This window comes from Corylus avellana, chromosome 2 (assembly GCF_965113065.1).
Source record: "Corylus avellana chromosome 2, dhCorAvel1.hap1.2, whole genome shotgun sequence".
In the NCBI taxonomy this organism is placed as follows: domain Eukaryota; kingdom Viridiplantae; phylum Streptophyta; class Magnoliopsida; order Fagales; family Betulaceae; genus Corylus; species Corylus avellana.
The window spans coordinates 45,997,391-46,068,015 of record NC_142491.1 but is presented as its reverse complement, the minus strand read 5'-3'; the positions used below and the strand labels follow the sequence as shown (position 1 = coordinate 46,068,015).

At 35.2% G+C, this 70,625-nt stretch overlaps 5 protein-coding genes across 7 annotated transcripts in view; 2 read left to right on the top strand and 3 right to left on the bottom strand.

Annotated features, from left to right (window-relative positions):
- The window catches only part of GLT1 (NADH-dependent glutamate synthase 1), a 13,877-nt gene extending 1,022 nt beyond the window's left edge, over positions 1-12,855 (bottom strand). Inside the window, exons 1-21 of one of the 2 annotated variants that reach the window (XM_059572522.2) lie at positions 12,236-12,855; positions 11,725-11,844; positions 11,057-11,170; positions 10,226-10,378; positions 9,777-9,877; positions 9,574-9,670; positions 8,994-9,103; positions 8,087-8,190; positions 7,729-7,908; positions 7,294-7,637; positions 7,142-7,212; positions 6,581-7,050; positions 5,534-6,403; positions 4,633-4,787; positions 4,228-4,389; positions 2,496-4,088; positions 1,770-1,988; positions 1,385-1,653; positions 902-1,207; positions 501-768; positions 1-224 (exon numbers count right to left, since the gene is read on the bottom strand). The exon at positions 1-224 is cut by the window's left edge and continues 34 nt beyond it. In XM_059572522.2, coding sequence (XP_059428505.2) covers positions 1-224; positions 501-768; positions 902-1,207; positions 1,385-1,653; positions 1,770-1,988; positions 2,496-4,088; positions 4,228-4,389; positions 4,633-4,787; positions 5,534-6,403; positions 6,581-7,050; positions 7,142-7,212; positions 7,294-7,637; positions 7,729-7,908; positions 8,087-8,190; positions 8,994-9,103; positions 9,574-9,670; positions 9,777-9,877; positions 10,226-10,378; positions 11,057-11,170; positions 11,725-11,844; positions 12,236-12,634 — 6,329 coding nt within the window. In that variant the 5' untranslated portion in view covers positions 12,635-12,855. Of the gene's footprint in view, positions 225-500; positions 769-901; positions 1,208-1,384; positions 1,654-1,769; positions 1,989-2,495; positions 4,089-4,227; positions 4,390-4,632; positions 4,788-5,533; positions 6,404-6,580; positions 7,051-7,141; positions 7,213-7,293; positions 7,638-7,728; positions 7,909-8,086; positions 8,191-8,993; positions 9,104-9,451; positions 9,514-9,573; positions 9,671-9,776; positions 9,878-10,225; positions 10,379-11,056; positions 11,171-11,724; positions 11,845-12,235 lie in introns of those variants that run through there. The other variant, XM_059572526.2, reaches the window with a different exon arrangement.
- A 21,687-nt stretch (positions 12,856-34,542) lies between these two features.
- LOC132163743 (Got1/Sft2-like vescicle transport protein family) lies at positions 34,543-38,287 on the bottom strand. Of its 2 annotated transcripts, none has more exons than XM_059574123.2 (6): positions 38,074-38,287; positions 37,919-37,972; positions 36,033-36,106; positions 35,680-35,797; positions 35,097-35,155; positions 34,543-34,850 (listed from the first exon to the last, which is right to left on the bottom strand). In XM_059574123.2, the coding sequence occupies exons 1-6, from the start codon at positions 38,176-38,178 to the stop codon at positions 34,790-34,792; spliced, it is 471 nt and encodes a 156-aa protein (XP_059430106.1). In that variant the 5' UTR covers positions 38,179-38,287; the 3' UTR covers positions 34,543-34,789. The 2 variants fall into 2 exon arrangements, with proteins under 2 accessions (XP_059430106.1, XP_059430100.1); XM_059574117.2 differs by having other exon boundaries at positions 34,543-34,834.
- Positions 38,288-40,350: 2,063 nt separating this feature from the next.
- Positions 40,351-47,712, top strand: ATO (splicing factor-like protein). Its single transcript, XM_059591730.2, has 12 exons — positions 40,351-40,621; positions 40,710-40,823; positions 41,184-41,288; positions 41,974-42,119; positions 43,060-43,156; positions 43,774-43,938; positions 44,232-44,303; positions 44,957-45,115; positions 45,277-45,354; positions 45,828-45,956; positions 46,481-46,627; positions 47,241-47,712. Exons 1-12 carry the CDS (start codon positions 40,448-40,450, stop codon positions 47,385-47,387), a joined length of 1,533 nt encoding a protein of 510 aa, XP_059447713.1. The 5' UTR covers positions 40,351-40,447; the 3' UTR covers positions 47,388-47,712.
- Positions 47,582-54,811, bottom strand: ORG1 (OBP3-responsive protein 1). Its single transcript, XM_059591718.2, has 14 exons — positions 54,595-54,811; positions 53,396-53,721; positions 53,220-53,263; positions 53,064-53,142; positions 52,861-52,977; positions 52,303-52,485; positions 52,125-52,211; positions 51,329-51,435; positions 51,146-51,233; positions 50,660-50,740; positions 50,491-50,567; positions 49,694-49,829; positions 48,613-48,675; positions 47,582-48,444 (listed from the first exon to the last, which is right to left on the bottom strand). The coding sequence occupies exons 2-14, from the start codon at positions 53,708-53,710 to the stop codon at positions 47,794-47,796; spliced, it is 2,028 nt and encodes a 675-aa protein (XP_059447701.2). The 5' UTR covers positions 53,711-53,721; positions 54,595-54,811; the 3' UTR covers positions 47,582-47,793.
- A 4,323-nt stretch (positions 54,812-59,134) lies between these two features.
- Positions 59,135-70,150, top strand: LOC132177594 (LOW protein: zinc finger CCCH domain protein). The gene is made up of 5 exons (XM_059589980.2): positions 59,135-60,200; positions 64,711-65,713; positions 66,597-67,965; positions 68,056-68,139; positions 69,415-70,150. Exons 1-5 carry the CDS (start codon positions 59,630-59,632, stop codon positions 70,087-70,089), a joined length of 3,702 nt encoding a protein of 1,233 aa, XP_059445963.2. The 5' UTR covers positions 59,135-59,629; the 3' UTR covers positions 70,090-70,150.
- Positions 70,151-70,625: the final 475 nt, after the last annotated feature.

Sequence of the window (70,625 nt, the reverse complement as noted above, 5' to 3'; positions counted from 1 at the left end):
ACAAGGTCAGCCTCAATGATCTCCTCAGAGCCCTCAACTTCCTCATACTGAAACTTTCCACTAGCATCCTTCTCCCAGCGGACACGTATAACTTCCAGTCCTTTCAATGCTCCATTCTCATCTCCCACAAACCGCTTAGTCAATACCTCATAAGATCTTGGGTCTTTTCCAAACTTGGAAGAAGCTTCCTGATGCCCGTAGTCTACACGGAATACACGAGGCCACTGCAATCCCAAAATAAAAGGAACTAATTACATAAGCATCTACAAGTACAACTGACAAATCTCTTGCAAATTTTGTTTACTGCACATAAAAGAGATGGTTGAGCAAATATTGCATGGAAAAAGGAAAATCAAACAAATTTGACGACTCAAGGCAAACCAAGAAACAAGCAGTTCTCAATTAATGGTTGTAATACAGGACAATTGGAAACTAGAGGAATAATGTTCAACATTAACGTGAATCACAAAGGAGACATTGGGAAGAAAGAAAGTCAAAACCTGTGGCCAGGGGTTGCCTGGTGCCCTAGTTTGCGGTGGTTGGGGGAGAAGCTCCAAATTTACGACACTACTACAGCCATGCCGAATAGATGTCCCTATGCAGTCAGTGCCAGTGTCACCTCCACCAATGACCACAACTTTCTTTCCCTTGGCAGAAATGTAGTTACCATCCTGGAGATTGCTATCAAGCAAGCTTTTAGTGTTTGCATGAAGAAACTCCATAGCAAAATGGACTCCTGATAGCTCCCGTCCAGGTACAGGAAGGTCCCTGCACCAAAAAAAATACTAGCAACTTTAAACATGCTCTACAACAAGTTGTATAGCAAAACAAATTTCTGGTGGATACACAAGATCAGAAGACAAATCAATAATCTCTATCTTTCCACCTGGCTATGAATTACCTTGGTTTTGTGGCTCCTACAGCCAAAACAACAGCATCATTCTCTTCTCGGAGCCGATCAAGAGAGTATAAGGGATCAGTTCCAACACTAGCATTAACCACAAAATTGACACCTTCTTGGGCCATAAGGTTCACCCTCCGTAGAACTACATCCACTTTGTCAGTCTTCATGTTTGGAACACCATACATCATAAGCCCTCCAATTCTGTCAGCACGCTCATACACGGTCACCATGTGACCTATTCTGTTTAGCTGATCAGCAGCAGCCAATCCAGCTGGTCCACTTCCAACAATCGCTACTCTTTTCCTGCAACCATAAACATTATATTATATTCATGTTATGGAAGTAAGGCACTTCTCCCTATAAAATCTCGCTTCAAAAAGTAGGATTATTTTGACTGGGTAGTACAACAGAAAGTAATTGTCTCAGCCAACAATTTAACAAAGGAAAACCATATCAAACAGAGCACCAGTCAAGACATACCCTGTTCTCTTGAGGGGAGGTCGTGGTACCATCCATCCCTCCTCAAACGCCTTGTCTATAATGGCACACTCAATGCTCTTGATAGATACAGGATTCTCAATAATGCCCAGAACACAAGAACCTTCACAAGGTGCAGGACACACTCTGCCAGTGAACTCCGGGAAGTTATTTGTCTCGAGGAGCCGGTCTAATGCCTCACGCCACCTATTTTGGTACACTAACTCATTAAATTCAGGTATTTTGTTTCCAAGAGGACATCCAGAATTCTCCTGCAAATGTAAAAACGGAGATTTAAATGAGAAAATTATAGTGAACGTTCAAGTTTAGAAAAAAAATATAGCTACAAATGGTTTTTAAAAAGGTGAAATCAAAGACCAACTCTTACCTGATGGCAGAAAGGAGTACCACAGTCCATGCATCGTGCGGACTGAGTCTTTAAAAGTGGGCCAGGTTTTGATTCCTCCATAACTTCCTCCCAGTCATTCATCCGAACACTAGGATCCCTGTATTGAACACCTTCACGCTCATAAGAAACGAAACCTCGATGTTTAACAGCATCAGTAACCTGAGTAGGCCTCTTCAATGATTTAGCCTCTTCTACCTTCTGCAAATATCAAAAACCCACATCAGTCACAATTTATACGACTATCCGAATCACCAGTTACCAGCATGCTGGTATTGCCACCCCGAATCTCCTCACCACCCCCACCAAATGAAAGTAGGGCAAATAAAAGTGGAAATGAGACTCTAAAGATTAATGAAAAGCCAAGAAATTGTAGCAGTGCATTCAACAAATAATGAATTTCGAAAGGTGAACTAGAAAACTAAACCTACCTGAAAAATAAAGTGGTTGAAAACTAAAGTAGAGAAGAAAACTCAATGTAAGGTGACTTTGAAGTCGAACTCTATGGCCAAGAAATCAATATGGAGAGCTAAGGACTCAACTTCTAAACTACAAGCCTCACCCTTCCACAATTTTTGTACCACAATATTATACCATTAATACTACATGAGAATTAATAAGTAGGAGAGAGAATGAGGGGGGAGGCAGGGAGGCTGCGATATTCCCAGGTAAAAAAACTAATGCTGATTACAATCAAAATGGAATTACCTGATTGGATTTCTCATTCAAAGATGCAGCTGCTAACTTCTTAAGCTGTTCAAAAGCATCTTTTTCCATTAGTTCTGCCTCATCTTGTTCCTTAGCAGCATGTTCCACAGCCTCCTTGGAGGCTCCCTCTACTTTCAAGCTTGCAAGAACCCGTTTATACTCCCTGGGTATAACTTTAATGAATTTAGGCAGAAGATTCTCAAAGTTAGCAAGAACTTCTTTGGCTAGCTGGCTGTTTGTGTGACGCTGATGTTGCTGAACCATGATTCTAAGAGTCATCACGTCCTCTTCTTCTTCAACTTTATCAAGATCTACGAGCTCAGGATTGCACCGAGATTGGAATTTTCCTTCCACATCAAGAACATAAGCAATACCACCACTCATACCTGCAGCAAAATTCCTGCCAGTTTTTCCAAGCACAACAACAGTCCCACCAGTCATGTACTCGCATCCATGATCACCAACACCTTCCACAACTGCCTTAGCTCCTGAATTCCGTACGCAGAATCTTTCTGCTGCCATCCCATTGAAGTATGCCTCCCCACTCGTTGCCCCATAGAGAGCCACGTTACCTATTACAATGTTTTCTTTCGGATCAAATTTGCTTTCCTTTGGAGGATAAACTACAATCTTGCCACCCGATAACCCTTTACCAACATAGTCGTTGCTGTCACCTTCAAGCTCAAGCGTGATTCCGGGGCAGAGGAACGCTCCGAGGCTCTGACCTGCACTTCCACTGAATTTGATATGGATGCTGTCCGAAGGAAGCCCTGCCATTTGATAGTGCTTAGTCACTTCATGGCTAAGCATAGTTCCAACAGCACGGTTCTCATTGCAGATTGGCATTTCAATGTATACGGGAAGACCCTTTTCTAATGCAGCTTTGGAAAGTGGAATAAGTTTTTGGTCCAATGCAATGTCCAAGCCATGATCCTGTTTCTGGACACAGTACTGTGCAGCTTCAGGCCGAAGTTCCGCAGCAGGTCTAAGTAATAGGGAGAGATCAATATTCTCCAGCTTCTCGTTGTTTCTAGTCACTTCTTTATCCACTTCAAGCATATCAGAACGGCCAACCATCTCATTTACAGTTCGAAATCCAAGCTGTGACATAATTTCCCTCATTTCTTCTGCTACCATGAAGAAAAAGTTTATAACATGTTCTGGTTCCCCAGCAAACTTCTCTCGAAGTACTGGATCTTGAGTAGCAATGCCAACAGGACAGGTATTTTTGTGGCACTTCCGCATCATGATGCAACCAAGAGTTATGAGAGGTGCTGTGCTGAAGCCAAACTCTTCCGCACCAAGAAGGGCTGCTATGGCCACATCTCTTCCAGTTTTCAGTTGACCATCTGTCTGGAGAACCGTTCGGCCACGAAGGTCATTAGCAACCAATGTCTGGTGAGTCTCTGCTAAACCGAGTTCCCATGGTAGCCCAGCATTCTTAATTCCAGTCCATCTAGAGGCCCCTGTACCTCCATCATGACCAGAGATCAAGACATGGTCAGCATGCCCCTTGACTACTCCACTAGCAACTACTCCCACACCAGCTTCAGATACCAACTTCACACTAATTCGAGCAGCAGGGTTCGAGTTCTATAAATAAATAAATAAGGTATCACATGGTCTACAACTCAATTTGTGACTTACGATTAATCAAATTGCAATTCCCATTTGCCCCATACAAAGCATAGTCAAACATCACTCACAAAAAAAAAATGAGACGCATACATACCTTAAGATCATGAATTAACTGGGCAAGGTCTTCGATTGAATATATATCATGATGGGGTGGTGGACTAATAAGTCCCACCCCTGCAGTAGAATTCCTGGTGACCGCAATTTCTCCTACAACTTTGTGGCCAGGAAGTTCACCTCCTTCACCAGGCTTGGCCCCCTGAGCAATGATGAATACCAGAGTTAAAACAAAATCAGTTACAGATTTAACCTCACCAAATGTCAAAGGTAGGTATCAATTAAAGATGCAAAGGCACCTGAAGGTGCTTTGCAGACACAGCATCATCTACCATGAAACAAGAGGAACCTCTGTTCCAATAGGAAGATAGGGCCAAATAGTAACATATGAAAATGAAAAGATGTAATCAAAGGAAGTCCAAATGTAAAATATCCAAAAAGATACCTGAGCCATTTTTATCTGTAATTCATCGGCATTGGTAAGGTAATAACTTGAAACTCCGAACCTCCCACTTGCAACCTGCTTAATTGCGCTTCTTTTTGGGTTCTTTGAACCATCTGGAAGAGGCTCCATACGAGATGGTTGCTCACCTCCCTCACCTTCAACAGAAATCAAAATAAGAATCAATGATTTGAAAATATTGTTATGATAATCAACAGTTAACCTTTCATGTGTAGTAACTGAACCGAGGGAGAAAAGAAATCCTTCAAAGCTGTAGAAATAAACTAAACAATATACTAAAAAACTGACTAAAAAGTTGTTTAGAAGATATATAAAAGATAACAGCAAAGGATGACAAAAAAGGAACAATTCCTTAAGTTAGCTTTAATTTTAAAAAGTAAATCCCCATCATAAGTTTGGTATTAACTTTTCTTTTTTAGAACAGAAATTTCCACAAACTGGGTTGTAGGAGTTCCTACAATCCAACCTCTAAATAGTGAGATCGATCCTTTGCCATGTGAGGAGGACATACTTCTTATTAATGCTATTAAAAAGGCATGATTAATGCTTAACAATGCTTCTCACATGCTTTAATAGCTTTAATAACATGTGCTTCTCACATGCTAAGGGACACATGTCATTTTTTCAAAGGCTAAATTGAAAGATCTCCTACAACCTAGTTTGTAGGTTGTAGGAAATTTCTGTCATTCTTAAAATAAGAAAATTCATGTGCAAGAAATTCTTACATTTAACTAAAGAAAATGCCTAGAAAGATTCTCAATAAGTAAGCCGTGCAAAAGTAATCAAAATCCTAATTCAAATACATTTACCTAACGGCTGTATAAGTTGCATGGTACTAGACAAATAAAACCAAGATGAAGTCTCTAAAGGGAGACAAGCAAACCTGTATTTGATTTTCCTCCAATTTTATTCATAGCAATAGCCAATGTTGTGTGGGCCTCCAACGATATCGATCCATAACTCATGGCCCCAGTACAGAACCGTTTGACAATCTCACTGGCAGGTTCCACTTCATCCAAAGGAACTTTCGCCTCTGCCTCTTTAAATTTCAATAGGCCCCGTAAATTGCAGGCTTTATTCAATTGATGAATAAGCTTGGAGTATTCTTTGTAGGCAGCAACACTGTTGGTTCGGGCAGCCTCCTGCAACTTGGATATAGCAAGGGGATCATTCAGGTGAATCTCACCACCTTTCCTCCAATGATAATCACCTGGGTTTGGCAGTGCTACAGCTTCTGCACTTTTGGGAGGAAAAGCCCGAGAGGGAAACGCCAACTCATGCAGATGAAATGCATCACGAGCAAGCATCTCAAATGTTGCACCCTCAACTCTACTTGGAGTTCCAGCAAAGCACCTCTCAATCACCTCTGAAGAAAGACCCAGAGCTTCAAAAATCTGAGCACCCTTGTAAGAGGCCAAAGTTGATATCCCCATCTTGGCAAGAACCTTCATCATTCCATAGCTGGTTGCTTTGAAGTACGTTTTGACCAGCTCTTCCTTTGAGTGGAACTCACCACTTGATTTTGGTGGGATCTTTCCATCAACTTGCAGTCTCCAAATGGCTTCTATAGCCAAGTATGGGCATATAGCATCTGCACCAAACCCAACAAGCGTACAGAAATGGTGCACTTCACGTGGTTCAGCAGTTTCAACTATCAACCCAACTTGGGTGCGCTCAAGCTTTTTAACGAGATATTGATGAACCGCACCAACAGCCAAGAGGGAGCTTACCGCAACACGCTTAGGCGAGAAAGCTACACATCCAAAGAATGAAAAATAAATCAGTCAATAACTCAACAGAACATTATATTAGATGGTTTTCCATTCCAGTAAAAAGCTACAGATCCAAAGAATGAAAAATAAATCAGTCAATAACTCAACAAAACATTATATTAGATGGTTTTCCATTCCATTTACTGCAATTACGATACCTCTATCAGAAAGCACAAGTAACGTACAACCCTCCTTAATTGCATCATGTGCTTCAGCACAAAGCCTATCCAAGGTCTCCTCCAATCCCTTGCTACCTCTGTCTTTAGAATAAGTTATGTCTAGAACTTTGCTTCGCCAACCTCTATAATTCATCTTTTTTATTGCTTCTGTTTCTTTGATGGATAAAAGAGGACCTTTCAGTGAAAGACGATGACATTGTTCTTCAGTGGTTTCTGTCAGGTCACCCTCCGGACCAATCATACATTCCATGGAGGTGACTATCTTCTCCCGAATAGGATCAATTGGAGGGTTTGTTACTTGGGCAAACATTTGCTTGAAGTACTCAAAAGTGAGCTTTTCTCTGTTAGACATTACAGCCAACGGAGTGTCGTTTCCCATAGAACCAAGAGCCTCCACACCATCTTTTGCCATAGGAAGCAACAACATTTCCAAGGCTTCAACAGTGTAACTGCATAGGGAAGCCAGACATTGAAAATGATTCCCTGTAAAATGCAAAAATCAAGAAAGCAATAGCAAATGCAGTACAGAGAAATACATACCCAAAAGCTTTCAATGGAGCCAATAAACCATGAATGCCCACGTTTTCCATGTTGTCATCATCACTAGATGCCTAAAAGTTGCAAAATAAATTTAACCAAAATGAGAATTCCCCACCAAGGAAAGTCAAAGACAACAGTGACCTCATACTTACTGGAATCACTCCCGCAAGGGGAGGAGGGACCCTTTCCGATTCACGAACAGAGTCAACTATGTCCTTGAGTTCAATTTTTTGCCTTTTAAGCCACTCGCCATAAGGCCTCGCCAGTGAGTATTGCTGCTTCAGGGCTTCATCATCGACCACAATATGATTTTCAAAATCAACCAAAAGCATCATGCCAGGGTTTAGTCTTCCTTTCCTATACACATCTTCAGGTGGAATGTCTACTACGCCAACTTCACTGGCCATTATAACTCGTCCACTGTGGGTGATGTAGAAACGACCGGGCCGCAACCCATTGCGATCCAAAGTTGCTCCCAGATAGCGGCCATCAGTAACTACAAATGATTTTACACAAATACAAAGCTAAAAGATTAGATGACGTATAAATCAAGCCATTGGAGTCAGTAAAAAATTTAAAATTATTACATGATATAAGAGCTGGCCCATCCCATGGCTCCATTAGAGCAGAGAAGTATTCATATAGCGCCTTTCGATTAGGATCCATATTCTTGTCATTTTGCCATGCTTCAGGAATCATCATCATCATAGCTTCAGGGAGGCTTCTACCAGCTCGAACAAGAAGCTCAAGGACACCATCGAAAGCTCCTGTAGAGGAAAAAATCACATAAAGACGAGTCAGAATATAATAAGATCATGTGCAGAACTTTGTAATGCATCTCACATTAAACCTTCACAACTTCACTGGTTAAAGAAAGTAGATTTTATTTCATGCAAGAATTTCTGTATACCTACAGATATATGCAAGATCTAAGTTAAAAGTGACCTGAATCAGATGAACTGCCATCCACAAATGGTAGAAGCTTCTTCAACTCATTCTCTGAGAGGCCAAGCTCGTTACACTTTAATAGACCCTCCCGTGCCTTCATCCTGAGTAAAATGAAAAATGTGTCAGCCTATACGTTCTCATCATTCTGATAGCAAGCTTTGATAAGACTCTGTCCCAACATTTTAATGCCATTTTTCACTTCCCTACATTTTAATAAATTTGTGAATTGATAAAATGCACAAGCAGGTGTTTGGCAAGTAAGGTTGTAGAGACATCTAGACCAAGGTTGTGGTGTCATAAACAAACTCAATCTCTTTAGCAAGTGGATTCTCAAAGATTCTTTATTTATTCCTTGTCACCAACAGTGAGTTGCAGATGCTGTCGTCCTTACATGAAACAGTATAAACTGACCTTAACAACGACAAATCAATATAAATAACTTTAAAGACTGGAAGTCTGGCCTATGTTCCAGATGTCATTTGTCCTGTTCAAGAAATCACTAACTGAGCAGCGTGAACAGAGAATATATCTTATTAACTGTCATTTATCATAGCAATTCTTGACAAGCAAGCACGTTGGGATAAAAAAGTGGCCTTTACCAAAATGACACACATTCCATGACATTACCAACCTTCACAATGTTACCTAGTGCCAAGCATGGAAAACATCAGTTGCTGTGAGATGATATCACCCTTATTAACTTGAGCCATAAACAATCATTATTGAGAGGAAATCAAGAAATAGTTTAAGTCAAAGGTACGAAGGTAATATATCAATCACATTAACTTATTGAACAAGGTGTGTCCTGTTTTTATGTAAGGACCAATATCAGTTACAGGCTAAAAAATGCAATCCCACTATTTACTTAAGAATACAAAACAACTCTTTTTACTCAATTACATACCAGTTTATGTTGCCTTTAAGTGTGTTGATTTCTCCATTGTGGCCCAAGATACGCATAGGTTGAGCACGATCCCAGCTGGGAAATGTATTCGTTGAGAATCTCGAGTGTATCTGCATCAAAAATCAAAGGAACCGAGCCTGTCATTGGCAATCCCATCTACCATATTCAAGTATAAGAAATTGATGTGGAAACATGTGAAGTTTTGTTTGGGCACTTATATGGCAGCGATACTAAATCTTGGAAACCCTAAGCTAGTTTAACCAATGCAATTTCCTTCCCACCACTCAACTGAAAATTTTCATCCCCAACAACTGATCACAGAGAGCCGCACCAAGTTTCTGCAAACATGATTATCTTGATAATGAAGCTTTCTTACCAACTCACCCAATGCATCTAATCCAGCATCCAAATTCAAACAGTAATCAAGGGAGTGGAAGAACTTAAGAGATCATTCAAACCTCAAATGCCTCAGAAGTCATTCCTCAACCTTGCATCTCTTCAGTTACCGGTTGTTCCCATGCTGTTTGTTGGAGTATAGAGTTAGTGGAGAGAGAAGAAAGGTAATGGATAATATATTTACCAGGGCCATGTAGCTCGTAAACCTTTCATTGCCAATATCTGCATAATAATAATCCTTCAACTGATTTGGCTTTAACTGACCCTTGTAAACAACAGTCCTGCATAAATCAGGTAAAGGAATGACAAATTGCAAAAGGGCAAAGAACCTAGATTATATACTACCTAGCATCTGGAACAGATAATGTGACTTTCAGAACAGCTCACCTTGAGGAAAGAGAACAGATATAGAAGTCCTTAGCACCACCATATTCAAGGTTTAATGCAGCTCTAATGGCAATCATTGAAACCCTCCTCAGTATGTACATCTGCACAAAAAGCAATAGGATAAGGCTATCAAAATGTTCCAACATTAACTACCACAATAAACTAAACCACAAATGATCAAATCCGTTGTTACCTCTGTGTCAAAAAAAAAAAAATTATTTGTTTTGACAGTTAGGATCACGAATCATGCTAATAGTTTTTTAACCTATTAATTTCTCAAAATTAGTTCCTGGTTGAACACTTGCTTTGTTCAAAAAATTAATAGTTAGAAAAACAGCACTATCAATGTGATTAAGTAAACCTTATCCTAACAGCATTGCAAAAGAATCATGCCTTCCCACTTTGAACCTCTATAACCGACTTGTAGAATATCAGAAATTGAATCCTACCTGCCGCTCCAAATCAACTTGTGACTGAGGAGTAGGTGTAAGGAAAACTTGCTCAACCACAGGTTCTGTCTGCAAGGCAGACATGCCCAATCCTGTGTTATCTGTAGGCACAGGTCGCCACCCAAGAACAGTATGCCCAAGAGACTCTGCAACCTTCAAACACAAGCAAACATTTTCTCATCAATGATAGGATAAAAACATGGAAGAATCAAATGAGAAGCCGAGAAAGCAAATAGACCAAATTGATACGCGGGAAAGTATGCAGCAGAAATCACTTCCATTTAAGAAATAAGGGAATCGATCAACAAGTAGGAAGTGAAGAAGCATATTTATATAGGAATAAGGTCCAAATCCTAATATACACTGTAAGCGATACACACAGCAATGAAATCATATATGGATTTATGAATTTCAAGTAACACCAGAAAACAACTGGGATAAAATTTCCAACCAAATATGTTGTAGCCTGGCGTCGCCAGGCACCTAAGAAGTGTTACAGGTGCTACTTCACTAGTAGAAAGTGCAGTAAGCTTCAAGTTGAAGCACTAAATTGTAAGTGTAAGGATCAAACAAATGTAGTTTGAGACTCCAACAGAGTAAATGATTGCATAAGGGTGCGTTTAAAATTGCCTTTGAGCTTTTAAAATAAGTCGTTTTGAAAAAAGTATCAACTTGCCTGCAATTTGAAAATGCATATTTTTCTACTCCACAATTTTTTTAAAATGTACTCCTAAACGTAGAAATGTATAAAATCGCACTCTTAGCAACCCTTGGGCAATCACGAACCACAAACAAATGCAAACAGAGCAAAACTTTCGTTCTCAAAATTACCTTTGTGAACACATTTTTGCTTTCTTCCCTTCTACTCTCCGATTTGGGCAAAAAGAACATGCCAACAGCATATTCCCCTGCTGGTGGAAGCTCAAACCCAAGATCCTTAACAACCTGAGAAATGGCATACCAAAAACAATGAATACAAAGTTTTATACTGCAAATAAAAATGGAAGTAGAAGTAAAAGTTAAAAAATAAATAAAAGGAAAACCAACTAATGCAGAACAGTTACTCCAAATGTTAAATCTTAAAAATTAAAGGTTCTTCAATTTGATTGTTCACAACCATAAGATATTCCTCAGGAATAATTTCAACCTCGAGCTCCGTCTGAGGGATTATTTTCCCTCAAAGAAATAGAAAATGTAAGAAAAAATATTTTTGCACTTTCAGCAAGATAAGAAATATTTCTGGAATTTCCAAAAAAAAAAAAAAACAAAAAAAAAATTCAAAGTGGAAAATGGTTGTGCATCCTCCAGGATGCATAAAAAAACACAACGGGTAAAACCGAGGACGAAAAGGAAATTTCACGTTTATTTTCACAAAGATCTGTCAAAACAAACAGAAACCAACAAAGGTAGAAAAAAAAAATTCCCTGAAAGGAAACTGTTTCTCATTTATATAAAAATTAGAACGACAAAATACAATTAAAAAAAAAAAAAAAACAAACCTCCTCATAGAATTCGTGAGGAAGAGCAACAAGAATTCCGGCTCCATCACCAGTGTTGGCTTCACACCCACAGGCACCTCTGTGTGACATCCGTACCAGCATCTCCAAAGCATCCGAAACCTACCAAAAAAAAAAAAAACCGTAAACAATAACGCTCGCCTCAGAACACTCACAAACACGCACCCTCAAATCCAAATACCCAATAAACACACCAACATCAAATTAAAAAACACATACGTCATACGTGCACATAAAAAAATACGGCAAAGACTTCCAGAAAATCAAAGTTCAAAAAACCCAAACACACAACCCACATGCATAAGATCAAAGTACACAGAGCAAATATACATACGGACGTACATAGATACATGTAAGTATACATATTGCGCACAAATAACACACATAAAATTGATTGCTAAAAGCACAATACACCCATAGATTCAAAGATTTTAAAGAAAATAGATACACATACACATGTACATCCTTGTGTCAAAAAAACTGATAATCTTACCGTTTTACGGCTACTTTCGCCGGATAGCTCTGCAACGAATCCGACCCCACACGAGTCCTTATCAAACGACGGGTCGTAGAGCCCGAGAGGCTTGTCCGGCACCGCGGAGAACGACGAGCGGACCGCGACCCTGAGCTTAGGCGCCCTCCCAGGCCCGTCCGACCTCCAGAACTGGAATCTCTCCGACCCGGAAGCCCGCAATCGGGTCCCCAAAAACCTCTTCTCTATTACATTCACCGACTTCTTCGCCCCCGCCGAGCATCGCGCATTAAACCGGGTTGTCGGAGCTCTCGGAGCCGCATTGAGTTTCGACTGCTGGTTCGAGGACTTGTCCAGCGAAGGCAGAGCGCCGGACGCACCGGTTCGGAGCTGGAGAATCGAACTCGAACTCGCTAACATCTTTGAGAATTCACCGAAAATTCAACAATAGCTAGGTTTCCAAGAATACAGCACACAGAGGACAAATTTTGAACCTACTTATTTTAAGGATATTTGAGCTCCTTTATGTCTCTGACTCGGATCTAGTATTTGACTCCAAATAAGAAACCAAATCTCAAATTACAAACACACTGAGAATGATCCAGAAAAACACAAATCTGAGAAGATTTGTGTTTTCACCAATTTTTACGTGATAGTTTACAGATCTAAACCGTCCGTCTTCTTCAGCTCAGAGTGATTTTCTGGTTCAGAGAATGAAATGAAAATCTGATTGATTTAGGGGAAACACAACACTTGTTGTTTAGGCAGGGAAAAAAAAAAGGAAAAAAATAATAATTACAACAATTTTCTTATATGAATTAACCAACGAGAATCTGATCGTCACGTGCCACAAATCTTGAGGCCAGAGAAAGAGCACAGCATAACCAAGCCAACCAACCACCGGCTTTCCCGGAAAATAACCAAGAAAGCACAAGAAAAGAGAGGAAAAAAAAAACAGAGAGAGAGAGAGAGAGAGAGAGCTATTTTGGGTTCTCTTTGAACAGACACAGAGGTGGTTTTATAGAGGAAAAAGAACCAGGAAAAGGCTTTAGAGAGATTCAGAGGGGGTGGGACCACGAGTGGGCTATACGACCTACAATTACAGTTTTACCCACAGCCCGCCCTCGAGGAGTATAATTTTGGTGACGTGACAGATCGGGATCTGCGTGAATGCCACGTGTGAGTTCACCTATGCGGCACGCGACAGCCGCTCATGGCGGGTCCCGCTTCTGGGGCTTCGGAGATGGAGTAGATTTATTTTTTTTTTTAGATAAAAGAGTCCTAAACAGTAAACACTGCCTCCCCCTGCTTCTCTTTTTTTTCTTTTTTTTCTTTTTTTCCTAGACAGCCCATGTATTTTGTTCGTAGTGTTAGCCTTAGGTGTAGTTTCCAAACCGGGCAGGCTCGGCCCCAAGCCTCCGCAAATAACCGACAGTAAACGTTGAAATTATCGAATCTTGTTAATCTAATCCGATTCCCAAAATCTTTTTAAAAAATTTTGCAATACAGAGTATTTATTGCAAATCTCATCATCCCCAAGATCAATTATGCAAAATTTATCCCTTTGAAACTCTTAAATTCAAAGTCTAGTTATCATGAAATTTTTTTCAAAAAAATTTAAAGTACAAATCAATTAGGAAAAATCATACTTAGCCCTTAAATTTTTATCCAAATTGAATTTAGTCCTTGATTTTCTAATTTCAAGAATATGCTCCTCAAGTTTTGTCCAAATTTTAAACAAGTCTCTCTATCATTTCTCGGACAGCATTCATATCAGCATCTAATAATATTAAAGTCATGTCATTAAGCGTTAAGTCATCAAATATATATATATATATAAAAAAAAAATCAAAATCAAAAAAACAAAAGACTAAATTCCATAAATAACAATCGTATTCTTGGTCATTCCAATTTTTTAGAGTTGTAGTGTTAGAGGAAAAACGGTTGTTGAAGAACCAATTTAAAATTTGGGCAAAACCCAATGATTTTATTCTTAAAATTGAAAATTCAAAAACTAAATTCAAATTAAATAAAAAATTTAGATTTCAGTTATAAGTAATATATAATAGGGTAATTCACTTAATCCCCTTAAACTACCACCCAATGAAAATTTACCCTTCAAACTATCAAAATAATGATAATGTACTCCAAATTTTAACAAAATAATAAAATTACCCCTACTAAAATAAAAACAAAAATACTACAATTTTTTTTTTTCAAATTTTTAAAGGTATTTTTGTCTTATTGAAAATTTTATAAGGGTCATTTCGTTATTTTGCTGGCATTGTGGAATACATTGTCACTGTTTTGATAGTTTTGTGAGTAAATTGTCGTAATTGATAGTTTGATGGGTAAATTGTCAATAATGTGATAATTTAAGGAGATTAAGTGAATTTTACCCTATATAATAATAGTCCCTCAAGATTTGGATAGGTTAGTTAGGATAATATCTTTCAGTTGGAGAAATATAGTTTGATCCCATAATAATATTATGCCGCACATAATTATCCACAAACTCTTATAATTTATTGACGCACGTTAATATGGGATTCAAAGATGTTAAAATTTATTTTTAATAATTAATTTACCTTTAATCGACACTATTAAGGAGTTGTGAATTCATCCTTATCAAAATTTGCAATAGTTTTTCTTTTTACTTTTTATTATTATTATAAATGAGATTTTTATGAGACATAACATATTATATTATAAGAGCAAGGTATATATTAATGCATATTCTTCATACACTATCACAAAATTATTGTGTTTATATTAATTTTATTGAAACAATACGTTTTGAGGAATTAATTAAAAAATATATATTCAATAAACGTAAATCTTTAATTATTATTTTTTTCTTTTAAAATTAATGTCAATCAGTTTCAAGTTAAAATGCTGAAACTGAACGGAGACTTTAGAAATAAATTAACGTTGGACGTGAGGCACCTGAAAATGCCATTTGTTGTATGACAACCGTCTTTTGAAACGAGGGTATTTAGGTAAAACAAAGCGGCAGGTTGGATAGGGATGTTGACCACGTGGCGTGACGTTACGGATGACGAAAATTGTGTTTCGGCTGAAATATGGTATATTAATTAATTACGGGATACGCGGCCAACAGTGAAAGTAATTAGGCTGCCCGCTGATTTATGCGGCCAGCGGATAGTGAATTGTGAATATTTTTAATAATTTTACCAAATAAGCTCCAATTAAATTGCCAACATGAGGCTATTAATTAGTATATGATAATGCCTGATTTGTTTTACCAATTATAAGCAAAAACTGAATACTGCCAGCACATTTTATGTGGCAAACAGTAAACTTACTAAATAAAATTGGATATAATAGTTTGTATTTTTTTTTAAAAAAAATATATCTTTAGTTTTTTTAATTTTTTTTATTATTATTTTTAAATAAATTATTCAGAATTGCTCATATACTTATATTAGGAAAATCAAACAATTATAATCCATCCTCTTAACATTGAACATTGCGTAATTAGCGGCTACATTGAAAATTAGCTTGGGCATCTTCTATGTAAAAAATAATAATAAATAAAGTAAAAAAAAAAAAAAAACAAATTACTGAAGAAACAAAAGGTTTAAAACTTTGTTAGAGAAAATTGAGAAGAAGATAACTGGTAGTGTATCTTAAGCTACTCATAGAACAAATTGAAGAAGCATCACAAGATGAGGAGGATAGGAAAAAATAAGAAATTAGAGACTATTTAAAAATTAAAGAATGCTGTCTTAATTTTGTTGGAAGAAAATGAAATATTCCCAAACTATAATTGTGATATCACATCAAGGAAACAACAACGTTAGGTACATTGTTAATTTGGTGAAAATTAAACCACCGAACATTGGAATAGATATTATAGAAACTAATTATATGATCCCTACCTCTACACACTGAAGCCTTATAAGCTATATCTTTCGACTTTCATATGATTTGAGTACACAATTATATTTATAGAAGTTTACATGTGATTTAAAATATCTTAAATACAAACATATCCATTGAATTAGAATTAACAAATCTTATCTAAATCTCTGAAATATAAATCAACATTTATAGCAAGGATTTATATCCTTAACTGGTATTAATTCCATTTACTTCAAAAAGAATGCTCATGATTTCAATTGATTAGATCAAATAACCTTTAAAAAAAATTCATTCGTTTCCTTTTCCTTTTCTTTTTTTTTTTTTTTTAAATAATTGTAGTATAAATATTATTATATTAATATCTAAAATGATTGCTTTTGATAAAATGAGATTTTATCATATAAATAAGATGCAAAAATGACATTTAGGAAGAGATGAAATTACATTTGCTAGCTAAAATTCTTACCTACTCCAATGTCCCGATCGGCCACCTACCCCTATCAAACCTACTTCATGGACAATCAAAGAAGAGTTGAGGGAGGGCACTTTTTGTAAACAAATTTTATAAGGACTCCTTATTATCAAATATGTCGAGAAGTACGGAGGCTCACTTTCCTCGTTAAGTTTTCGGAGATCGGGGTTGATATCGAATTTACGCAAAACCAAGTTCAGCTTTCATTTCGGAGCCCCCACAAACCTACGCTAAAACTACATGGTATCTCTTCACTCGAAATAGTTGTTGGGTGTTTTTTGTGTTTTTTTTGCAAGTGTTTTGAAAGCAATATAAGGTTGAAATTTTTTTTTGTGTATTTAAGAATCTGTTTAGGATTGTGTTTGAGAAATAAAGCTTTTAAGTCAAAAATAGTTTTTGGGTAAAAGCTTTATTTTTAAGCTTTTGTCAAAAGTGCGTTTTGACAATTTTTAAGCTTTTTGGACCCTTAAAAGCGCTTTTAATTTTTTTATCAAACGAATACTTTTCTCTTCAAATGAAATTTTTGAGTTTTAAAAGCACTTTTAGGCCCTTCAAACGTAATCTCAAACAGGCCATAAGAGTGTTTTATGTTTTAAATTATTTGTTAATTTTTTTGTTTTAATAAAAGAAAAACAAAATTTCTCAAACATTAGAAACTCAGTTGTATAGAAACTCATAATAATTTTAAAAAATAAATGAAAGACATAAAGATTAAAGTGGTTCGGCCTATAATTTATCTCCCCACATTAAAATTTTATAGAGTACATTTTTTCTTCCACATTTAATTTGAGTATAAGACTCTATTTATAGAGCTTTAGACTTAAATAATTTCAAATATAAACATATCTCTTAAATTAAAATTAATAAATATTATCTAAATTCATTAATTTAAGTAATATAAATTACATTTATCACAAGGATTTATTTGCTTTGACAAGTTGAAGGTGCTCTCACCAACTTCAATTGTGTTGTTAGTTGGGAAAAAAATTATAAAAAAAAATGTAAGGTGTTAGGTAAAGAAATTAAGAAACGGGGAAAACTGAAAAGTCAAGGTGGAAAGTAGAATTTCATGTCCCTACGTTCTGTCAGAGGCATTGAAAAATAATTAATAAGGGTGTGTTTTATTGAGAAAAATAGCGACAAGTTGTGTTTTTCTTTGTACGTAGTTGTCCCTACCCACAGTCAATGGCCTTACAATGATGCTGAAGGTATACTTTCTTTCAAGGCAGCTTAATTAGAACAAAATTCAATAATTATTTTAGGACCTCAAGACCCATGACCACCTTTAATAATTTACTCACGTTGACAAGCCATTGCAAATCGTGTCAAATTTGTGTGGTTGAAAGATGTTCTCAAGTCAAGCGTATCCTCGTCCAAAAATCAATCAAAATTGAGCTACTTATTTTGTAGTAAGGACATTTTTGGTAGGTCGGATTCAAAATGAGAAGCTTTTGAAATTATTGTCATACTGCTAGCCAATTTATTTATTAGTATTTTTATGAGGTTAGATCAGATTATGATTCAACTAAGTTGAGAGAGAGCCTATGAACTATTTATTATGCAAACTCGTCTATGCCCTTCTTCTTATCGATTTCCAGCATGTAAATAGCTAAGTGCTATATTTATCACGCCCATATAGGAAAGCGTCCTCCGACACCTCCTCCTACCCTTTTTATCCAAGAAAAAAAAAAAAAAATCGGTTGCAACAACCCTAGCTTATGATCTAATTTTTTTATTTTTCTAAAAAAAAAAAATGATAGAAGATAAATTTGACTACTAAGTTATTTGGATTTTTATTTTTTTTGGGTAACATATTAGCCTACCATAACAGGCATAATTTTTTAAGGTGTTAATCTCCCTAACAGTACTATATTTTAAAGTAAGTTTGATGTGGATAGGATTAGTCATGTCTTGTTGTATGGATTGACTTTTTGCTGCATAATCCCAATAATTGAAGTTGATCAATCAAGGCTAAGATAATGACTTTGATGTTTGGCCATTGCCCCCCCCTTTCAAGTCTAGTAATGACATGTAGGCATGGTGCATTTGATTGGTGCATTGCTAACTACTATTTTCATGGTTAATAAGTTAAAAATTATAGTGGAATTGAAGATACATTTAACTAATAATATCCAAGTTTTTGTTAAAGATTAGTATATTTTTTTCCCAAGTCAGAATAACTAACATCAGCATGGACAAAACTTGGAAAACATTGATGATAAAATGGCTTCCCAAGAGCTAAAGAGCCAAAGATAAAATGGCTTCTTCTTTTGGTTTTTTTCCCCATTGCTAGATCAGATATGGATAAGGATTAAAACGTCTCATATATCTAATAGATGAAGACATAAAGCAAATTGAGAGAGGGACAAATCTCATCTAAAGAATTATCCACACAATTTGAAAATAGAGCCAAACAATCTCTTGTTGGTATATATGAATGCCAAAAAGATCATCTATCCATCGATATGGATTTTGTATTTGTATATCCATAGCCCACGAAATAAATAAAATAATTTATTTTTAAAAAAATCACTGCCTCCAATAAAAAAAAAAAAACTGCAAGTTATTATTAAAAATAGGAGTTCATAATTTTTGACATTATTTAAAAATTCAACAAAATTAAATTTTACAGTATAAGTTAAATATTTTGCCTACGTAGAGATTGCCTCCGAGGCATTTATGGGACCCACGAGCCGACATTTATCATCTGCAGCGGCCAGCGAGGCATTTAATGGGACATGTTGGTTGTATAAATTATTGAAATTACCAAAGCTATAAGAGCATTGTTTTATCACTGCAAACGTGGTGGGTAGGTTTGGCGGTGGTGGGTGGCTTTGCTGCTAAAATTACCCATAGTCAGAGAAGAAAAGGAAGGATCATTTTTTAAATGGTCCCAAAAGAACGACAACAAACATGCACGAATCAGTGCTCCGTGACAGCTATTCTGAGGTGAAAGAGACTTCTGAGCTCTTTCCCAAATTCAGAAAATAAATCTTTCCTTCCTGTCCTTTACAGAAGCCCGCAAAACGACACCTCGATCAGTTTAAGTGTTCCTGCACCTCCACGCAAATAAACTGAATATAATATTCATTTAGTTATATTTTGATAAATATTTTTGTTTTCTAAAAATTAAATATAACTAAGTGAATATTATCAAATCCAAAAAAATCGGAAAAGATCCTAATTTTCCCTCTCCTGCATGTTTGGATTGACCCCAAATTGAACTGCAATGACCACATAGCACTCCAGTTATTTTGATCTCCTTTGCAAAGAAGCCTCTGATTTGATATTATTTCTTTACCCATTAAGAGATGGTAAAATTATTCATAGCTCCTACAACCCTATTTACCCATTCCGGCTATTTTGATCTCCTTTGCACATGTAAGGTGGGATTGATGGAAAATAACATGTAAGGTGGGATTTAGGGTGACTTGAGGTATCCGGACCTCCCGATAAACAAATTGAGTTTGCTAATATAATTTTCTAACTACTTTCATTAATCAAATAATAGGTTATATAGACTTACAACACTAAATAAGAACATAATTGAAAGACAACTCTTAAAAACACATTTGACATCTCCTAAGACTTCTAATACTATTCAAACACTTAGGATATAGGGATATACCATATCTTTTATTCCTAACTAAATAACAAAGATAAATACTAATTAAATAATAAGTGAGACTCTTGTTCTTATCCTCTGCTCAGCTCTATATCTGGTACCAAATTTTATTACAAATTTCTTATAATATGACATGATAAGTAGTGTTGTAAACTTGGAATGGTGTAACAGTAGGATACCCGTGGTTACCTACTAAGCATTCACAGCAGTTTCATTATCTCTAATTTTAGGAAATCAAACTATTTTTTGCTTCTCTATTTAAAATACACTCCACAATAGCTTCTTTTTATAATTTCCTATAACATTAAAATATCATTTATTTTACTTTTATTTTATTTTTATATTTAATTATTTTGTATAGAAAAGTGTAAAACGAGAGAAAATATCATTTTATAATTATAATAAACTATGTGAATTGCTACAGTTGAACTCAATACATTAAGTTCAACTATAACAAACCTAATATATATGAAAGATATATGAAAGCTGTTGTAAGTGAGTTTATAATTTTTTTTGAGATTTTTTCTGTGTAAAAAGATAAAGCAACTTTAAAGTAACCGATGAAAATGCTACTGCTCGTGTTGAATCATTTTGCTTTTGCCCCCACAGGGAGTGTCTTGGAAAAAGCAATGGCATTTTTATAATTTTTCATATCTAGCTCAAAGTTACTTTCTAGAAAACGAGATGCACACTGCGCAGGTCTTTAAAGCAGTAAAATCTCATAGACTCAGATATGGCCCCATTGGGAAAGATTCTATTTAAAGCTTTATGATCACGGACACCTGATATTCACAGTGAGTCAATGACTTATAAACAAAGAAAAGCAAAAGCTACTACTCTTATTCTCCCACAACCACTCTCTTTATTCACACTTCACACTTCACAGTGATTTCAATTGTTGCCCACATTGCCTTTCTACCATAAAAGCATGCCACATGCTAGAAAACAAATAATAATAATAATAATAATAATAAATAAAAAACTGCCAACTTTTTTTTTTTTAACGGGACTGCCAGCTTTAGTAACCAATTATTTAATGCTATTAAATTATTAAAAAAAATGTTAATGTTTTTAAGGCCAACAAAAAAAATAAAAATATTCTTATAAAATAGAAATTAAATGTTTAAATTTAATTATTTCTATTAAGTTAAACATATAAATTAATGATTAATTTAACAGCAAATAAAGCTGGCATAAAAAGCTCCTCGGGCCCCTTGAAGTGACCACTAAAATTAATATGATTCGGTCTCTTCATGGTCTCTCCACACGTGGTTTTAACTTTTAACTCTTATATAATCATTATTTTTTTAGGGTCCATAAGTAGATGTTGCCACCTAACCCCACACCCCACCCACAACGCCTCGAATCGTTGCACTTTGAAGTTCAAAGGGACTTAATTGGAAAACTCATGGCTATGGGATTGACACGTCTAGTTGTTTTTTTCCGGAACGTAAGTTAAATCCTTTAAAAAATTAATAGTTAAAGAAAAGTGTTTTTTTAAAGTTAAAATTTAGATACAAAAGGTCAAATTTGACCCTCCAGCGTGTGCAAGTGGAGGGCTCCGATTCCTGTTGGCTGTTGCAGTTAGTATTGTACTATTGTCGTTACAGTCACGTTTTGGTCGATGTTTACTTCTTTGCCACCAAAGAGGGCCCGATCCGAGTGGTTTGGCAGTTGGCAGTTGGCACCCAATTAACCTTTATACTTCACATGGCCAGGCGACCAAAGCCCCCCATCACCTACCTTTGAAGATCGAGATATGTTTATATATTAATCTTTTATTTTATTTTTATTTTGTTATGTTAATGTGATAATATTAATAAATATTAGCTTTTGAATTAGTTTTTGTTAAAAAATAAAAAATAAAAAAATAAACGTAAAAATGCATATAACTACCAAAAAATTGCAGTATATCCCTTTCATTCTAAAAAAGATAAAAATACATTTACTAAAGAAATTGGCGGGTTAGTAAATTGGAACATTTGTTCATTGACATTTGACAACATGGGTTATTATCTGAGCAATGAGTTTCATTGGAACCTTCTATGCTAACTCTAATGGAATTATTTTAAAAAAAATGTTTAGTGTTTACGATAATTTCATTACAAATTGATATGACAAACAATAATCAGTTTGTAAATTTTTTACTTAATTATTTTACCAATTATGAATTGCTATTTTTAGCTTATAAATGACTTTTTACTATAATATTGGCAGCTTTTTTTTTCTTTTTCTTTTTTGTTATTCGACATCGGACACACTTGAGATATATTCTTTAACACTGATTGTTGATTAAAGCAAAATGGAGATGGTCCATGAATGAGGGGATGTGCATCATGTGCTAGTGGGGTTCTTATTTTGCGTTATTAATAAGTAGTTTGAACTCACTTATTGATGGAATTTCGAATTTTCCCAACAATCATGGAGTCAATTTAACTGGTGGAGCATCAAAATCATAAGAATTTGTTTGTTTGTTTTTTTTCCTTTTTTACTGAACTAGAAATATTCTTTCAAACAATGACCGTGGGAAATTATACGGTCACAAGCATATGTTTAATTAGGCCATTCTTTTTTCTGCTTAGGAATAATTTCGTCCATGACCACTTTATTCCACTGCAATAATTGAGATTTTCCCCCAATAATTTATGCTTTCTATCTAGATTCGTAAATCAGTTAACCTCCCTATCAGATTTTAGTAGTGTACTTGCCAAGTTGGAAGACCAACCAAAAAAAAAAAAAATCCCAAGGCCATCTTGTTTAGAGTCAGTCCAAATTAAATTGATTCCCCACATATAAGGCGATAATGATGTCTTACCTATTTTTTTTTGGCTTTATTAAATTTATTTTTATAAGCTTTTAAAATAAGATGAAGATGGCATATACTGATATTGAGTGATATACAAGACTTTCTTTTTCCCCCCTCTGGCCTTAGTGTAAAGAATAAAAAATTTCAGCAAACCAGTTTGTAGGTAATTTTTAAAAACTAGTTTTTTTTAAATAGATTCTCTTAATTAATCAAATGTCCCTCTTTTGATGAAGAGTGTAATTTATTATAGAATTTGTTGGGTTGATGACCCAATACTCAATCCCATTGACTAGTCAACTCGAGTATAGCCTCAAGATACTACCCGTGATCCTAGCATGAAGTGATTACTTGTAGGAGTCGATAAGTAAAAGAATAATATGGTTAATATGTCGTGTTTTTAGTGACCTTGATCAATCACTAAAAAATAATAATAATAATAATAATAATAATAAAATGTCATTTAAAAAAATTCGCATTACTCAATTAATTGTATTCTCGATCATTTCGATCTTAGGCTGATTAGATTCCTACTTACCAACCAAAAGGGTATTTTGCATCTTCACCGATAGAATAAATTAAACCATAGAAAATAAAAAAGAAAAGAGAATCTTACATGTGTTTTCATTTTGATCAGTGATTCAGTATAATACTGAACCAGCATAGAATTTAGTATTTTAAAAGCCTAAACACTATAATGATCTAGTTTTTGAATTTAAATAACACAGTTTTATTATTTTATCTTTTAAAAAGAAGGGTTGCAAGAATTTTTTTTTTAAAATCAATGTATTAAAATTGATATTTATTTTTAGAGCACATAATTTTTACATCTATTTTTAATAATGTATGTACGCATCATGTATTAAAATATAGTTTGAAGATATGTAAATCAAATGCCCTGCAAATAGATTTCCTTTAATATAGTTTGAAGAAAATTTTTATGTAGTTTAGTATTGCCTTTTTTTTTAATGTGATTATCACAAAAAATTGGATTGGGTCGTCAACAAGTGTAAGATAACCTTCATGAGGCTCATATGTCCAAGTAGAGACGGATTGTCTGAGACATGCTCAGACAGATAAACTTCATAAAGATTGATCTATAACAAATGTGAAATAATCTCTATGAGGCTCATATGTCCAAACAAATATAAGTTGTTCGAAATTTATTCAAGAGGATAAATCTCATAAAGACTCTCATATTTGAGTGATGATATACATCACTCCGGGCGTGCATGAATAGTCATGCACGCCCGTGTAATTTTTTTTATATATATATAATTAAAATATTAAAATATTATATTTTAATATTTTAAAATATTAAATCACATGGGCACGCCCGTGTGATGTTTATCAACACTCCTCATATTTATTATTCAAATTACTTGCAAGCCGGTCAGTAAAATGTCAAATATCTCTATCCCAAAAATCATTTTGGCAATCCGAACCTAGGTAAAGTTTGAGGTCGGGAAAAATGAGAAATGCTAAAGGCCCAACTTTTTTGCCCAACAAAAGTCAAACTTTTATCTTTTTTTTTTTTTTTAAAAAAAAAAAACAAAATGGAAAATGAAAAAAATGTCTGAAGCAACCCTATCTATTTTTGGCCTTTCTTTTATTTAGTATTTTTTAAAAAATGAAAAATAGTATTTTTCTTCATAATAATTACATTTTCTTAAAAAAAATGACATTATTATGAAAAAAATACCATTTTTTTTTAAAAAAAATACCAAATAAAAGAAAGACAAAAAATAAATAGGGTTACTTCAAACATTTTTTTTTTTCATTTTTTATTTTATTTTATTTTTAAAAATAAATAAGGCAAAAATTAAATTTTTGTTGGACAAAAAAGTTGAGTCCCTATCATTCTTCAAAATAGCATATCCGAACCACAACTTGGGTTTTGGCTCCACCCTCAAAGCAAATTCCTCCCATATCTTTCATCGACAAATAAATAATAAAAAGGAAGATCGACGAGAGGGAAAAAAGAAAGAGAGAGTTGTTTCTTGTAAACTACGCTTTGTTTATTAAAGTCATCATATTCAAGGAGCAATCAGAACAAGAGAAAAGTTGGCAATTGACCGTAGCTTAATTAATTAATACTAGACCAATATTTTTATTCACTAAGCCCAAGAAATCATTGATGCAAGTGAAAGTAATAATAGACAAAAGGACATTAATTAATATTATTTAAATGGAACATGAGCAACATTTTTGCATTAGATTATGTTTCAAATTCTGCACTTGGGCGGCTTCACTGTCGTGCTTCATGCCACAAGTACAAGCAATGTAATTAATTAATTAAATAAATAAATAAATACGCAGCACTTGAACAAAGTTTATTTGTTGGAAGCAGTTGCTTGTCCACTAGCAGCACAAACCTAACCGAAAAAGGAAAATTTAAAATAATGTAACCTCTTTGTCGTTTAGCCTTTCCATGCAACACGAAATCAGAAGTATCTACCATGGGCCCTTAAGCGGTTTTTGGGACAAGGTGAAAATTTGTTACCCCTATCAATTTTTTCTTTGCCTTGGGGTTAGGTGGATAAATAAATATGCATTTCTAGGGAATTTTTCCACTACCATTTTTTTTTTTAAAGAAAATATGTTTGATGCAACAAATACATAAATGTGTAAATGTAACAATGTTTGATACTTCTTATGTAGTTTTTTTTTTTTTTTTTTTTTACATGTGGCGAACGGTCTACCGACAAATAGACGGAAGGTCAAAGAGCCCAAAAATCAATTTTATCACTTTCTAAAACAGAATACCTTTTTGAATAAACATAAAAATCATAGAGACAATTTTTATATTTAACCCTAAACTGTGGGGAAAGTGAAAAAGAAGTGCAAATTTTGGTGGTATACATTTCTCAAATTGTTTTATTTGTGAAGTCTAAACGACCTATCATTAATGGGATTGAGGCCTCTTTTTTAACTCATTGATTGGAGAGAAATGAATACGACAATGACTACGCAGCCTCCAAAGCCAGAGATTTTCCATGCTGAAAAACAACCCACTTGCATAAATGAATTTCATTTGAAGAAATGCTTTCCATTATTGGTGGTCCCACCATTTAATAAAACTCAGAAATCAAATTTAAGCCTACCCCAAATGGAATTCGCATCTCCTCCTATTTCAATCGGAAAGAATCTTCGATCGTTAATTGTGGTATTTTATTTTTAATTTATTGGTATATAAAATGTGGATCCGACTAATAACAGCATATATATTGTAGTTGAATCAACGGCTAATATTGAATTTTAAAATTGACTTACTTTTAAAAGCATTTAATAAGAGAGAGAAAATGAAAAGAAATTTTGAGAAATTCAATCTTGACCATTGATTAAACTACAGCATACATGCTGTTATTAAAATAACAGCATGTAAGTCAAATCCATAAAATGTCAGTTGTTTTTGTATCATCAAGGTATTAAATGTTGACTTTTGTTTTTTCGAAATTTAAATAATTTTATAGACCATTAAATTTAAAATAAAAAATAACGATTAACAATTGAAGAATCTCTAATTTCTCCTCAATTAGAAAGGGTCATCCCCTAAAATGTGTTTAAGATATTTATTAATATTTTTAATTTTAAAATAAAAAAGTATTAACAAAAATATCATTTCCCTCTTTGACTCTATTTTTGTTTTCTTTCAGCTTTGTTCGGCTAGGCATTGTAGGCAACATGGGCATAAAATATATTAAAAGACAAGTTGAAAACTATGAACAAATGCACGCGACATCTCGAAGCAGTCGTATACATTTGGCGGAGACAAAACAATGTGACAACGTATGCTGTCTGGGCGGTGGTTATCATGATCATATGGGCATTGCGTCACATACTCACGGGTCGGCAAAATGGAAGGATTAGATCTTCAGAAATATACGTTATCATGTGCTGTTTTACATTTTTTCAACTAACAGGAAATCATTAAAATAATAAAATAAAATAAAAGAATGAGATTTTGACCGTTTAATTTGTTGAGGAGTTGATACTCCTTCAGACATTGCAAGGGTCAGGTCCAAAAGGGCCACTCTCATTCACTGTAAGGCACGCTTAAGACGGTGTATATTTTTAGGACGGCTTCACGCGATAACGAATCGATTAGAAATGTACCCGCCAATAATTTGAAGCAGGGTGAAAGTATTTTTCAAGGAGTCACGAGGTTTCATTGTTTCAATTCCAGTGAATGCAGGGCAGGGCATCTAGTGCGCGTGGGTGTTGTATTGTTTTTGGAGAGGACAGTCAACGAGGGAAATGCTTGCCGAATAACATACGTGGCGGTAAAGAATTTCGTACTAATTTATGAATGATGGGTGAGCATCGAATCGTATACGTATAAAAGACATCGTATATATATATATATATATATATATATATATATATATATATAAAAGTATGAATGATTTCACTGAATCATATACCTATAAAAGATACCATATAATACTTACTTAAAAGTAAAGTTATCGATAAAAAAAAAAATGTTTAAAAAGATGAAATTTTTTTTGAAGAACACATAATCTAGTCATCAATATGATATCATGCAAGACAACTAAAAGTTAAGAGTGACGCACTGTGAATAAGGTAGGAGAGCGGTGACGCTATCGCCGATGTTAAGTCAGTAAAGATATGAGGTGAAAATTGAAGAGATAAATAAAAATTAGGAGATGAGAACATATCTAAGCCTAGCTTTCTATTGATCTTATATAGGCTAACTACCATTTATGTTGTCTACTCTTATAAGAAAATTGTCGTCAAACGACCATTAATTTGGCGTTTGATTGTGCAGGTGATTTTGATCCACCTTCCAGTAATAAATTATTATTATTTTAAATTGTGCAATCATTGTTTCTATAGAGGATGCTTGCATGATATGAAATTTTCCTCATGAACGCATGCTTCACACAAGGTTGGGCAATGAGAGATGTTAATATTTAATAAAATCAATTTTGATGTTGATAATGAAATCAAGTTTGTAGTCATATGATAATTGGGCTAGTTTAAAAAGATAGAGAGATGAAAGTACAAGAATTAAGTTTTGGACCATTAACTTTTAGTTTTAGATCATACTACTCGTACCCTCGTATGTTTATATGAGATTCAGATTGATCACTAACCATTTGTGAGTTAATAATATAATTTTATTATTTTTTCTGATCTACTAATTGAGTTAATTTTTGGAGTCCGAAAACAATTATAAAACTTCCTCCTTTTTTTATTTATTATTATCATTATTTTAAGTAATGGACCCTTTTTGTCGTAATAATTTATGGTTCAATTAGGTCATTAACTTTGCAAAGTTCATTTCAAGTAGAATGGAGAGAACCCGGTCAGAATTTTATTTTTCTGCATCAAACAATATACATGAGTCAATACATACACCATTAATAATATAAAGTCTAATTTAGATAACACAACAATTAAAATGAGCTATTTCACAAGAATTAAAAGGAATAAAAAAAAAAAAAGAAAAAAAAAAAAGAAAAAAAAAGGAGAGTGCTAGAGAAGTGTTGAAGCATAGGAAGACAGGAAATAATTGGAAGCTTGATGTACCTAATCGGCTAAGGTGCTAGGCTTTGGAGGGATTGTCCGGTGAACCCTTTTAATCATTTTCCTTTTTTACAGAGCTTCTCCTTAAAAATCAGTCTTTTTTCTTTTTTGTAAACTAAAAGCAGTCTTATTACTACGAAATTTCGTGAAATTCTAATATAAAAAGTAAAGGAATAAAAAAGATAACCAGTTTCTGCAAAAAATTTGCATCTAGGCTGCGCCAGAATTTTTGTATGTATGACAGATTAGTGATGAGGAGGAGGAGGTTCTCTAGGCCTTGCTCGACTAGGCACATCACTCTTTCCAATTATTTCCTATCCTCGTATACTTCCTTCTGACAAGGCTGCAGGTGAAAAGTAATGCAACATATCACGGTATTTTTATTTTACTGAGTTAATATGATAATGCCAATTTGCCATTGATTTTTATTGATCCAATGCTCCAATAAAAACCATCACAGCAACTCAGTTAAATGAAAATGTAATATATAATATTACTTGTATACAAAATGGCTGATTGTTATTTTAGAGACAATGGGCCAAGAAAAGGTGTTTTTCTGTACATACGCGAGGGAAAAACAAGAAGAAGACTTAAGAAGATCCTGCTCAAATTTTGGGGTAGAGACTCAGAGCTTGGGTGGTCGGATTTATATAGACTTGCATTGGTCTGATTTTCTTCATATGATTTATACAGCTTGAGTGGATTGTAAATTTGTACATTCCTTGACTCCTGTGGCTTTCTTTTGCATTATTGCTCGGTTCATATTTTTCCTGAAGGGTACCCACTTAGGTGATTGATTTGAGTGGGTTGCTGGTTCCATGCATAACAAAGAAGTGGGACTGTTTTTAACCGAATCTTATGGTTCTCTTATCCTTTCATTATTATTATTATTTTCATATTTTGCTTTATGATACTATTTAACCATGATGAATATATGAAATGTCAATGCCAACGTTTGTCACATTCGGAAAATGTGCAGTTTAAAAAGGGTGCCATTAAAGGAAAAAGCCTAGATGGGGCGTTAAAAAGTAGGTAGGCGGCTATGCCGCTATAGGCTATAGCAGCCTTAACAGTAACGGGGAGTTAAAAAGTAAGGTTCTTTATTAGTTAATAGTTACTATTATATTTACTTTGCCTTAAAGTTTATTTATTTATTTTTTTTTTTTTGGTGCAAAATTATTTTGTGCATGATAATGACTTATGAAAAGTACATGTTTGATAATGATTTGTCAAAGTCTATATTTGACAACGATTTAAAAAATAAGGTTAAGTATTTTTTTAGTATTTCAATTTGCACTACTTTACTTTTTTTCTCTCTAGGTTTTTAAAACAGTAAAAAATGATAATTGACCTATGCAAAAAGATAAAATCGATACCTCGTTAAGTTTCTGTTTGAGAAAACTAAAGATTTGTCACGTATTACTCCCAAAATATGTCACGTACCTTAAAAAATTAAACCTAAAAAAAAAAATTAAAAATTAAAAATTCTATAGAGTGGCCGGCCCACCCCATTGGCCAAAATGGGATGGCTGGCCACCCCATAGAATTTTCAATTTTTAATTTTTATTTTAGGTTTAATTTTTAATTTTTACGACACGTGGCATATTTTATGAATGACATATGGCAGACGTTAATTTTCTTCAATGGAAACTTAACTAGGTATCGATTTTGTCTCTTTTCATAAGTCAAGTATCATTTTTGATTGTTTTGAAAACCTAAGGAAAAAAAATAACAAAGTGTAAACCGATGTACTAAAAAAGTATTTAACCCCTAAAAAATAATATTTTCAATTTTAATTTTAAAAATGATTATAATATAATATGAGAAAAATAAAATTTTTTATATGATTTAATATTTTTAAAGTTATTATATAATGAATTATTTTGATGTGATATTAAAGTAATAATGTTGTGTTTTAAATTATCTATTAAGAATTTCTTTTTTTAAAAAAAAAAAAACATAAAAGTGTTTTTGAACGGTTAACAAACGCGATTAAAAGCTGTGCATAAAAAGATTATTATTATTTAAAATAAAAAGTAAAAAGAAATTGAGTGGAGAAACGTAAAATATTCCCTAAGCATTGATCTAATTAAGGGCACCCACCCCCTCAAAAAGAAACGAACTCTCGATGGCTTCTAATATTTTATTTGAATTTGACCAGAACACCGTAGCTGTGAAGATAGTCAAAAAGTAATTAAAGATTATTATTTTTTATTTTTTCCATTATTAGGTAGGAAAGCTTCAGTAATGATGAGAGAGTACAGAAAATCTGAGAGAGTCATATTTGCAATCTAAAGTTTTGTTTTGGTCGCAAAGGAATCTTCATTGTTATTTCCTAATCCACACTTTCATGAGAAATTGACCAAATTCTACCTTGTTTGACCCCAAAACTAACTCATATGTTTAGAACTAATCATATTCAGAGATCCTCTTTTTTTTTTTTTTTTTTGGTATTTTGTATGTATTTCTAGGTTAGCTGGTCTCTATATATAAGAGGTTCGTGTACATTTGTTGATATGATTCAATATACATTGATGATACCATAAATAAGCATACGGCCTAAAGGTTTGTGCCCAATTAAATAAAGTCCTACTCACTATAAAAAGGTAAAAAGGAGGGTGATTATCCTTGTTGTGTATGTACTTATGAGATTTGTGTCTCACATTGACAAAAAAAAAAAAGTGGTTAATATATTTAAGTGGACCCAAGCTCATTAACTTAGACTTTTGGACTAGAAGTTGCGTTCTAATATATATGTTAATTTACTCTTGTTTGAATCCCCTTAATGTTTCTCTTCCAACAACCGGTATCAAAGCCTATTGTTAGCTTCTACCGATGGAGTATGTGTGACACTCTTGTGTGCGTGGAAGTTTGGTTAATGTGGAAGAGACTCACAACTCACAGGCAAGGGGAGATTTGTTGTGTATGCACTTATGAGGTTTGTGTCTCACATTAAAAAAATATAAATAATAAGAGTGGTTAATATACCAAAGTGAACCAAAGCCCATTAGCTTACACTTTTGAGCTAGAAGTGATGTTTTAATATTTATATTATTAATTTACTATTCTTTGACTTTCTTATTTCTAACTTTCTCTCCCCAACAATCCTAGATAAAAGCATATCTTTTGAGCTCTTCAAATAAAAGTTAAATTTGAAGAGAAAAATTTAATTTTTTTAATCTGAAAAGTCATTTTTAAAATGAACCAAATATCAAAGTCACTATATCTTTCTTTACTTTAGTTAAATATTAATATTTTATTATCTTTTAATTAATTTTTTGTTATTAGCATATGAGAGAGAGAAGGAAAATGAATATATAAACTTAAAAAACTAAATAACTTTCACTTTTTGGCACTTAGTATTTTGGAGAGCCTTGTTATCAAAGTTAAACTTGAAATAAAATAGAAAACTTGTTAAATGACTATTTTTATAAGTTTTTTCAAATTTTTAAAGAAAAACCAAATTTAAAGAGTTCAATAGAAAAACTGTAAGATAAGAGCATCTTTTATCATAAAACTCTTCTTATTATGTTTTTCTCAACAAATTTATTGACTTAAGCATCTTAGGCTCTCCTACTTGCCTATATCACTCTGACAATTTTCGACCAGTCATTTGATTTGACTGTCCAAAATTTTTGCTTTTGTATGTATAATCCTACTTTCAACATGGTATAAACCCGACATCTTGCTGCTCCAAGTTGTTCTAACTATTGTTGAATGTGTTTTGTTGTTGACTCATTCCTCACAAAAGGGTAGATAGTGGTAGGTTGATAACTTGTAGTTGATGGGCCATCCGCTCTAACTCAGTGGGTAGCTGAAAAATATTGAATAATGATGATGAAGCGTATAATGTTTACCAGTTTCATTTGATTATAAAAATTAATTAGATTAGCAAATAATAATGAAGTCTCTAATCATCAAGAGTAGGGTTATTAAATTAATTTCACCAACCCAATAAACATTGCTTTTGAGCTTATTATTAAACAGGAAGTTTCGCCGGCTGTGGTTGATCTCCTAAGTTTGATGATTCTGAAAATCTTGGAAAAGGGGGATTCTTGTATTATCAATGATTGTGATGTTTGTATGTGACCAAGTGCTTTTCCTACCACCAACCATGCCTTTTGAGTATTATATACTAATTTGTTTGCTACAAAAGTGGGTTTCTTAAGCTTTTATTAATTGATTAAAGTTGCTTATGCTTTTATAGTGCATTTAGAATTGAATTCTAGAGCACAGTAGATTTCGGGTGCCTTTATACATTAAAGTTTTTTCCAAATTCAATGTAACTTTTTTGGGTGCATGGCTTCTTGCTGGATTTTTTCGCTATGCAGCATGTGATTCACGAAACAAACCAAATGCCACCTTTTTAGAACTTAAAGGTTCCTGCTTTTGTAGAATATGACCCATTCTGTTGGAAGTTACAGGCTGGGGCTGCTTTTACGTACTTCAATTCCCTCGTGGAGAAAAAGATTTGAATTTAGTCATTTAATATTTTAATATTTTTCTTTATATGTGGGAATAGATAATATGTAGACTATTTTAATTGAAATGAGAGTAAATAACGGGGATAGTATTCATATTTAATTATTTAATACTTTAAAATCTTTCTTAAAAAAAACATGTGCTTCTCACACGTGGAGAACACATATTATTTTTATAGAATAGGTTGAAATTTTTTTTTCTAATTCAATTTGAAAGAAAACTCTGTCTGTTAATTAATACCTTAACATCATTTTTCAAATAGTACATAACTTTTCTACAACTGAGTTTCTAAAAGTGTCATGTGTTATGTAGGATGTGAGAAACACTTTTTTTTTTTTAATAGGATTGTTTAAAAAAAAAAAAAACATATATTTCTCGCGTTTTAAGGAACAAATAACACTTTTAGAGAATGAATTAAAAGATTTATACGACCCATTAAAAGCCACGCATTCTCAAGGCTTTAGTCAATACTTGCAGTAATGTTTTACCTTAGACAAGAATCATAATGAGAGATGTTGCACACTATAAAGCTAGTAATACACGGATTCAAGGATGTTATTGTTTTTTTTTTTTCTTCTTCTTCTTTTGGAGGTAATTAAGAAAGGATGTCATGTTACTAGCATGAGCAGGACCATGGTCCATATGCGAAAGAGACAGGGATTGGATTTGCCAGGCTGAGTACGAGTAGTAGATGGTTATATTTATGAAGTTTCATCAACTTTCTACTACAGCTTTGGTAGCTACAGACACATTTTTGTGTGGTAGACAGCCAAGATTAAGGTAGTTGAATATGGACTTCACATGCTTTTTGGTGTTAAGTTTATGCCATCGGGTTGTTGAAGTTGACGAAAACATGTCTCATCGTTTTGATTGGCTAACCACCAACTAGAAAAACAAAACAAAAAACAAAAAACAAAAAATTATTAGTTCCCCGTTGGCCATTTACAACTGTCAACAAGATGAGGGATTCCTGTCTACCAGCCACCGGCAGCCTAGAATACAAGATTCACATACATATTACGACAAAATTCTTTAGGGCTAGTTTGGGTTGGAAAATGACAAGAAAACTGGGTCTACTTTGGGCTTTCACATCCTCTTGTTGGGCTAGGGTAGCAAAGGAGAGCTCAATCTGGTCTGGGCTTAGTATATACAAAGTAGATGGTTTAACCCTCCGGAAAATTAAGGGCCGGACTCACCTCTTGCATTGAAAAATTGTTTTAATGTGACATAAAGATAAAAATAGTTTTGTTTGCTAATGCTTTCGCTTCCTTTTCGTGTTTTTTATTTTTTTTATTTTTTTATTTTTTTGGGGTCTAACAAGCAAAAAAATTTCCCCAAAAAACGTGTCAACTAAGGCCATGAGCTTTCTTCTGGAAAATGCCAATCCCACAAGGCCTTTTATCTTTTGAGTAAATAAACTTATGAAGAGGAATGAGTAGATGAATTACATTGCTTAATGAGCCTTTTGACTAAGATCAGGTATAGCGTCAACAAGCTCCAGGAAAAAGAAATGCACTTATCCTCTTGCAGAATACAATATAACAATGTGAATGGGAAGTAGCCAAAAAACATACAATTATCTTTTACCATAACAATCACAAGCCTAAAAGGACCAGCACAAAACCTGGTCTGCCAACTCAACCATCAATAACAATAGAACAAAGAAAGAATGCATCCAAAAATTTCAAGTCTCTCAGTTAATCAAGTTGTTTGAATTGCATCATCTAAAGCTCGGTGTCGCATATTCGTACCATCAGTTCAGAAACCATTCTCCGAGCAAAAGGGATATAACTCAGACTGTACCTGAAGCAGCTCATCACTAATTCGTTAAGTCGTCAGTATAAATCATTCCAAATGCATAACCAAGTATTTTCAAAGTCAAAAGTGGAGAAACTAGACTAAAGATCTTGCTATAGGTAATTGGTAAACACAATATACATATAAAACACCGGTTGATGAAAACCGTTAAAAATAAACTAGAGTAGAGAGGAAGGTGCTGATCTCCTTCCCTGGGCCACAGAACTTAGGTAGAGAGAGAGGGGATTTTGGTGAAAGGCAAACTCACCACACAAGGGCGCAGAACTCAATTATGATCGCAATTATTGTTAAAATCTTGTTGTGGATCTGCAAGATGAAAAGAAACAATAACAGGAAAAATGAATTCTGCTTTTAGCATAACAAATCATATTATGAATATGAAGATCATGCCAACCTGGTTTTCCCACTTAAGACCTTGAAAATTCTTGCATAGAATGTAGCAGGGAAGACAGAAATCAAGTGAGGAGAGAGTACAAAACTAGGGCTATTATTTTCACAACTTTATTCAAAATCCTTTACAGTATCCCAATGAATTTGAATATATATATATATAACTATATATTCTAGCATCATATATATATATATTGATGCATGATCAAAATTCGTGTGGTGTACAGAGAAAGGGACTGACTGCTGAGCCAAGTGAGGCAATGCGACGCAGACATTAATGCAAAGAAAATACAGGTTTCACTTTTCACCAATTTGTTCCTACCTCCCCCCCCCCTCCCCCCTTACGGCATTTAATTCTTAATCCATAAGGTTTTAAAGCCTGCAGATCTTAATTGATTTACCTCCACTAGATCTTCGTAGGATCAAGATAGCAAACTTACCCAGAGAGCACAAATGAGAGCAATAACAACACATCCAAGGTAAATAGCAGTTGCATAGACACGGGTAGAGTCAAACATCATCCTCATTTGTTGCCCAGGTCCAATGAGGAATGCTGTGCTGCCAAACAGGACCACAAATTTAGAATCTGAAAAATCTCTAGAGAATGAAAAAAAAAAAAAAAAAAAGAAAAAAAAAAAGGAAAGAAGGGGGATGGACTGATGGTATGATATAAATAACAAATATAAAACCAAAAATGCAATCTTAGTTTTTTTTTTTAAGTCTACTAATATTTTTCTGCCCAATTGTAAAGTGTTAAAAACTCATTGCTTGAGTCCATTACCAATTATCCTACCTTCCAACTGCCAACACATTGCCAAAGGTGAACAGTACTGCAAATTTGATAGGTTTGGCAAAAACAATCAATGACTGCAAAAGAAGCAGACTAATAAGAAAATGCGGCAAGGATGTTAAGAGTTACGATTTACTGTTGTCATTCAGCATTGGGCTATAAATTTTTCTGTATGCATAAGAAAGTTTTGTATTTAAAAAATACGAAAGTCCCCAAAATTATGTTTCATAATTTTTGCCCTCAACTGAACTTGATATTTCTTGTAATGAAAGAAAAAACAAAGTTAAGAAGTTACGACAAGAATTTTCATCTTGCTTAGCAAGGGGGAAAAGGCATACAAACTATCTATGACTCCCATGAACCAATGACTGAATCACACACAATGGTATTCTCTCTATGACTGAACCACTATATTTTTCTATTTTGTGCTTCTTCTTTTTCCCTTCCTTTTGGCATTTCCGAGGATGCTAAATGGATTTTCTCAAACATATATAAATACAAGACAACATTATTATTATACTCTGATATACAAGTACAATACCGGCTTTGCAATGTGAACTTTTATTACCATGTTAACCCTACCATCAGAAACATTTGATGGCAGGTTCTGTGCAATCCTTACCATGAACAAGTAAGAGAAGACAAGAAAATGAAGAGTAGGCACAATGCTAGACACAAAGCAACCAAAGGAAGGTAAAATAGAGGACTCATCAAAGTTCTGGTACACTTGAGAGCCTGCTACGGGCAGTCTGGACCTTGTTGTAGACGGTCCATATAAGTATGCAGCTGTCCTGGGTGATGCAACAAGTGCCAACCTTCTCGAGGATAGGGGGAAGTTCTAAATCTTCTAAAGGCATGCTGATGGTGTCTGTCCCATCACTGCCAATAAGAAGGTTTCTTGCCTCCATTTCCACCATCGACTCATGATTCTCAAACAACCCCAAGAAGTGTTGAGGTTGACAGAGGCAATGGATTAATTAATGGAATTCTATTTTCAGGATATGAGAAAGTAACTGAGGTCGAATTTGGTGTTAGCAGCTTCAAAGGCTCATGACAGTGTTGTTAACACTCAGCAACTGGCTAAGCTACCTCTCTTGGAGGCAAAAGCAGGGCAGAAGAGATCTAGGACCAGCTACTACGTGACAATGTGGCAACAGGGAAGCGGTAATATAGATGATTGCCAATACAGGAGGAATATGACAATATGACCAGTCCTTTGGACAAGATAAACACACACAATAAGAAGTCAACAACATGCTTTTACGCAAACAAAGTAGAACATTAATGGCCAGAAAGCTAACATATCAATGTTTGAAGCTCAATGTACACCTCAAATTCTGACTTCCAAACTCAAAAAATGTCTTTTTTTAATAAGTTAAAATGCCGAGATTTGTTCTGATCACTGAGCTCAGGTGGTAAAAAATGATATCAAATAACCAATCACAAAATTTCCCATCCTAAAAAATTTGTATATTACTAGCCGAATTGTTAATAACCATTACCTCGTTATAGGGACTGATTAACTAACATTGCACAAATTTTATCTCCATTTAATTTGGTTCCCTTTGGTAAGCATACCATAATTACTTTTTGAGCTTTTATATCCTAAGATCACTGCGGCTATTGTTTGCAAAAGGAAGAAAATTCAACAAAGCCTTAATCTCCCAACTACTTCAGATTCAGCTACATAGCCTACATACTTCTGAAAACACTAACCTGACAACATCTTACAGTCCAATGCGTATTACCCATATCTGGAACCATAACAAATCCAAAAAAAACCCATGAAAATTCTAAACACGAAAATGCAAATACACGCATTTATTCAACACCACAATTTTATCAAAAAAAAAAAAAAAAGAAGGAAGAAGGTGAGTGAATACTCATACCAGGAACATACAAACCAGACCAGCGATCAAACACCCGGCGAACCCATAAATTCTCTGTACAAATTAAAACCCAAAAACCAGTACAGTTTCAGAAAAACCCAAACGCAACAAAACCCACATGCTTGAAAAAAAAAATTGTGTGAATAACGCAGTACCTGCATGGGAGAGAGAGAACAAAAGCCGTCTGATTCGTCATCCAAGAGGCCCTCCTCTCCTTGGTCTTCATTGCCTCCCAACATAGACTCCTTAAGCTTCCACATTATCGCAAAATCAAGCTCTTTTCCAGCTCTTCAATGAGTTCGGAGAAAGAGAGAAACCAAAATGAGAAAGTGAACCAGAGATCAGTACAAGACCCGACCATTTAAGCATTTAACCGATTGACACATCGTCGTAAAAAAAACACATGACCCCGCTAATTCGGTTTTGTGGCAATTGACTAGTGCGCGTGCGCGCGAGGCCTAGAATAAGTAAAACCGCTGTAACAGTTTGCGCTTTCGTCCTAACAAACGATTAAAAAAGGATTGAGAGCCTGCACGAGGGATCAGGATCCCCTAATAATCCACCAATGGGAGATTCTCCGATTTTCAATCTTGGCCGTCCATTTTTATCTAATAGTCCATACGATGCCATGTATCTCACTTAAATTAAATAATAAAATATTATTTAATCTTTTAAAATTAAATAAAAATGAAAAATGCTTCAGTGCAATATAATGTACACATTTGGCCTATTTTTAGTGACGTGACAAATGAACAATCACATGAAAGGGAATATTGAAATTTGAATTTCAATCCTCTCTCATTCACTAAATATGGGTCAAATGTGAGTATTATATTATATTGTAGTATACTTCAATAAAAATATATAAAATCAAATCAAAAAAAACTTGGGTGACCGGCCACCCCAGTTGAGTCTAAGGGTAGCTTCGTATGGGCTGTTAGATAAAAATTGACGGTTATGATTGAAAATTAGAGAATCTCCAATTCTCCCAATAATGGGAGGGGATCTTGATCTGTTAATAAGAGTCTGAATGCTTAAAACACATCAATTCAGACAAAATTTTCACACCGGCTATGAAATCCTGAGTTAATGCCTAAGATAATAAAGAATCTTAAGGACCGGTTAGCAACCTCTAACATAGCTAATGGTTAGACCACTCCAAATAATTAATGGAGTTGCTAATAACTTCCAAAATAGGACCAAGATTCATTGTATTTGTATATTCAAATTATTAATAATTCAAGTAGTCAGTGTAAAACAACTATTGTAAAGCTTATTTGTTTGAACATGTGTTTTGAATGTTAATTGTGAGATGACTTTGATGAAATCCACCCGCGAAGCAGGTGCTTAGATAGCTTATGACATGCTTTAGTAGATGAGCCAAATAAGGAGTCATCTCATCAAATTATTAACAATTCAAGCCCTCAAGAACAACTCATGAAATGGTTGACCACTTTCATTTAAGGTCATGCCCATGACGATCTCGTAAGAAGGGTGATCAACCACCTCTGAAACAATTAATGGGATGACTGGCTACCTTTAAAAGACTCTTTTAAAGCATACCTTATGGCAATATAGTGAGAGAGTGGTCTACAACTAAAAAGATTAGTCCTAGAGTAATGAGTATGCTAAAAATGAGGTGAAAGAGTTTTGGTTTTTAAAATTTCCCTTTTTCATAAAAATATCTAACATGACAAAATTTGGGAGTTTATTTATTTATTTATTTATTTTCCTTATTCTCTGTTCAAGGAGATCCAAAGAGAAGCAACATAAACACTAACAAGAGAATATTGAGAACGACTCTCCACTTGAGCTATAAATAATATTTGGGAAAATTTTATTTTAGTCTTCTAAATTTTCACCCGATTTTACAAACTATTTTTGAACTTTTAAATCTTATATTTTGGACCATTAAACTTTTAATTATTCTCAATTAAAATCACTATGTTAATTTTAGCAGTTAAAAATACAAAAAAGACCAAGATGTCCTTAATTTCATTTTTTAAAAAATAAAAAAACATTTTGAAAGTTGAAATTTTATGTAACGTTTAAAATTTGACGGGGGTCCACATTGAGAGTAATTGAAAGTTCAGGGGTCCAAAATAAGAGATTTAGAAGTTCAGGGGTTTATAAAATCGAGTGAAAGTTCAGGAAGTCAAAGTGAAGTTTTCTCGTAATATATATATATATATTTTTTATTATTATTATTTATAAGTGATAGATTAAGATTATGTCAATTTCTCTAACAGCAGCAATTTATTTGTTCTTTTAATTATTTTAAAAGTAGTTAATTATTTTTTAAAACTCAATCGGTTATTTATCAAAAATAAATAAATAAATAAATAAATAAAACAACTCATTTTACATTTATCTCCTCCCTTAATAATACGAAAAACACGTGGAGTATATACAGAACTTACAAAAAGAAAAGATCCCAGCTTGCCTCTTCTTCTTTCTTCTGCTTCTAAAGCCCACACAGAGACAGATAGAGAAACCCTAAGTGCAAGTTGATTGAAAGAGGACAAGAAGATGTCGTCGACGTTGCTGGAGGTGACGCGCTCGGCGCACGAGGATGTGGAGAGGCTGGAGAGGCTGATAGTGAAGGACTTGCAGAACGAGCCGCCAAGCAACAAGGACCGCCTCTTCCAGAGCCACCGCGTCCGCCAAATGATCGACACCATCATAGCCACTACCGAGAAGCTCGTAATCATTCTTCCATTTATATTGCACTCTTACTTTTTCATCTCCAATTCAAAATACTGAAATTTTGAAGGTGACTGAACAATTTCAGGTTGAGATTTACGAAGATAAAGATAATGCCAGGAAAGATGAGATTGCGGCTCTCGGAGGCCAAACTGCCACTGGAACCAATGTGTTTAGTGCGTTTTATGATAGATTGAAAGAGGTAATTGTTAATTAATTATTTCTTATGAACTGTGTTTAAGAAGTTTCTCGCAATTTGTAGTTGAATTTGGAAGAAAAAGGTTATGTTCTCCGGATACATACATTGAACTCAATTCCCGGCAAATATGTTTTATATTTGAGTTACTCTCTTTAACTTTGTGTTTAAAGTGGATATTTTATCTCTAATCAAGAGTTTGAATTATTTATTTTTCGTTTTTCTATCTTTGTGGTAACAAAGAAAAGTAATGTAACATTTGTATGTTTTTTTTTTGTGCGTGTATGTGTCTTGAAACCTTGCTCTCAGAACTGATTGGTTGGGATGCGAATTGGTTAAGATTTTCATTGTTTACAATATGTGCAGATTCGTGAATACCATAGAAGGCATCCGGCTGCTCGTGTTGTTGATGCTAGTGAGGAGTACGAGACACTACTTAAAGAGGAACCGCAAATCGAGTTCAGTGGAGAGGTCGGTGTCTCTATTTGTTTCTCTCTCCACACAGCATGTTTAACCAAATGTTTAATTTTAGTCGAGAACATTGTTGCCCTATCATAGTTATGCAATCAATTCACTTCTACTTCTGTTTTCCACCTCTTAAAACTGTATACTTGGATTCGAACATGAGACCAGAGCTATATGAGAAATATAGTGCTATTTAAAGAAGTGTTTTTCCTAGGGGAACAACTTGGGCAAGCTAGCACAGCTCAACTCAAGCCCAATTTGGGCTTTTTTGGGCAAATTGGTGTACTTCATTTTGGCAGTCTCTTAAGTATTTTCTGTTCAAGGAATTTGTTTACTTATTATTTTTATTTTTATCTTATTACAAATTGAAATCTTTAATTTAAAAAAATAAATGGTATTTGAATGGTTAGAAAATTATGATATTAGCCGTCTCATCGCCAAAATATTGTTGTTTAGATGGTGCTCTAATATTTATAGTATGTTTAGCTTAATCACAGTTGGTGGTCACTCCTGCTTAGCATTGGAGTTAATTTTGCTTCGTTGGTTTTCCTTTTTTTTTTTTTTTTTCCTACATATTATCTGTTCGATGCAAAACAGGTTATGGCATTATGTAAATCTGATTGTATTCTAATTTAGTACAGTTTGTGGTCTTTCAGTATCGTTTTCTAATAATTTGAGTTTTTAATTTCAGGAAGCTCTTGGGCGATACCTAGACATGCATGAATTATTCAATCAGTACATTAATTCAAAATTTGGAGACCCTTCTACTGAGTACTCTGCTTACCTTGATATTTTTTCACAACCACACAAGATTCCCCGCAAACTGAAGTTAACAAGGTAAACTACTTTCTGATTATATCTATATTATGTAGGGGTTTACCATCCTCCTCACAAAAATCAAAGAGAAGTCTGGTTGGGTGTGTTTACGCATTAGGATTTTATGTTCAGTGAGAGGCAGCCTTGGGAGATCAGATCAGAAAAGACTGAACAATAGAAATGAATGGCCTCAGTTAATCTTTACTGGTGTTAAGATCAAGGCAAGTCTGCTGAAAGGCATTGGTTGCAGCAATATCCAGAGTGCTAGGGCTGTCACCAGTGATGACAGATTTTAAATCGGGCTACATAAAAAAGCAGAATGCCTATGAATGTTAAGCAGATCGTTGAGAGAGTAAATCTAAGAAGTTATGGAGATGGGGCCTAGCAGCATCAAAAGTTAGAGGAGGGTCCTGAATAAGGATCTATTGTGACATCTTAGAGTTGCAGATTGTGGAATAGAGATGGGGCGCAAAACTGGACTGGGAGAAATGGTTGGACCTGGTTAGACATGGTGTGACTTTTTGAGGATAGTTTTGATACTTATGGACAAAAATGACCGTCTTATATGGCGAAAGAGGGGAAAATTTGGCTCAATAAAAAATGGGATGGTTGCTATCCTTCACTTGAAGGTGGGAAAGATAGTAAACACCTATATATATATGTATATATAGGCTTTGATTGAGGACCGTGAGAGGACCTTAGAGGAATTAAACTTTATTCTTTAAGACTCTTTTTCATTGGGCAATTGCTTCAGATTTTAGTATTTCGAGCTGTCATGTTTTTTTAGAATTTTTTTTTTTTTACTTCTAGCTAGGTGCCTCTCGTGTATCCCTAGGTTTTTTATATATATATAGTGTGTGTGTGTGTGTGTGTGTGGATATCTATGTAAATAGTTTAACAATGATTGTATATATCTATGGATTTGCACTTGAAAATTTGTTGAAATTTTTATTTTCTGCAGGCAATACAGGGAATATATGGAGAATCTATTGGAGTATTTAATATATTTTTTTCATCGGACAGAGCCCTTGCAAGATCTTGATAGGATATTCTCAAAGGTATTTACACACTTCATATGATCTATTTCTCATGCAATAGTGAGATGCAGTTTTAAAGTTTCAATTTAGGCACCTGGACTAAATTAATGATCTATTAATGTAGGCTCCAAGTACTCAAGTGGAATTATTTTGTGTCAATATGATTTACTAATGCTAATGGTCTTAAGACTGAATGGCATTGGCTGGTGCCATAACTAGAGGAGGACAGGGACTTCATGCATTCAGTCCTGTAGGAGTGCATGATTTATATTTCACTATCACAAACCTTTTTTTAATAGCATTTTTAAGCTGTGCAATTGCAGGTGCTTTGGTATATGTGCGACGGTTGGAAGGCCTATATCATATTTGGCTATATTAGAAATTATTAACCTTGTAGGCTTTAAAAGTACCATGTAAAATATGTGCCAGAAAGCATTTAATTCCAAAATCAAATTTATCAGTTCACTTAAGTGTTTTTCGATTTTCATCTTTTGAGTTACTTTCTATTGTAAATTCATGTATAAATGGAATGTGAACTAGATTTGATTATAATTGATGTAGACTCTTTTCTTATAGATTTGGAACCTTCTACATGTGTTGCTTTTTCAATGAAAATAATTTATTATCGTCTGTGGCAGGTTGTGACTGAATTTGAAGAGCAATGGTCAAACCAAAAGGTACAAGGATGGGACAGCGAGGTTCAAGAAAATGGACATGTTGCTGCTGAGCATACTGTAATTGATCTTGATTATTACAGCACAGTTGAAGAGCTGATGGAAGTGGGTCCTGAAAAGTTGAAAGAGGTAATAAGTCCTTTGTAGTAATATCATAATTTTCAGCAACATTTTTTGCCACAGGAATTTTTTTTTTTTTTCATTTTCCTAATTTGTAGTTGTAAAGTCTTAATTCCAGAATATATGTTCAAGTTGCTCTAAAGATCCAAACTTTAGAATCTAGCAGTGCTGTTTGAGCAACTAAGCTTTGTTGGTTCTAACAAGTTTTAATTTGCATGTCCTTGAAGAAGTTCAATACATGCATCCTGCTGTCTGTTTTAGCTCCATTTTCCTTGATTGGTCACTGTTTTGTTGCCTGGCAGGCATTGGCTGCGTTAGGACTAAAGGCTGGTGGCACTATTCAGCAGCGTGCTGAAAGGCTTTTCCTTACAAAGGTAATTGTGAACCAGTTTTTTTACCTAGTAACAGATATAAGGTGTAAGTTAGAAAGATTCTAAAATGTGAATGTATGCTTTGTCTGTGCTTTACTTTCTAATTATTTTTCTTGTCAAATGACCAATCTGTTCTTGTATTATTTTTGGAGTTCACTCTGTTCAATGTAATTTTAGTGATTACTACTTAATTAGGATCTGCTGACTAGGGATGAAACTTGCTCTTTTTCTTTAGGTTATTGTTAATGGTAAACATTCTTTAGATTGGCATATGCTCTTGTGTGTTGGAACTACTAGATATCCTGTAATTGTATGTTCTTTCTGATAGGAATGATATTGAGTGAAACCGTCTAGAAGGTTAGGGTGACTGCTCACTTATCCCATGATTTGAGAGGCCTTGAAGGTAATAAAATAATCTTCATGTTCACCTATTAAAGTTTCAACAAGTAATCATTATTCTTTAGCCGTCACAGATGCTATATCATTTACATATTCTCCTTCTATCTTCACACGCATTCTTGTTTGGTTGGAGTGGCCTTAGTTGATGAACTCCTATTGTATATCTGTTCAGCTCACTTTCTTCTGAAGTTTCTTTATCTATATGTCAGGAATTTAATTTTACTTATTTTTCCATTGCTGTCATCTCTTTTATGCAGGACACACCTCTTGAGAAGTTGGACAAGAAACATTTTGCCAAAGGTGCACGCGTTTCAGAAGAAAACCGGGCCGCTGCAACTCTGGAGCTAGATCACAATTCAAAAGAAATAGCCCTAATTGAGGCCAAAATGAAAAAACTCTGTGAATTACTGGATGAGGTTAGCCTATGTTCCACAATCACCTAGTCTTACCACATATTTGTGTTGTAGTGTGTATTTGAATTACTTTTTCAAAATTGCATTCTTGTATATATATTAATATTACATATATACCTTTTCGGAAACAACTACATGTGTGAATTTTGTGTAACCTTGTACAGCCGATTGCTCGAACAAAAGACAATATTGTGAAGAAGCAGGCTTTGACATATGAGGAAATTGAGGCAGAACGTGAGGAGGTGAGTAAATAGACCTTTATTACAATCTTTCGAGTGTCGTAAGGTGCAACTTTACATCCTGATTTTCATAGAACTTTGTTAAAACTTTTTAAATGTCTGTTCTATGGTATTATGTATGCATAATGCCACACATTTAGTTTACGGCAAGCATACCAAGCAAGTGTTAACCATCCATTACTGGTGGTAAGTTTGAGGGGTGCAGATGGGGCAGCTTTGTTTAGAAACCAAGAATATTTCTGCCTGGTTGTTGTGTTGTGCGTGTAGATTTAATTGTTTAATGCATGAGTTGCTGGCCCACAAATGCATTTTTATAGTTTGCTGTCTATCAAATTAGGCTTTCCTAGATTTATATTTCCATACTTCATGCAGAAATATGCTGGGAGTTGGTTAGAATATACTTCGTTATGACTTGAATCTTCTGTTTGTGCTGGTTTCTTTGATAAATGGTCACTTAGATTTGATCATTCATGCAGGAGGAAACACAAGCTGATACTGAAAGTGATGATGAAGAGCAGCAGATTTATAATCCTCTCAAGTTACCGATGGGTTGGGATGGAAAGCCTATACCATATTGGCTGTATAAGCTACATGGTCTTGGTCAGGTACTTTTCCCCTTTTAATTGTAGGAGCTGTTTGTACCATATTTCCTATTTTAATTAAATTCTATGCATTGTAAATTTGTATTTGCTGTTCCAATGGTCAGATGTAAATTCTATTCCCCCTCCCATTGGGTACAAAAAACTACATATAAAATAAATAAATAAATAAATAAATAAACAAATAAGATGTATAGATCATATCGACTGTATTTTCAAGTGCTCTTCTATTTTATCTTTAATCAACTGGGAAGCTTCTGTTTTTGCATTTGGGTCAACTGTACGAAAAAAGCAATTTTGTCCTTTATTATTGATAGCCAAACCACGAAGGCTGGGAAAAAAAGAGACTAGTACTGCTTTCATGTACTTTTTAACCAGCATCATGGTGCATATGATAATAAATTTGTGATACACTAGTGCACACTGAGAAGCAGTTCCTTCTCAATCAGGAACTGGTGTCTACCATGGGCAACATATGTTATAGGGTTCTTTATGGCTCACAAGATTGCATTTTTTTTAATGCATTTCAGGAATTTAAGTGTGAGATATGTGGGAACTACAGTTACTGGGGCCGTAGGGCTTTTGAACGGCATTTCAAGGAATGGCGCCATCAGCATGGAATGCGCTGCCTTGGTATTCCAAACACCAAGAACTTCAATGAAATCACATCAATTGAGGTATGTTTTGCAGAGCTTTTTTGTCCAATGAATCTTTCTTTGTCATTGATGAGTTCATCTGCTCAACAAAGTCTTCCAACTGTTGTTCTCATAATGGTGTCTGTGTATTGATCTGGTTGGATATTTCTAGAACCATTGGATTAACGAAACCCAGCTGAGACAAGGATAACAGCCAAAGTGATTGCTTGTTGCAAATCTCTGATTTGTAATCAGTCTGCTAATGATGATCTTAAATCAAGCTTATCATTGGCATCCGTAGAATTTGGGTTCATTTGTTCTTGTGGTACTGTCATAGAATAAAGAAAATGCTAGTGGCTTGGTAAATTATTCCCGCCATTTGTTTTTCTTGCCTAGATTTTCACAAAATGAAATTAGTTTCCCATTATATTTTATAGAGGTATGAAGACTTCATGCATTCTTGCCAAAAGGTGGCCATATGCATATTGACATATATGCTTACTCCCTTTCGGAAAGATAAAAACTTATGCTTGTAATCTGTGTGATGAACTGATGACGAGAGCATGCATATAGATGCTTGTTCAAAATATGCATTTTAGCACTAGTAGTTTTCAATTTTTCATACTCATTAGTATGTTTAAACATTTTTATTCAGGAAGCAAAAGATCTGTGGAGGAAAATACAAGAAAGGCAAGGAGTGAACAAGTGGCGCCCAGATCTTGAAGAAGAATATGAAGACAGAGAGGGTAACATCTACAATAAGAAGACGTATACCGATCTGCAGCGCCAGGGATTGATATGAGCACCGCAGTTAGAAAAATTTTCATGTATCGAGTTTTCACTTTTCAGCACAAAGTGAACCCTAGGGAATTAATTGCAAATTGGTGAAACCAAAACGACTAATTTTGTATTCTTTCCAAAATAGAAAGTCCCGAAAATGTACCTTACCGAAGTAGTGGCGTGTTACTTGTACCTAATCACTTGTGTTTTTCCAGCTGGGTTTAGTTTAAGTTACTCTAGCCTTGGTTTAGGTCGGCTGGGTTAGACTTAGCCCGTCAGTGTTGAATGGGTTATCACTCTGATCTTCTCGTGAGAAAGTTTTTATATTAACTCGAGATATTTGCGTTCTTCTCATTTTACAATTAATTGCATATTTTAATAAATCAATTAACATAACAGATATTTACACTTCACTAACACTTGTGTTGTTATCTATTGGTTTCATCGACACAAGACCTTGTGAACAGCAAGGCTGATCCATTCACCCCGCGAAGAACTAGCAGCCTGGAGTCGACATATGTTCCACAAACAAACTTCGTCAGATCAAACATTTCAGGCGGGAGTTGTGTCCGAACTTCCTGAACCACGTTTCTTGCAGTATCAATGTCTTGAGTCAATGGATTACCGAGACTCATTGTCACCTCTATGTCACCTGAAGCAAGTTTGGCCACTGGAAGGCTTGATGGGAACTCCTTAAAAGGGATTGCTTTCCTCCATTTTCTACCAGATAATTTCTTAGCTAGAGAATCTTGGATATTTGATGGACCCAAAGTGAACCTTCCTGTGGTCTTTTCTTCCTTGAGGTACAGCCGTCTTCCGGCTGTTAATTTGAATAATGAATCTACTTGCAAATTCCCATTTGTACCAGTCTTCGCGTGGGGCCAATCCCTACCACTCATGACTGTGAATCCAATGTTTGAGGTGAAAGACAGGTTGGTATTTAACTTTGATGCTCTTGACACAATAAGGTGCACGTCACCGATGAGGACTCGGGCAGGTGGCTGGCGAAGGGTCAACCCTATGTGCCTCCCTGTGCAGTACAATAAACGCCATTTTCCAGGCATCAACTCCAGCCAATTCTGCATGTTCAGAAGAGTAGCATAAAGTTCCAACAAGCTAGACCACGGACTAAATGCTATACTATATAATGTGATACAACAGTTGTACTAAATGCAACTTGAACCTAGCCCCCGTGCATCTGTGGGGGTGGGTGGGCATATGTACGTGTGAAGAATATTGATCGTTACCTTTGGCTTTGAGTGAGGATTCAGCATTTCCATCAACTCGATGAAGTGGGCAAGCCTACTACGCTAAAACATTAAAGATAAGAAATTCAGTGCAACTTCTACATTCTCCAACTTCTGAATTTATAAAATGTACATTTTTGGTTGCCAGATATTTAATAGCCTGAACTGGCGAAAATTGAGCTCAAAATACAGATGGAAACACAGTATGCACATAAATTGCATACACTAACTATAATAAATGTACATAGAGATGATTCTTGAAAATATGGGACTTGAAGAAATAAGCAACTTTTCATCTAATTTACTTCAGCTTTCCAAAAATCAAACAAGAAATTCCTTTATTCTAATCTCTTGAGCCCAAACAAGATTATATTTTAGTCATGCAGCTTCATATGGGCATATTGCACAAAAGAGATGCTACCATTTGTAATGAGAGCCTATATTCTCGCTATTCAAGTGGCTCTAACAGGACAATCTATTAGATTATCATTCATATTCTTTTCAATGATTTAAAATAAATTGCTAAAAAACATGATTATTATTCAACAGTTGTAATACTCAAGCTGGGTTGGCGCAAGAAGAAGATTAAAAATCAGTAGCAGTTAGAAGCAAACTTGATGAAATGGACTCTGTAAAACTCGATTTAGACTGTTCAAAGAAGGAACTATACCCATGAGAATCCCTTAGCCTATTAGTATTAGCCATCTTGAGTCTCATTGATACCCTGGTGGGATAGGTGTTAAGTTATAGCTCGGTTGGTCTTGAGAGAGCGCCTGCGGTTCTCACTTTCTAGGTCCCTCCTGAGCGGCGCCTCGCGGGTTGGCGCTACTATGGTCACACCCAAGTAGAATAACTACAATTGACCTCCTCCTCCAACCTTTTTTGAATAGAAAAAAAAAAAAAAAAAAAAACCAAAAAAAAAAAGAAGGAACTATACCCTAGTGTTTCTAAATATGTTTCTAAATATGTATCACTGACAAGGTTTCCATGCAACCAACAAAATAAAACAATGTTGATCTATACGGTATGGAGGTATTGATGAGAATAAAATTAAGAAATTTGATTCAGAAGTAGCCATAACCTGAGGTCGGCCATAAATGTATTCCTCTGTAATTCGTACTGCAGTGGAACCAAGACCCCACCTGATGATATCCATGGATGGGACTACCCGCCATCTTGGACCACAAAGAAATGGGTGTCTAAGAGCATCTAAACAACTGCAAACCAGTACAGAAGGATCATCTCAAATGGCATTATTTCTCTCAATAAAGATGAAATATCTAAACAAATGTTTTTTTTTAAAGGCACATAATAGTGTAGGCCATTGTATTTTCCCTCTAGATTTTCGTATCTTACTTTTGTGGTTGATGTAACCAGATATGCCTCATTTAAAAAAAAAAAAAAAAAAAAAAAAAAAAAAAAAAAGAGGCAAAAACCATGCCTAACTCCGAGCAGTTATCAAAGTATTTCTTAATTTAGATTTCAGTTCACTTATTGTTCATAAAAAAGTGTAGATTAATTTCATATTACATGCTTCAATGCATTGCTTATGAACTTCTCTGCTTCTCATGTTCAAGAGGTTTCTGTATGTATCAAGTAAACATAGTTACCTGAATTTGTCCATTTTAGGCACAAAACAGGATATCAGCTGAAAAGATCATAATTTCTATTTGTTTGCTTTTAATCTAATTGCTCATGTTGCTGAACACACCCTGATATATGATTCAATTTAATTTTCATGTGTGAGATATCAATAGTTTAATCATACGACATAACATGCATATCATGATTGGCCAAATTTCAATTAAGAAAACATGAAACAAGGAAATTCTGACCCTTCATTCCAAACAAGATATTTTTTTGTCACATATATAGTACCTTATTCTTTTGGAAGGTTTGGTTGCAAGCAATAAGGATAAAAGGTTCCAACCTGCACCCCAATTCCTATCCAGAATCTGCAAGAAAGATAACAAATCAAAAGATCTTCATACAAACAAGCAAAAGGAACACTGAAAGTGAAATAGATTTGCAACGAAGAAACAAATACTTGGAACCCAATATTTCCTGATGGGGAATTCCTACTGAGGATTTTTAGAAGAAACTCCCGCAAGCATGAAGGATCCTTTCCCTGCAATTGCATATAAATGAGAAATTTGGTATATATGATAAAGATAATATTCATTTACCAGAAATTTAGACCATTGTGCATGATCCGAAAGCACATTTTTTATGGTCCAACTGGCCTCTATGGTGAAAGTCTAAGAAACAATATAAAATTTGATGGAGAACTATCTGTACTATTGATTGATTGATTGATGATGCTATATGAGTGCGTTTAGTTTCAAATATAATTATGATATAGGTAAATTGACTAACCCACAAAATTTCAGGAGCAGAAATGTGGGGGTGGGGGGGAAATAGAAATGTGTTTTTACAGGATCCACGTATGTAATACATCTCCCCAAGATTCAGTTCTCTTTGGAATTATATGAATAGAAGCTTGAATTAAATAAAAAAAAAATGCATGTTATACCTTTGGGAGAAACGATTTGAACTTTGTAAATATTAAGGGATCCATGAGTTCCCGCAACACCATTTTTGCCATCATGAACCCAACACATCTTTGCATCACATACAAAACAAAATAAGCATTAGGAAGATCTTATGGGTACATGAAACATATTTTACATCTTAGTTCACTTTCTCCACACCATACCTCATGTCAAATGCAATCATCATTAGTCGCCTATCCAAGTTGTTGTCCAGAGCACTACTATTAGGACCTTTCTCATAGAAGTCAGCAGCATTTCCTAGTATCCCTACCTGACAACATAAAAATTTAAAAGCTAAATACAGAAGAGTAGGACATAAATGGAAGAAGGAAACTGAACTCGCTAATCCTAATTAAGTAACATCAGAATTCCTCCTATCCTCAGTAATCCAGATTGCAATATCTCATACATTAAATAAATCCCTCAAAATCTGCAAGCTTATTTCATCCTCAACCACCACCTCCTTCAGAAGGCAGTCACTCAATGAAGGCTTATTCCAGTATATATTTGAAACAGTTGAGCACACATATGGCTGAACAAACTACTATCTAACTAATCCATAAATAAGCTATAAATTGCTGCAACACAAGAATTTCCCACCATTAAATAAGTGATAAATTTTTATTTATCATATATTTGTAATGTCCCCATGATACATTTGATGAGCTAGCAGATTTTTTACAGGGAAAAAAACTTGCAACTTCAGATTATCTGTAAGAATTGTTATTTCAGTAACCCTTTTAATCGTCTCTAACAGTGCTGCAGGAAAAAAAATTCCGAACAAATAAAAAACCAGGTATAGCCCTATTCCTGAGGAATTTATGAGGATGCAGATGTAATTCACCTATTTTTGGCAATCACATAATTCATATATGTCTTGAACAAAATCGCAAAAACAATATTGACAGCTAAAAAAAATCCTTATATTCTGATATCATACATGAAAAATCTGGAGCTTACTTTAATATGTCTGTCCACTGGGCTTATGTGCACATTCTCCAGCCTCAACTCTGTATGGGCAAGTCCATGGCTGTGCAAGTAATTTACCTGAGCATAATATACAACATAAACATAATCAAAATCCTCCAATTATCAAATTCAAATACTATGAATTAATGACTACAAAAATAAAACGTACTCCAATCAAAAGATCCCTCATCAATAATCGAATAAGGCGCAATTGCCGAGTAACCGCAGGCCCTCCAACTGTATCGTCTCCCACCCTCCTGACAGACTCTTCATCCAACACAAGAGTAGCTTCTAGGGTTGGAAGCCAATCTGATTGTTGAAGCCAATGTCTTAAGGAGAAACTGCCATGATACTGCAGCAAAATTTATAGTTTTAAAAAAATAAATAAATAAATTAAGTCAATTTTCTTTTCTTATTGCTAAATCTCTGTATAGTCATCGGTAGCCTCCAGGAATAAATGAATTTTAACAAGGACTTCAAAGGAAAAATGGTAAACTGGCAGAGGACAATCTGTCTATAGCATGCAGAGTAACATGGCTTGTCACGTGGAGAAATATCCAACAAAAGTATCTTCAAGACACAAACTATCAGCTATTGTCCTCAGAACATAAATATTTGATAATTCAATCAGACTCTTTTCCAAACCATAGAGCTCTAGGTGAGATTTGTCATGATCATGTTACGAAGTGGCAGCATAAGAATCCATGTAATATAGGAAAGGACTTACCCCATGGACCAGGGTAAATGAACAACGACCACTACTTGTAGGCGAAGCAATGTAACCATGGACTTGCATCGAGTAAGAATGGTACATAAGTCTACGATGAACTAACTTCTTCAATACCTAAAGACATTCCAAGAGTAAAAATAATTATATTGATGTGAAACTTTAAACTATAACGTAGAAATTATGACAAACAATCCACAAACCTCTATTGCCCTTTTTCCTCTGCGCTGAGCTTGAGCACTATTATGACGTCGAAGCACAACTCTAGTGTTATACAGAGGACTGCAATTCCATAATACCTTATACTAGGATCAAATCTATTAACAACATGGACATCACTAAATCAAAGAGAAACTAACCTTTTAGTATCCTTCACCATTGCTTCAAAAATTAACTCGTCAGCCTACAGCAAAGCTCAATCAATTTTCCCACCATTAATTTCATACCATTCTAACAACACCCATTACAACAAACAAATAATTTCTTTTTGGTAAGTAAGTACACATAAACAAACAACACATCTAAATTTTCATACCCGCCCACCAAGGCCGATGCTAACGCAATCAAGAATCTTAAAATCGGATATCTTGAACCTTGTAACATGTTTCAATTCTTCCTCCATGGAACCCAATAATGCACTCTGAGCATTTTCTTCTGATTCCATCGGAGACACAGCTTTGCTTGCCGATGAACACCTTACACCCCAATACTGTCTCTGATTCAAGTAAGAGTTCTTCCCAGTTAAACGCATGGGACTCTGTCTGATCAGTCTTGTCGACAAATTTCCACTAAAATACACTACTTCAACACTTTCCACACTCGGACTCCAACCAATTCCACATAGCGCCATTGATCAGAGTGCTGAACCATTAGAAAATAACAATAAAAACAATGATCGTATAAAGTTTCTGCAACTTTTAGCTCCATTACCTACTTACAAAAATAAACAATACCAATGACAAAATAATAAGTCATCCATTTTGCATTGTCTCGGAACCAAAAGCGATAATAGATTAATTCAATAAAATCGTGTACTATTATATTATAGAGCTGAACTCAACTTTTCTATTTCTTGCGATCCATACAAGTATACAATGAAGAGAAATGCTAGGGGTACCAAAAAAGCCCTCTTGGCAATCATTTTCCCTCTCTTTCCGTTAGTTTTCTCGGCAAACGAACAGATCACTATGCTCCATTGGCTGCCTCTATCAACGAAGTCAAACTCAACCCACTCTTTCTCACCAATCCCTCGGCCATCAAGCAGGCCATTATCTCCATTCACTTGCTGAGAAATCAGGTAAGGAATTTTTTTTTTTTTATAAAAAAAAAATAGCTATATGTCTATATCTATCAAAGGAAATGATTGAATCTTCTGGTTCTTGCTGTTACAGTTCCGAGCAAACCGCAATTTCGACTGAACTTATCTAATTTTTTGGCTTAGTCTGAGCTGAATGGAGGATTCAACTTTCTCAGCACCCAAACAAATAACAAAAATTCTCAAACACAAGTATAATTAGTTATAGTGAGAGACTTAATTTAACGTAAACCGAAGAAGCTGAGTTAGGCACAGTTGAGCCAGCGTTAAGCGAAAATCATATTCCTGATTATATATATATATATATATATATATATATATATATATATATATATATATATATTTCTCTTGCTTTTTTCTTTTCTCACTAACCAAACAGATGCAACGGAAAGATCGATAAATAAAATTCTTGAACTTACCGGAAAGGGAAAGAGCGGTTGGAGACCAAAAGAATCGAAAAACGAGAGTGGGAGAGAAAGAGCGAGAGGTATTGCTATAAATATGAAATGTGGAAACGATGGGAGGCGTGTGAGAGTTGCGTGGGAGAGAATGGAGAAAACGTTTCGCCATGGGCTACTCTCATGTCCTCGTCCGCCTTCGCAAATATCTGCTTCTTGTTGGACCGGGAAATTCCCCTCAAGTTGAGGCTTCGCCGCTATCGTACAGTGATTCCTCCGGATGTGACATGTCATCGTGTTAGATTTGGCAGATTCTCCGATGGGAATTCTATTCCTAGCTTTTCACGTGTTAAAGGAGCATTCTAATAATGATTATTTAAGTGAGTTTAGGTTTTTGCTTGCTTGGATCATACATCATTAAAAAATAATAAATTAATTAAAAAAAGAGAGAGAGAGAGAGAGTGAGTTAAATATCTTTTTTGTCTATACACTTAGCATTTTTATCAAACTACTCCTAAAATTTTAGAAGGGTCGATGACTCTATCACCCCTTATCATTTTACTCTTTTTGTTCATATTCCATTAAAAAAACGAATTTTGTACCACGTATTCAGACTGCAGCTTATGATCCACTAAATGTTAGCCACATTAGCATTTAGCATATCAATTAAAGATATATATAGAGAGAGAAATGATATTAATTAAGGGTAAAAACATTTTCCATTTCTCCTAACTACTTTATGCTTTGTAGAGGAGCCTAGTTATTATGACCTACTCACAAAGTAAAGTGTTCCTTGCAACCTACCTAGTACGAGAGATAAGGGTCGCAAGGAAAATAAAGCTTATTGCCACTCATTCCAAAGGGTGAGAGCACCAATTTAAGAGAAGAATGTTATAATTATGACTTTTGTCATCTTTTTATTTATTTAAATGTAATATCGTTTTAAAAATTATTATTAATTGTATGCATCTCAAATTTAATTGTAATTTTAAAAGTCACATTACTTTTAAAAATAAAAATGTGACTAACCTTACTCATTTCAAAATTATCAAAATTAAAAAAGATATCATAAAAAGAAAAATAAAAATAAAAATAAAATTGCTAAACGCATGTGGGAGAGCCCAAGGCTCTTCCGGATGTCTATATATGACTGATAAGAGCTTTGGGCCCTTCTCAACTCAATACCAAACGGGCCTATTCCAATTGACTTTAAGACCCATCATGGTCCATGGACAATGGCAGAGCCGCAGAGAGCTAAAAAGTCAAAAGTCAAAAAAGGTATTGGAGTACGACCCGTGATCCGGTGGTTAGAGTCCATCTCCATCTCCTTGTTGGAGGGAGAGTCGAACCAAATACGAGTGAAGATGCGTTGATGGCTAAAATTGTTATATGTAACTGTTTAGGCAATTAGTAAATTTTATTGACCGTTAGGCGGTTAATCGCTAGATAGTGGTTATTAAATAAATAATTGCCTTTACTAACCGCTTTTTATAAGTTGGGCTTTTTGAGTCAATTTTGAGAGTTTGGCTTCTTTTTTTCTCACTTTAATCGTTTTTTTTTTTTTTTTTTTTTTTTGGCATTTTCATGGCCATTTTAGCATCAAAATTTGCTATATACCTCAAATTGGGCCGAATTAGTATAAAAGGATCCCATATTAAAAAATCTAAAATATTTTACTACAAATTTACGTTAGTTTAAATTTACTTGTACTAAAAAAAAGTCATTAAATACATTTCATAACTTGTTAAGAATCAACATTTACTAATGTTTTAAATAAGGAATTAAACACAACATACAAACAAAATTTCCAAAATCCTTGTAGGTCACCTTCTACGCAACATAAAATTTACCAATAATTTATAACTTGTGACTTATGTCATATTATATATTTATTATTTGTTATTATATAATCAAATGATTTATCATCCATAATATGAGTCTTTCTCTAGGGTTTCTCTCATAGTTCTCTCTCAGCGTAGCTGTTAGGTGCGAGGAAAAGTCTCCTACCAGTGCAACGGAGGTGGAGGTTGGCATGAAGGAGAATAGGAGTGTGATGAGAAAGTGGAAAAGAAGGGTATGGCTGAGGAACTATAAGGACTGTGTGGGAAGATATCCCTCGCAGCAGGGATTGAAAATAACATAGGGGGAAATAGCAAGCACAAGGGAGAAAGGCAAGAAGTGTATGGTGAAAAGGCAAACAAGGAGGCGTTCACGGTAGTTTTGTCTCGAATATGGTGAACGAGAGTTGGAGTCGTTTTCCACATATAAAAATATATATTATATAAAAAGGCGATTAGCAATTATGACTTTTTACTAACAGCTTTTAATGTGGTTAGCGGTTATAGATTAACCGCCTGCTTTTTCAACCCTCGAACTAAAACAAAAGGTCACACCAAAAGCCTAATGCTTGCCGTTTGTCCGTAATACTTATAGAATATTAGACGGCATATATATAGGCACTTGTACCATTGGGTTGCTTGTATGCTAACCAATAAATGTAATTGGGTATCCCTGTGATTAGAGGCGAATTAGGATTTTAAGTTTGAGTGCAAAACTAAAAATAACACTTTTTAGGAGAATAAAAGTAAAATTTTGAAGGGTCTATACAAAAATTTTAAAAATTTTATTTAGGCCTCAACATTGTTTTTCCCTTGCCTATGATTCTATTTGTGTTTGAACAATATTTATGCAAGGAATGAGCAATATTTGAAAATCATTTCATGGAAAAATTAGACATCCAACATGTAGTGGCAAGTGGCAACCACCCAATTGCAAAAGTAGAGCTTTACCAATGTGTTCTTTTACTTGGCACATCCATAGATGGTAAGATATCGTCTAACATAGGTACACAATACTTATGTGTACAAAGCATAATAAGCTTAAGGACAAAGCATGGAAAAAAATTATTATTATTTTATTATATACTAATTGATAATGACATCACTTCTATTTGAAAAAAAGAAAAGAAAAAAAGAATTAGATTCAAATATGAAAATTAAACACTCATACATCATAATATACATAACAAACCTTAGTATCATTGTTGATGCAAACAATCAGAGCATAAGATGTATATATTTTAATTTTTTTTAATTTTTTTTTTTGCCATTTCTTAATTTTGATTTTTTTTTTTTTAATAAAATTTTGAGCCGTTGAGTTCACGAATAAGCAACTGATTGAGCTTTAAAAGTCTAAAACACTTTAGAGTTAGTTAGTAAACAAGTAAACAATTATTTGGTAATAATTGCTTCTTGTCAAATCTTTATTGAAAGCTCTATTATCCTTACATCTAAGGATAAACTTCATTTACACCCCCTCTAAAATATAAACAATTTTACAATTAGAATATTGAAATTTACAAATTTGTAATATCTGTATTCTATGTTTTAGCCCCATTTAATTTCACATCTTCTTTGTTGAAAATGCCCAAATTGCCCCAATTTTTTTAAACTAAAAAACAGAGTGAAAATAAAAAATAAAAAATGCCCTTAACTCACCCACGGCCATGGTAGAAATTTCACCTTTTATTTATTTATTTTTTAAGTATATATTGACTATAGTTATACTATCCTTATATATCCAGTATAGGCCTTAAATTAATCAATTTGTTTGTTACCAATTGTGTATCTAATTAAGCCCTAAACTAATAAAATTTGATGTGGTCATTTGAGTGTTGTTAAAAGTAAATACCGTTTTTATGGTAATGCTATTTATCATTCATTCGTCATTATCTCGTCCAACTCTATTAAAAATCAATCATTAAATGTATACGATTCATATCTTCATTAACGTGAATTCTACAAATTCAATGATTGATTTTTTTTTTTTTAAAAAAAAAATAGATGCAAGTAGAACATGAGAAATAGTTTAGACTTTCTTTCTATTATAAATTTATTTCAAACTAATGCGTAAATGGTTACTGATACTACATATAATGCTTATCATACTTACAAACTAATGTAACAATTCACGTGATATATGTTAGTTACTAAAATGTGAATTGTCCTGAAAATTTATAAAAAAGTTTATAATTAAATTTGTAGTTGGTAGACATTTTTTTCACCATTTATACCATTTTCATCCAAATTTCTTAACCAACTAATAATTGGTTTAATTTTTAATTTATTTATTTAAAAAAAAGGGTTTAGCTACCGATGAATCGTGTATTCCTATCGAGAAGCGAAGGAAAGGTTGGTTGTGCTACAGAAGTAACTCGTGCTTGAGCTACAGCGCATTGTCTTTGTACTTAACGGTGGTTCCCCCGGAACCAACCATGATGAATCCCGCTGTGATGGTCCTTGAAAGAAATCTAATGGAATTGGATTGATTCAGGTCAAGTGGATCCCACCAATCAGGTCGTATTGATAAAGGATCCTGATCAATCTAGGTCCACTATGACCAATCACATGCTTCTGTCCCCGCACAACTATTACTTGCGTGTCACCTTGTCATTGGACACATGACGTGCTCAATCACAAAACTATCAATACTCGACCCAAGCACCGCAAGAACAACTCCGTCATAAAATGGAATCACCGAGGGTAATATAGTCATGGAGGCACAAATTATCACAACGCCTCCTCGGAGTCTCATAAACCAAAACCAAAAAGCCTGATGCCTCTTTTCCTCTCTTCAAACATCACATGCGCTTCCACATATATCCCCTAGTTCTCTCTTGGTGGCTCTCTCGTAATTTACATTCATTTCGATCCCAATCTCGTACTCCTTCCGATCTCCGGCGATCCGTTCTTTCCGGTGACTCTCCGTCCCTTACTCCGACCGTCGCCCACTGTTAGGGTTTCGCTCAGTGCGTGCGGTTCAACCCGCGAAAGTTTCGCAACTAGGGTTTCGGTTTCTGATGTGAGTCGTCGAGTTTGTTGAGAAGGTTTACGATTAGGGCTCTAATCTCGGGTTTCATTTCTGAATATCGTTTGTGGAGTCGAGGCTAGGGTTTGGGATTTTCGATCTGAGAGCCAAATTTTGTTTGCGGATTTGAAACTAGGGTTTCAGTTTTGGTTCGGGAGGCTGCAATTAGGGTTCCGAGAGCATTTCAGTGATGCCGAGGAGTTCACGTCATAAATCGAGCAAACACAGTTCGAGGGAAGCGAGGGAGTACTCGGACTCGGAGAAGGAGTCGAACTTAAAGGATCGGAAAGGCAAGGAAGAGAGTGGAGGTGGAGCTAGGGTTTCGAAGGAAAGCGAGAAGCGGAAGGTTGATTCCACCACGAAGGATGCCAAGGACCTGTACGGGTCTGGAAATGGGGACTATTCTGAAGAGCACGGCTCCTCAAAGCGGCGGAGGGAGCGAGCTGGTGATGGAGTGAGTGATCGATGGAATGGCGGAGAGGACGATCGGACTGAGGTGTCGAAGAAGTTGAAGGAGTCGAAGGCTTCGGGTGAGTTGAAGAGTGGTAGTAGCAGTAGGAGGAGAGAGGAGGGTGTAGGAATGTTTGGTGAGGGTGAGGAGGGAAAGAAGAGTAGTAGCGGGAAGCACCGGGATTCCGGTCGAAAGGAGGGTAAGGAAGGCGGTGTTGAAAGAGAGAAGAAGAGTAAAGAAGTGAAAAGTGAGAGGTCGGTCATTGATAATGAAGAACATCGCGAGACAAAGAAGGCAGTCGAAAATACTGGTAAGGTAACTGGTTGGTTTGTTGGTTAATGTGAATTAATGTGTATATAGTGATTACATTGTTGTCTTACGCTCCCGTTGGTATTATTTATGGTAGATATATTAGCGTGTTATAACATTAGGTCATGGCTAGCATATGTGGTAGACAGTATTAAAACTAAAAATTGAGGTTGTTTGAGTGATGATATCTAGTATCAGAAGCACAAAAGAATAGTGGATTTTGATCCAAATACATTTTGGATGAACTTTGTGCCATTTCAGTAGCTGAGGAGCTCAATTGTGTTAACTTTGTTTTGTTTGCTGGAAATTTGGTGGCCTTTCCTGTATCCATTTTCTACATTTGATATCATTCTGATGATATTACTTATAAGCTTACTGTTCTGATACTGGGACTTTTTCTGTTGCGAGGTATCTAAGTTAATTATAAGGTTATTTATTCATGTTCTGCACAATGAAAGGTCATTAATATTGTTAGCATGTGTTCAAGATAAAGTATTTAGTTATTTTGAAACGGCATCTCTAAAATGTTAAGGAGACCATTGTTTTGTACTTAGATCTCTCATGATAATGTTATTACAGTATGGGATCTGATATGATAATGGCAGAGGTTGTTTACCTTTCACAATGCTAGATTTAGTGCTTACATCTTTCTTCTATTCTGCTCCTTTTGTTAAATGTAGTTATTGTTATTATGGAACAATTCCTAGATATTGATAATGACCGGGGTTTTGTGCGTTTCACAATGTTAAAATTAGTGATCTAGATAGTTCTTATATCTTTTCTTTGACCTTCCCTATTGTTGAATGCCATTATTTGATAGAAATTGAAGAGAATTGGAAGGCTGTATGCGCATTGAAAGTCCAATATGATTGGGAAACACTTAAAGGTTATGCATATCAACGATGACAGAACTGAAACTGACGGTAGAACAAAACTATATTTAGTCAGCAATCACGAGCTACCATCTTTACTAATATTTACAGGGACTCTATTGCCTTTATTGTTTAGGTGTATCTGTCTTTTTTATTTTTAATGTATTTATATTTTACTTACAAAGATAAGTAACGTAGAGGACAGGATGGTTGAGGATTTTTCTGAAAGGATGAAAGAATTGAAACTGATTGGAAAAGAAATGATACTAGATTTTTTGTTGAAAGCTCCACTAGGCTATTACAAATGGTTGATTAGTGGATTGAGGTGCGATGTTTCTTTTACTTACCCTTGAAATCAAATGATTGTTCTCATAGTTATAACTAGAAAAACGTTGAGTATTTTTTCCTCTTAACTGACCTTTCAATCTGAAACAACATATTAGAGTTCTACAGATGGATCACAGTTTCCAGTTAGGAGCATCACTCTACTGAGTGTCTTAGATTGCATCGTATCTATGCTCCAGAAGGTACCCGAGGGACCTCACAATATGTATAATGTTACTAATCTATTATAGTTGCTGTCAGAGCTGTTATGCAGGTCAGATTCATGTGATTGTGTGATTGTATACCATGTTCAATTCAATCCTAGAGGTTTTAAAAAAAGATTGAAGCCTTCTTTTCCAGTATGTGAATTTGTCAAGGGGTAAAGAAAAATGTTAGTTTCTTTTTTTCCTTGAGCCTGTCAGACTTTATTCTCCAGAATATATGGGATTTGGAAATAAAGTTAGTTGAAGGAAGAAAAAACTCTAAAAATAAATTTTCTTCTTTTTGCTCTCCATTTTCTCTTTTTAACCAGAAGTCTGGAATGATACTCTCTTTTGTTCTTTTCTTTTATATTCACTCAGTTATCTCTTGCAAGTATGAATCAAACAGAGTGATAGAGTTTAGTTTTCTTTTCCTTTTCTCTTTTATTTTTCCTTTGTTCCCCAACCTCTCAAGATATGCTACATTTTTATGCTTGAATTTAAAAAAAAAAAAAAACGAATAGTGTAAACTTGTTGCTTTCAAATTAATCCTCATATCTCCTACGAAAAGATATTTTATTCTGGTACAATATTCATTTTACTCAAGTAAGCTTTTATCCCAACTTTTTGGGATGGACTACACGTATCATTAATGCCATTTTGTTCTATTTAGTCAAATTCTTTTAAGTCTTTGGCAATGATGTCTTCTCTCCCTGTCTCCACCCACATCTTTTTGGGCCTTCCTCTGTTCCCTTTGGTACCTTGGACTTTACTGTGGCAACAGAAGAAGAAGCAGCTGATGCAAGACTACTTTTGGGTTACTCATCAAATTAACATGGATGCAAAATTTTTAGACAATCTTCTGTAATAAATATGCTTTAAAAGTTAAAGTATGCATTTTGAGTTGTGCTATAGTTCATATATATGCTTGAAGTGGAGTGCTGATAAAGCTATTTCTTTCATATCTTATGAAGTCCATTTTTGCTGTGGAATCTACTGCACTCCAAGTAATACCGAATGCCCAGTCAGAATTGGTGACTCATTTATTTTGGGTGAAGTGCGGCCACGTGGCCGTTTTTGTCACGATGAAGATTTTGTAGTTTACCTGGCAGGGCAGCTCCACAACATATGCGGGCACTATTAATTATTGAATACTGTTTTAGGGGTAAATTGGCAAAAGTGCCATGTCATAAGACATGTATTACTTTGGGTGAACATTCTCTGAGTTGGAAAATTTTAATTGTTTTGCTTGATGCGGCAATGAGACACTTTAAGTGAAGCTGCCACATCAAATAAACCAAATATTTTCCAAACCTTTTCTAATTTGGCAAATATTTAGTTTTACTTGACATGGCAGCTTCACTATCTTTTGGTGACAACAGATATCTTGGATTTTATGGATGGTTTTAATTATCTTTGAGATGCTGCATATGGCATCTGTTCATTGAATTTGCAATTCTTCTGTTCTTTGTAATTTTTATACTATCTTGTGTGGACTTAGCTATACACATTCAGGATACTAAGCAGTAGCATATTGAGTTTCCAGTGAAACTTCTACTAAACTTGACTAATAGTTACTTATCCATAAAAAAAAAAATTGCAGTGAAACCTTTCAATTACATTGAATCCTTGGGGATTCTGGATATGGATAAATTGTATGTATTTTTAATAAGAAAATGTGTGTTCCCTCTCTGTCTCTCTCGGGAAGACCATGGATGCTATGTGGTGTGAGATTATTGGGTGTTGTAATGCTAATGTTTGTACCTTCAGAAAATATTTTTAGCCTTGTGTAACTTGGGATTTGTAGAGAGGTCTTGTTTTTCCAGATATTGTAAAGTAACCTGTTTGGTTTCATTTCGGGCATGAGTGCTAGGATGATATAATATCAATATTCTGCATTCTATTCATATATGGCTAATTTCTAATATGCTACTCACCCAATTTTGCCATTATCTTTCATGTAATTGCAACAGTATTTCCTACAGAAAGTTGTATTAGTTACAAGTCTTCACTCCTTTTCTGTTTTTGGAGTTTCATATGTTGTTATTTAGGTTTTTTCTTTTTTGTTCTCGGTAAATTTGGATGCTGCTTACTGACCATTCCTTTGCCTGTCTTTGATGCCTATCTGATTTGGCTGTACCAAAAGAAGGGCTGACGCTATCCTGCCTCTTTCTATATGACAGATTTTGAATTGTATGGTTTTTATAGCATTGATTTATTGCCAACAGCATGCTTCAAGAGCACAAAATGATCACCTATACATTAGCTTTGGTAACATTTACTCTTCCACCTTAATCTATAATGTTTGGGATGAAAGAACAATATGTATAAATCTATTTGATGCTCGAACATAATCTGTGGCTGTTCATCATGGCATAATACTTTCTTTACCCTTTTTCTGAAGATGTAATGGTTGAAGAACACTAAATATAATGTTTTTGATGATGAACATTCACTATTATGAGATGAAGTGTCTAGTAGTCTAATGGAGCTTGGATAGTTGTTAAGCTCAGGGGAGGCATTGAAGTGAGTGATAATTTTTGCACTTTAATTATACCTTATGCACAAATACATTAGAGGCTATATACAGTGGGTCAAGCGATCCTTGAAGTGCATAAGAGCGTGAAAACCGAGGACTTGTATTCTTAATACGTATTAGTTCTGAACAACCTGGAATACGATTTTGGAGTTTGCCTAGACTTAGTTCTCCACTTTTCGTTGGCTGAATTTAATGACTTATCACATGTTACTGGTGCTATTGAAGAACTGAAGAATTGAGGTTACACACTGGTTCTTTTTGGGAAGAGAGTTTAATAAGAAATTGTCTGTATAATGTATGCATTGTTTATTGTAACATGCTTGATCAATAAAGTTTCTTTCTAAGAATTTTTCATTTCCATTCAACTCATGCATCAACTGAACTGAGTATTGATTTGACTTGTGACCTAGTTCTCTGGCCATTTTGTTCTTTCTATTCTTATTTTAGAAGACTTAACATGTTTCTTTAACAAGATATAAAGAATTTGTTGTATGTACTGATGTATGAAAACCATATAGATGATCTTAGCTTTTCTTATTCAAACTCCAGTTGACATTTTCATCTGTCTTCCTGCAGATCTGAATGCGCAGGATGAGTTGCGAAGTCCTGAACCAGAAAACCAGCTTGAGAGACGAACGAGGAAAAGAAGAGATGGTTCTGGTGATTTGGAAAAGCATCAAGATGATATTGGAGATGTTAATGATAGACGATTATCGTCTAGGGATGATATTTGCAAGGATGGAAGACAAAAGGACGAAAAGCGCAAGGATGAGAGATCAAAAGACAAGTACCGTGAAGAGATAGACAGAGATAACAAGCACCGTGATGACAAGCAAAGCGAGGAGCGCCTTGCAAAAGATCATACAAGCATCAGATCTGATGATAAGCGTGCAAGAGATGAAAAAGATTCTACAGACATACGACAAAGGAGAACCAAGGCTCAAGACAGTGACCGTAATCGAGAGCGTGATCGTGAGCGGGACCGGGATCGTGAACGGGATCGTGATTTAGAGGCTAGCCGAGATCGTGATCGCTGCCATGACCGTGATCGTGAACGGGATGGGGACCGTGGGCATGATCGCAGCCGTGATCATGACCGTGACAATGATCGTGATCGTGACCGTGAACGGGATTGGGATTGGGACCGTGACCGAGATCGTGATCATGACCGTGGCCGAGATCGCTTTCGTGATCGTGAACGTGAACGCGGGCGTGATAATGACCGGGAATATGATCGTGACCGTGAATATGACCGTGACCATGACCGTGACCGAGACCGAGATCTAGAACGTGACCATGATGGGTCACAACTTGATGACCGTAGTGCTAGATACAAAGATAACAGGGGAAAGAAAAGATCTCCAGATGACCGCGATGATTCTAATGATAATAAAACTAGAGTTGTCAAAGGTCACTATCCTGATATGGAAAAGAAATCTTTGAGCGGCAGTAAAGTTGAATCAGATGCTGATAGGGGGAGATCTCAATCACGTCAAGCTCATCTAGACACTCCTACTAGTAGCAACAGACGGAGAACTTCCCCCAGCTCTACTTCACATGCTGGCATAGATGAGTACAGGTAGTTATTTTACTTCCACTCCAGTCAGTTGGTAATCTGGTTAGAATTAGAATATTTTATTTTGTAAATTATCTTTTGATTGTCTTTGCTCTCATATCTTGAATGTTGATTTTATAGGTGTTTTGTCACCTTGTTTGTCAATTTTAGGCTACTGTTGTTCAACATATGTGAAACATTATTGGAATCTGTTAAAACTTACTTTGGTTAGCATGCTGAGCAATGCGCTATTGCAGCCTCTTTTATTTTTTCATCATATTGGAAATGTTGCCTTGTCCTAGCAAACTATCTTTTGTATGCTGGTGTTAAACTATTTTGATAGTAAGTCCTTGGTTAAATTTGGTAGGTTTATGAACAGCTATCTTTATGTTGATAGAGATGAGAAACTAGCACTACATGTGACACTTTTGGGACCAACCCTGTGTTGCTCGATCTATTCAATTGCGACCATATAATGCCATCACATTCTTGCATCAATGTCTTATAATTTTTTATTCTTCCTTTTAATAACAGAAGGAACTGATACAAGCATTCTCCTTCGATCCATTTGTTGCAATTTATTTTATACAACTGCCCAATGTAATGAACTTGCGGGATTAATTTCAGAAGGTGGACCAATACAGTAGAATCACTAAGACCTGGATTGGTTGATGACTTTTGAAACATGGCATGCGATCAACAATAGCACTTGTTTAAATTCTCATTTTTGTGTTCTAATATATCTGTATGTCCTATCTGAAATCAAATATAGGGAACTTGAATACATGTGCTTTATTTTTAAACGCCAATGAGAATTTTATTGGTAGGTGATGTGAACCATATATTCTTGTGAAGCAAAATATGTGGATTTCAGTAATAACATTGTCTTAATTTTCTCCCATTATAGGCATTTAAATCCGGATGATTTGAAGTACAGGGATAAGTCTGAACAGAGGTCCAAAGTAATTTCTTCGAGAGAGGTAAGTGTTTTATCTGGAGTGACAGAGAAAGGTGTGAAGTACAGATCCATGGAGAAGCCTGTCAAAATGGATGACGGCCATTTAGGGGAGCTGTCAACTGAAAGGTCTTCAAGTTCCAAGGTTTCACCAAGGGGCTTGGTGGAAAGATCTCCTTCATCAACAAGTATTGACCGTAGGTATCTGAATAGAACTGGTGTTAGGCGGAGTCTTGATATCGAAGAAACAGGACGGAGGAACAGTGTTTCTATTGATGCTAGAGATTTCTCTACTGCTGAGGATAGGTTGTATCGGGACTTTCCACAAGAAAAGCCTCTATTGGATGAGTCCTCCCAGGCAGATTCAGCTTACTACAATAGAGCTAGTCAGAGCAATGCATCTTTGATTCCTCCACCTTTCAGAGCTGGAGTGGACAGCCCTACTTTGGCAGGGTCATTGGAAGAAGATGGTAGACTTAACTCCACTGCTCGTTATAAGAGGGGAAGTGATGCTGGATTGGGAAGAGGGCATGGAAATGCTTGGAGGGGTGTCCCAAATTGGAATTCATCAGTTCCTAATGGCTTCATTCCTTTCCAACATGGACCTCCTCACGGAAGTTTTCAGGCAATGATTCCGCAGTTTCCATCCCAACCTCTGTTTGGCGTTAGACCTTCTATGGAAATGAACCACTCAGGGATTCATTATCACATCCCTGAAGCTGACAGGTTCTCCAGTCACTTACGCCCAGTTGGCTGGCAGAGTATGATGGATGGTTCAGGCCCTCCTCACTTGCATGGATGGGATGGAAGTAATGGTTCGGGCCCTCCCCACATGTATGGGGGGCCTGAATGGGAACAGAAGAGGCATTCAATGAATGGTAGGGGATGGGAATCCAACGCTGACTTGTGGAAAGGACAAGATGGTGATATGAAAAGGGACTTGCCTTCCCCATCCCACAAAGATGATTATCCAGAGCAGGCCCCAGCAGATGATGCTTTGGCTATGAAGGCAGGTCAGAGGTCTCATACTGAAGATAACCATCATGAGGTTCAGGCAAAAACCGCTGAAATAAGTTCCACTGGCACATCTCCAGCAAAAGAAGTTTCTGACTCTTTGCCTAAACCTGCCCATGAGGAGGCAGCTGATCATACTGCATTATCAAGTGATGATGTTTCTTATTTCAGCCGTTTTTATCTTTCTAAGCTTGATATTTCGGCAGAACTTGCACATCCTGAGTTGTATAATCGGTGTATAAGCTTACTGGATATTGAAGAAAGCACAACTATGGATGAAGACGCCACTATGGATGTACTTTTGGAGGTAGAGAATCTTGACAGAAGTCTGCTGCTTGCTTTGCAAATTTCTAGTCTTAGTGATAACTGTTGCATCTACTTTTTTGTAATGTAACAGGATGGAGAAAGAGCCACTCTGAAATATTCCAATAACCTTTCAAGCCATTCACTTTTTCCTGCCATAAAGGATTCTGTTTTTCAGGTAAATTTTATTATGGACGAATGTACTAAAAAAAATTTACTCATTTATATTTTGTTCTTATGCATTTTTAGTAGCCTCTTCTCATAATTGTTAGTATTTAGTAGCATGTATCTGAGGGTTCGAAGTGGTAGTCGAGATGCACACTCCCAAGCAGATGTCATTAAAGCCTTTATAACCACAAGATAATTCTTTAGTTTAAGTGTGTTTGGCCCCGCAATTTTGCAAGCCATACGCGCGTTTTTATAAAATTGTGGAAATTTTACCGTTTGGGCATGCGTTTGAAAAAATTAGCAGTTTGAAAACCTGGAAAAATTCATGATTGCCAAGCTGTATTCAAGGGTTTTTTTTTTAAAATTATTTTATTTTATTTTATTTATTTATTTTTTATAAAAAAAGCACAATTTTATAGGATAAACAACGATTTTAAAGGCTAAACCGCAATTTTACTAATGCTTAACTGAGTTTTTAAAAATTGTATTTTCATTAATTGTATTTTGCAGTTGCAATTTTTTCAAACCATATGTTTTGAAACCATTAAACCCAATGCTCACCAAAAATTATAATGTGTTTGTGTCTATTTTTATGTATATGCTGGCAAGCTTATGTTTTCTTTTTTTGATAAGTAATATTGTGTATATTAAAAAAAGCGCAATGCGCCTCTAAGTACACAAAAATATACATAGGGAAATCCTCAAAAACCCACAAAAAAGACCCTATGCAAACCCTAGAAACCAAAGAATCATAAAGAAACTTGATGCCCCATAAAAACCCACAATAACCCTAAGCTCATTATGCAAAACCCTAATCTTATGTTGTTTGATCCTTAATTTACTTCTCCGTTTCTTCTAACTTAAATGGGAAGCTGTATGTATATATCATATTTGTGAACTAAGCTGGACCAGTTTAATTTTCCGATGTATGGTTTCTATGAAAGTACTGGATTTTAAATCTGTATTCTGAGTTTACTTTTTGTTACTATTTGTAAGTGGTTAAATGAGTGGAAGTAAATTGACCCCGTGTGTATAGCGTTTGGGTTGGAGTGCCATTTTTTGAGCTGTTTAATTGTATTCTGAAATACAAATTTACAGTCGATGGAAGTATTTGACAAAACTCATTTTTGCTGTCATCATTATACCAACCCTGGTGTACTATAGTCGGACTGCATGGACAATGTTGATTAGTTTATGGAAATTGGTAATATTGCATGGAACTTTAAATGTATTAAGCATTGATTCTAGATTGTCGTGTGTTGACAAGTTGCTTTCTGGCTTGCAGAGAGCCATGGACCTCTACAAGAAGCAGAGGGTGGATATAGTAGGTTTGCTGTCAGTTGCTGGACGAACGTTAGACATTATTTCAGCATCAAAGCAGGTGACAGTGGAAGAGCAAGCCCCCATCTGCGATATGGAGAAGGCAGAGGAGCCAATCCCAACTTTGAATGCGGAAATGCCAAATGAGCCCATATCAACTGTAGATCAGAAGAACGTGGAAGCAATTGCTCTCATGCAGGAAAATATGGAGGAGCAAGTTTCGACCCCCACTCAGGAGGCACAGAATCACGTTTGTACCCCCACTCAGGAAGTGCTGGTAGCTTATGGTGGTGAGAAAGGAGAGCCGGTGCCAGTTTCCAGTGGGGAGAAGGATGGGATGGCCTCAGAACACGTGAATTCGGAGGTTGCAGATGGGGATTGTCTTTTGACAGTTGATAATGAATCACAGAAGACCACAACTTTCTCTGCGGATGGTAGCAACATCAACGGGCTTGGCAAGGCTGACGGCAATAGCTCTACCTATTATACAGAGGAAAGGCTTTCTGGTGATACAATAAATGGTCCTAAATTTTTTCCGGGTGGTTCTCCCAGGGCTTGTGAGGCTTTGATGTCTGGGTCAAATGAGTCTGAGTCGGTAATTTTAAGTCGGATACATCATTCTCCCGAAAGTACACATTGAGACAATTTCTATAACTCTCTTTTTTTATTGCATTTTTGGTTTAAGGTAATTTTGCTCTTCATATTTTTGTTGCTTGTCTTCAGTAAGGAAATAAAAAGGAAATCTCCTCTTTGGGTCCACCGACAAGGGGTCAGGTCCCACATCATTTTGTTCCTTTTCCTTTCTTATTCTCTAAAGCGGGGTTGCGTCTCCGCTGGATTTTTGTGCTCGTTGGTCCTCCATTGACGCCCATCCTTGAGAAGATCAGGTATCTGCGTTCTCCTTAGTTCAGTTGTCTGTCTCTGTTTTTTTCTGAGAATTTTGGTTGAAAGGGATAATTACTATACACACGCCCACACCTGAATTTGTCTTCGACCATCATTCCCATTTCTTTTTCTGCCTCCTAGTTTTTGTTTGGGGGGTAACTTCCCTATCAACCTAAAATTAAAACCCTAAACCGCGGAAAGAAACCCATGACCAGGGATTTTTTTTTTTTTTTAAAAAAAAAAATCTGAAGGTATATTTGTATTTTCACAGAAATTGTCAGGGTATAATGG

What these genes read in the sequence shown, in the direction of transcription:
- LOC132163743 (XM_059574117.2), bottom strand. Translation starts at nt 38,178, where the DNA reads ATGTGGAAGCTTAAGGAGTCTATGTTGGGAGGCAATGAAGACCAAGGA. An exon ending in GTTCTCTCTCTCCCATGCAG is followed by an intron (nt 37,973 to 38,073) that starts GTACTGCGTTAT and finishes TAATTTGTACAG; the next exon opens with AGAATTTATGGGTTCGCCGG. An exon ending in AATGTGTTGGCAGTTGGAAG is followed by an intron (nt 35,798 to 36,032) that starts GTAGGATAATTG and finishes CCTGTTTGGCAG; the next exon opens with CACAGCATTCCTCATTGGAC.
- ATO (XM_059591730.2), top strand. Translation starts at nt 40,448, where the DNA reads ATGTCGTCGACGTTGCTGGAGGTGACGCGCTCGGCGCACGAGGATGTG. An exon ending in TAGCCACTACCGAGAAGCTC is followed by an intron (nt 40,622 to 40,709) that starts GTAATCATTCTT and finishes GAACAATTTCAG; the next exon opens with GTTGAGATTTACGAAGATAA. An exon ending in GTCCTGAAAAGTTGAAAGAG is followed by an intron (nt 43,939 to 44,231) that starts GTAATAAGTCCT and finishes GTTGCCTGGCAG; the next exon opens with GCATTGGCTGCGTTAGGACT.
- ORG1 (XM_059591718.2), bottom strand. Translation starts at nt 53,710, where the DNA reads ATGGCGCTATGTGGAATTGGTTGGAGTCCGAGTGTGGAAAGTGTTGAA. An exon ending in TGAGGGATCTTTTGATTGGA is followed by an intron (nt 52,212 to 52,302) that starts GTACGTTTTATT and finishes TATTATGCTCAG; the next exon opens with GTAAATTACTTGCACAGCCA. An exon ending in TCAAATCGTTTCTCCCAAAG is followed by an intron (nt 50,741 to 51,145) that starts GTATAACATGCA and finishes ATGCAATTGCAG; the next exon opens with GGAAAGGATCCTTCATGCTT.
- LOC132177594 (XM_059589980.2), top strand. Translation starts at nt 59,630, where the DNA reads ATGCCGAGGAGTTCACGTCATAAATCGAGCAAACACAGTTCGAGGGAA. An exon ending in GAAGGCAGTCGAAAATACTG is followed by an intron (nt 60,201 to 64,710) that starts GTAAGGTAACTG and finishes GTCTTCCTGCAG; the next exon opens with ATCTGAATGCGCAGGATGAG. An exon ending in CTATGGATGTACTTTTGGAG is followed by an intron (nt 67,966 to 68,055) that starts GTAGAGAATCTT and finishes GTAATGTAACAG; the next exon opens with GATGGAGAAAGAGCCACTCT.